Source organism: Vicia villosa, linkage group LG1, assembly GCF_029867415.1.
Source record: "Vicia villosa cultivar HV-30 ecotype Madison, WI linkage group LG1, Vvil1.0, whole genome shotgun sequence".
NCBI classification, from domain to species: Eukaryota; Viridiplantae; Streptophyta; class Magnoliopsida; order Fabales; family Fabaceae; genus Vicia; species Vicia villosa.
In genome coordinates, this window is record NC_081180.1 from 162,444,253 (window position 1) to 162,516,341 (window position 72,089).

The 72,089-nt window shown below is 35.0% G+C and overlaps 1 protein-coding gene and 1 pseudogene across 1 annotated transcript; one reads left to right on the forward strand and one right to left on the reverse strand.

The window, feature by feature from the left end:
• Positions 1-26,044: 26,044 nt before the first annotated feature.
• On the forward strand, positions 26,045-29,842 carry LOC131658535 (uncharacterized; annotated as a pseudogene).
• Positions 29,843-43,596: 13,754 nt separating this feature from the next.
• On the reverse strand, positions 43,597-47,627 carry LOC131644562 (zinc finger CCCH domain-containing protein 11-like). Its single transcript, XM_058915102.1, has 8 exons — positions 47,244-47,627; positions 47,055-47,139; positions 46,777-46,917; positions 46,584-46,672; positions 46,160-46,348; positions 45,946-46,076; positions 45,648-45,750; positions 43,597-44,078 (listed from the first exon to the last, which is right to left on the reverse strand). The coding sequence occupies exons 1-8, from the start codon at positions 47,406-47,408 to the stop codon at positions 43,908-43,910; spliced, it is 1,074 nt and encodes a 357-aa protein (XP_058771085.1). The 5' UTR covers positions 47,409-47,627; the 3' UTR covers positions 43,597-43,907.
• Between the last annotated feature and the right edge of the window lie 24,462 nt (positions 47,628-72,089).

Genomic DNA, 72,089 nt, shown 5'->3' on the forward strand with positions numbered 1-72,089 from the left:
CGCCCGGCGACCCTCATATCCTCTCTACTACAAACATCAAGAATAAGAGACTTAACATCACTAAAATGATGGAGACGAGACTCAATGATTGAAGACAAACCTGCTTCCCGCCAACATTGAATAATAGTATTGCAATCGAAAAATACATGCCAATCCTCTTCCGCCGTATCTTCACAAACAGGGCACTCCACAGGACATTGGACATAATGTTGGCGCAGGTTAACCCGAGACGGTAAGCAACCTCGACAAATCCTCCACAATAGGTGTTTAACTCTAGGTGGAGCCATGATATTCCACAAATATTCCCACTTACCATCCACTATGTAATTAGTTCGATGAGCGGGCGAATTTCTCCAAAGTCTATAACCTGTACGAACACTATAAATCCCATTATTCTCTGCACTCCAGATCAACCCATCAACAGCCACATCCTCAATCAAAGGAACATTCAAAATCTCTTTTGCAACTACATTGTCAAACAAAGAAAGGATAACCGGAGTATTCCACTGTTTAATATTAGGCAAAATAAGATCCTGAACATAAAGATTGTGCACACCTTGGGGTAACGGACCTCTTACGCAAACATCAGAACTTCCACAAATCCACGGCTCATTAACAACCTTAATTTGACTACCATCTCCAATACTCCACCTACATCCCAATCGCAAAACATCTTTAGCTTTCCAAAGGCTTCTCCACAGAAAACTCGGGTTAGAACCAATATTAGAATCCATAAAAGAAGTATTTGGGTAATACCTTGCTTTGAAGAATCTGGATACTAAAGAGTTGGGTTTTGCCAACAAATTCCACCCTTGTTTAGCCACCATAGCCAAGTTGAATGCTCTAAAATCCTTAAACCCCAAACCGCCATCCCTCTTAGAAACAGAGAGCTTCTCCCACGTCAACCAACGAATCCCTCTATTATTATTACCACCTCCCCACCAGAAGGAGTTTAACATCTTCTCAATATCATCTAACACCCCGTCAGGAATAATATACACACTCATAATATAGGATGGGATAGACTGTAAGACCGATTTAATCATCACCTCTTTACCTGCTTTAGACAAGGATCTCCCCCTCCAAGAATTAATTCTTTTCCATATACGGTCTTTGATAAAAGCAAAGGTTTCCTTCTTGTTTCGCCCAATCATCGAAGGCAACCCCAAATACGACCCGGTCCCAAGAACATGACGGACTCCCATAATTTTGGCAAGATCCTCCTGGGCCGGGATACTGATATTGCGACTAAAAAAGACCTCTGACTTTGCTAGATTGATTTCTTGACCTGATGCTTTGGCAAAAATTTTGAGTAACTCCATAAGATGAGAAACCTCCGATATAGTGGCCCTGCAAAATAAAAAACAATCGTCAGCAAAAAGCAGATGGGACACACTTGGTGCCCCTCTGCAGATCTGGATCCCATGAATATCTCCTCGAGACACGGCTCCCTTAATAAGGGCAGATAGACCTTCTATGACAAGAATAAAGAGATAAGGTGACAGTGGGTCCCTTTGTCTCAATCCTCTTCCTGGTTTAATTGGCCCAACTCTATCAGTATTAACAAGGACCGTGTAATTTACTGACGACACACACATCATCACCCAGTGAATCCATCTCTCCGCAAACCCCAATCTCCTCAACATACCACATAAGAAACCCCAGTCCACTCTATCATAAGTCTTACTGATATCAATCTTTAACGCCATATGGGCCTTATTCCCCTTTGTCTTCCTTTTGAGAGCATGAATTATTTCAATAGCCATCATTGCATTATCTAAGATTGACCGATTCTCAATCAATGCAGATTGTTCCTCAGAAACACACCTATCCAAACAACCCCTCATTCTATTAACTAACACCTTAGAAACCAACTTGTAAGCTACATTGCACAAGGAAATAGGGCGAAGTTCTTTCATCGTGTGAGGCTTAGGGCATTTAGGAATCAAGCAAATATTTGTGTCATTGAGTGAGGGAGGAAAGAACCCTTCCTCCAGCCAACTAGACGCCGCTGAAAAAATGTCATCACCACATATATGCCAAAAATTCTGATAAAAAGCCGGATTGAACCCATCGGGACCCGGAGATTTATCCGGGTGCATAAGGCTAAGGGCTGAAAACAGTTCCTCTTTAGTAAGGCTAGCTAACAACTTGTTATTATCCTCCATAGTAATCACAGGCTGAATAAGACCAAGGACCGGATCATAATCACCTACACTTTGCTCAAACAGATTTTCAAAATACCGTTGGGCAATACCACATAAACCATTCTGATCACGCACTTGAACACTAAGCTCATCCATTAACATCTCCAATTTCTGATAATTCTTTCTCACAGTAGCTGTTCTATGAAAGAACTTCGTATTACGATCACCACTGCAGAGCCAGTGCATTTTTGCTCTTTGCTTCCAGAAAATTTCTTCACAAACAATCAGCTTATTATATTCCTTTTGTGCTTCTAGATACCGAGAAGACGACACCGCGTCCTGAGCATCTCTGAAACATTCCATGGTAGTTAAACAATCTGTTAATCTCTCCTTTTGTTCTTTCTTGCGCAGCCGGTTCCACGACTCGAGCTCACCGCCACACGGTTCCAAAGACAAAATGGATTGAAAGAGAGACGAGTTTATTACAATGACCTCTCTAAGAACTTTTATCACAGCAACAACGTCTTGATCTTGATTTAAAAGTGAGGAAGCTCCAAATTTACATTCCATATGTTTTAAAGAAGAGATCAGTTTTGTGACATTCTTCTTCATCTTTTTTGTGAAGAATTTATATTCTGCTACACTTGCTTCAATGCTTGAGTCTCCCTTTCTAATAAGTTTTGTTCTCTAAGTTTTGTTTAATTTTGTTACTATGTTTGTTTTTGTATGCACGTAGGGAGTTATTGTTGCACTAGCCTTATTTTTGTTGTCTAATAAACTACTGGTGTTAAGAATAATTCTAAATTTGTATTGGTTTTGGTTTTGTATATTTTATTAAATTTTTTAATTTATGTAGGTAAAGATTTAGTTTCCAATTTCATTGGAAATATTTATGTTTATCTATCCCTAGAAGGATAAACTTAAATGGCTAAAAATAACCCCTTTAAGCAAATAATTAGTACTTTTTTATTCAAATAATTAATAAATTTTTAATAAAGAAATCAGGTAATTTGTCATTTTTAAAATAAATCAAAAAATTATAGAGTTGTAATTGTGCACTGGCCCGTTACTAGTTTGTTAATAAGAATTTAAAAAGTAGAAAAAAAACGGATGGATTTATTATTTGGGCTGAATTTTATACTGACCGAATAAAATCGAAATAAACCAATATAATTATCCGAACCCGTTTCAATTCGAACCCAAAAAAATGATAGATAATTTGGTCGGAATTGAGCCTAAAAATATCATCCTAGGATTGGGCCGGATTGAGGTTTTGGTGTAAGAATATTTGTTTGGTGTAAGAATATCATTTTTAATTTTTTTTTAACACAATCAATGTTGAGTACAGCTGCGGATAACTATAAGATTCTTCACGTTCTAGGCGTGGGGACTATATGCTTAAGAATTGTCCCCCTTTAAATCTCCCTGAATGTGAGGTGTTTGATCTTCTCGTAACAACATTTGGACCGAGGTACTTTTCCATTTTAACACGTTCATTATTTTAGACTCTTTCTTTTCATTCAACAAACTCTTGTTCTCAATCTCAACAGTGCAAGAAAAGGACAATGATATAAGAAAACAAAACAACAATGAGACATAGTAATGCATACACGCATGCATTATTCAACAGAATTCTTGTTAATTATAATATATATATGAAATAAAATTATCATTGTACGCAATATGCATGTTCATGTACAGTAAAATATATTCTCCAAAGGAACACAAGTTAGGCTTGTCTGCATTTTCTACTTAGGTAAAATTATTGGACCCCAATCATGGTAGTAACAATAAGTCTGGATTAGATAAAGTTAGGAATATGCTAGAATAATAAATTAATAATTGCTAGTAATAATCATGCATCACATAAACTTGTACTTTTAGCCGTACACATGTGCACTAATTATTTTCAAAATTCCATACTTTGAATTTTCAAATGTTCAATGGGAAGATAATCCACTAATTAATCTCTTGTTTTCATAAGCATTCATCGTTACCATAAAAAGGTCTTCTTTTCACATTTTATTCTTGGGGGACAAAGGGTCAATGTAACAGAACATGATGTCTCAAAATCAAAACAAATATTATAAATAACACGCTTTACAATATTGTTCCATGCATATTCCATGTGCTTTCTATCGCTCATAATTTGGCATATAACTGCCTTTGTTCTGCTTCACATTCTCAAAAAAAAATTCTCCTTCATTATTTGAAGCAATGGAAAGAACAAGTGAAAATGTTGAATCAATGGTTACTAAGAATAGTGTTAGAGTTCCTCCAAGAAGAGGACAAATCAAAGCTAAGATAATGATACATTTTGTCAAAGCATGAAAATCAATGTTTAGCAAGAAAAAAAGATGATGATGCTGCTTAAGTCAAGAGTATCATTAGTATTTGAAAATTTCTTTAGCCACCTCCCTATGGGGTCACCCCCAGCGAAAATCCCAAAATACCCCTGCTTCGGAAATGAACTTCCGAAGCGCTTTTTTTTAAAAAAAATTTCCATAATTCGGAAGTGCATCTCCGAAAACACCTCATGGGGGGTGTCTTCGGAGATGAACTTCCGAAAACACCTCATGGGGGGTGAATTCGGAAGTTCATTTCCGAATTATGCAGAAACTGTGTTTTTTTTTTTATGTTTTATCTAAAACAGTCTCGCATTTTAATTAAACGTAAACGCCAAATAAAATAAGCAATAGATAAACTGAAAATACTAATATGATAAATAAAAAAAAATATTAATCCGATTAAAATAATATATACAAACCGAAACAAATAAAAATAGTGTGCTAAAGATACAATCTGAAAACAAAAAATAAATAAACCCGACCACTACTGGGTATGCCTAACCCTCTCACCCTGGGCCCTCCTCTGCCGCCTGTACCCCGCCGCACGGCCCGCATCAGTGACGATCATCTCCATCACGGCGACTGCATCTGGACCGCCCTGCTGAACGACACCTCGATCCAACACGTCCCGCCCAAGCATCTCTATCCGCTGGCAGATCGGCAGGAGATCAATGGCGTGGTCATCCTCGGCCTGCTGGTTCTCCAGGATCTCCTCATGTGCTGGCCTAGGAGCGCCGGGAACGTCGGGTCTCAGCAGAGGATGGGACACCCGGTAGAACCATGTGACGTACCCCTCCTCACTGTGTCAGTCCTGTGTGACCCGAGTGAGACGGTACTCCTGCGGTACCACATGATGCTGCCAGTCCTCCCATATGGCAGTGAGTTGCACTCGGGTCACTGTGTCGGGAGCAGCCTCAAAGGGTGACCTGGGTATCCGCTGCACGAATCCGAACTGACGCATGCACCGCTCAGGGAGATACCGGACCATGATGTCGGTCCCGCATGCCAACCAGCCTGAATATAGAGCAATGTCGTCAAAAGGGACAATCTGAGCGTAGTCGACGAACGGCCTCCAGGTGACGTCGTCGTGCATCGTGCGGTCCAGGTACAAACGGTATGGTCCCACCGCATCGTTCCCCCTCTGGAGAGCGTATCTGGCGGCCCTGGGCATGGCGTCCACGTACGCAGGATCGATGTGAAAGCCGTGGATGCGGGAGAAGTAGGAGATGATCCAGCTCTGAAACAGAAACACGATAATGTATTAAAAATAAATACGAAACATAAATAAATAAATAAATACGATAATGTGTTAAAATAAAACGTACCGTAAGCAGTGTGCAGGATCCGACCAACTGCCTCGTCCTCTAGTTGGAGGCCTCATTCAGCTTCTGGTAGAGATATGCCAGAGTAGCTGCCCCCCAGTTCCACTGGTGAACGGTATCCAGGTCCATGAAGTAGCGGAGGTAGGTCACGTCGACGTACTTGGCACTCTTATCCACAAAGCATGCAGCGCCTACCACATGCATGTACCAGCACCGGAGAGCGCAGCCGCGGTGATACTCTGTGAATAGCTCGTCACCCTCACCCTCGGCCCCGGCAGCCGCGTCCAGGTGGTGCTCAAAATAAGTGCTCAGTGTGGTGAACCGGACATGAGGCCCAGATGTCGTGACGCACTCAAAGTGAGCAACCTCGTGCTCCATGCCCAAATAGAGCGTCATCCACTCAATGGCCTCGACCCTCTGGATCCGGGAGTGGTGCAACAGTGGCCCCCTAATAGGCAGGTGGAGAAGACACTGCACGTCGTGCAAGGTGATCGTCATCTCCTCAACCGGCAGGTGGAAAGAGGACGTCTCCTTGTGCCAGCGCTCCACAAATGCCCCCTGCATGCCGGTGCTGATGGTGGTGTAACCCGTCATGCAGAGCCCGCAAAGCCCTGAACCTCGCACATGGTCGTTAAACCACTCAGTTATTGGTTTAAACAGACTAAATATCTTCCGAGCGTGGTTCACCATTTTCAACGGCTCTCGCTCCTGTTGAAAAAAAAAACAAATAAACGACATATATTAAATAAGCGACATATATTAAATAAGCGACAAATAAACGGTTAAACTATAAAAAATGGTGACAATTAAACGGTTAAATTAAAAAAAATACCTCTCCCTCCCAGATCCGCCGAGCGACGTGATCGTGGTAGTGAATCAGCACAGAGGTGTCAAAGGGCCCTCCCGGATAGCCGTCCTCCTGCTCATCCTCCTCCCCGGCTGGAGGGTCAACTTCCGGTACCCCCTCCGGCTCGTGGTAAGTCACTGCCGCCACCTCCTCCTCCTCCTCCTCCTCTCGCTAGCGGGAAGAAGATGCCCGAGCCAGCCGACTCCTAGATCCTGAACCAGATGTACCCTCTCCCACGTCCACGGGAACTCGCACACGGCGTCCCCGGCCCTGCCCCCGTCCCTGGGTCGACGCCAGCTGCGCCGCCGCCCGCTCACGTCTAGCCGACGCAGTCTGGGACTCTCTCCCCTGTCTGATGCGTGCTGGTTGGTTGCCTGACATGTTCCTGTAAACAATCGAAATAGATTAATATGCGAGGCAAATGAAAAAACAAAAAAAATGAACTTCTGGTACAGTTCGGAAGTTCATTTCCGAAAACTGGGATGGAGGTGTTTTCGGAAATGAACTTCCGAAACACCCCTGCGCAGACCTTCAATACAGCCTCCAATGGCAGACCCAAAAAACCTAAACCAAAACTACTTTTATGCCTACTAAACATCCTAATATCAGTACTAACCTATCTTAATGTGATTTTTTCAGTTTCTAAACACCCTATTAGAGTTTATTCAAATAGATCTAAAACTTGAAAAAACAATGTAGAACTTACCAATTAGTGTTTGATGATGAGTTTGGAAGAAGACTTGGGAATGCTCTTTGATGTTACACTTGATTTTGGCAGAAAATTTGAAGAGGGGTTGTGTTTTGATTTGAGTTAGGGTAAATGAATGGGGGAGGGGGAGTGTTTTGTTAAATTTGCAGAACGCGCAGTATTTCGGAAGTGAACTTCCGAAATGCTATTTTCGGAAATGAACTTCCGAAATAAGACAATTTTTTCAAAAAAAAAGGCGCTTTCGGAGATGCATCTCCGAAAACGCCTTTTTCTTGCATTTCGGAAATGAACTTCCGAAGTCAGGGGTAGTTTTTCCCGGAAATTCTCCAAATGAATTTATCCGGTTGAGCTACTACGGATTGCTTGTTGATGTGCTGAATAATAAATATATAATACTTTCTTATAATCAAAATTAAACGATTTTAATAAATGTTTGAAGAGTTAAAAGGTAGTGCACTGACAGTGTAAAATAGTTTTACACTGTCATTCAATAGGGAATCATGAATGTTCCATGTCATTAAAGTTTTTTTTAAATAAAAATATGTTTTAATTGGATGCATGGTAGTGATTGGTTGACAGTGTAAAAATATTTTACACTGTCAGTGCATGACCCATTTTCTCATGTTTGAATTGGTAGAAATTAGAATGGAAGTAGTGATATGAAATAGAATAGGATAAAATAAAATTTTACTGTTTTGACTAGATAATATTTATTTTATTTATCATTTACGGACATTTTTTTAATTTAGACGGATGAAAATCTTGCTTATATTATGTTAAAATATTTAAGTAATAGAATAAAACATTTATTTTGTCCATTTATATTGAAATATCCGATCAAAGGCTATAACTGAATATATATATATATATATATATATATATATATATATATATATATATATATATATATATATATATATATATATATATATATATATATATATATATATATATATATATATATATATATATATATATATATATATATATATATATATATATATATATATATTCATTTGGAATATAAAAACATTACACAATTTTTAAAAAAAAAAAAAAGTATATTATATTGTTGAATTTTTGAAAAAAACCTTACATCAATTTAGAGGATTTACCATGTCACTTCCTGAATTGAATTGTATCCGGCACCCTCTATTTTTTCTTAATTCTCAAATTGTTCATAAATAAATTTAGAAGATTATCTTTGAAATATCACTTTTTGAAAAAATGGTGATTTTGATTATGTTTCGGTCTTCAATAATGTTTGTTTATGTTATAGACTTATATGATGTCAAAAGTAATCTTTTAATTTAGAAAAAACAAATATAAAAAAACTTGTAATATTTTGGAAAACGGTTTTTTATAATCTATTTTCAAAAGGACAAAACTTAGATACAATTCAATAGGTGTGGTTCTTACTATTTTCCAATAAAAATATGACAAGTGTATAATTTTCACTTACACATATGCAAATTTTTCCTATTTTCACTCACTAAATCATATTTAAGTATATTCGTCATATTTTCATTGGAAAATAGTAAGAACCTCACCTAAAGAATTGTACATAAGTTTTGTCCTTTTCAAAAATACAAAAAAAAAAATTATTTTTTTAAAACTGAAACAAACAAGCCTTAAATCTAATTCCTATGTAATTGCTGGAAATTAAGATTTTAATGGTCCACGTCTAGCAGCCTAACTATAGTATTAGGATGTCATCATCGGGGCCCCAACAATTTAACAGTTTTGGAAATAAGGGGTGAATTTAGTTTCACGCTACTTACAGGTATGACATATATAATGCTTATAACATTTTGAAAATCATCATCTTATTGTAATAAGTTTTGTAAACATAAGCTCAATCTATATGTTGCGTCGTCAAGAATAAATTAAAACTATGAGAAAGATTGAGTTCTTTGAACAAACAGAAGAAATCCTTCAGTTTTTATAAAAGATAGAGAAGAATGAAGAAGAAGAAGAAGAAGAAGAAGAAGAAAATCGGGATTAGTTAAAACCCTTTTACTATTCACTTTCTCAATTAGGATTAAGAAATATTACAAGTGAATAACAACAATCAATGCTCTCTGAACAACTTGAGAGAACCGGTCTATTTATAGACTACTAAGCTAACTTAAGCAATTGAACTAACATATTGGTCCAATTCGACATGCTAACAATATCACATATTTTGACAACTGCATGCTTGAATGGACTTCGACTACAACATGCAATACTTTGACTTCTATCAAACCAAATCTTGTCAAGACTAGAGTTTGATACAATTACCACAAATCTCTACCTTGGAACAAACTCTACAACATCAAAGGAATAAACTAGCTTTCTTCATGCAGCTTTATCATCTGTATACAGTGGAAAAACTTACAATTTGACAATATCTTGGTGATCATATCAGCAACATTGTCTTTGGTCAAAAACTTATGCACTTGGCTTCTCCACGCTCGATTATCTGTCTGACAAAATGCAACCTCACATCGATGTGTTTGGTTTGCTCATGATATGATAAATTGTTCGACAACTGTATTTCACTTTGGCTATCACATTTAATAGTTATTGCTCAACCTTGAAGTTTCAGCTCCTTAGAAAAACCTTCAAGCCACAATGCTTCCTTCACAGCTTCAGTGAGGGTAATATATTTCGTTTCAGTGGTTAATAAGGCAAAAATCTTCTGAAGTGTAGCTTTCTAACTGATTATTATGCCAAACATAGTTAAAACATATCCAGAAATAGATTTTTTGGAATACATACAACTTGCATAATCAAAGTCAAAAAATCCTTTGATTTCTACTTTGCTATCATCACCACAAGCTCCACAGTAAATCAAGACTCTGCTCAGAGACACACTTACGTACTTTAGAATCCACTTCAATGCTTTTCAGTGCGCCTTTTCAGGATTAGCCATATACCTTCTTACAAGGCTCACTACATATGCAATGTTTGGCCTAGTGCAGACCATAACATACATCAAAGAACCTACTATGTTAGCATATGGTATGTTATTCATATATGCTCTTTCGACCTTATTACTTGGACATTAAGTTATACTTAGCTTGTATTGAGGATTTATTGGAGTCAAAATAGGCTTTGAATTCGACATACCAAACTTATCGAGAATCTTCCGTAGGTATGTCTCTTGAGATAAGCATAATTTTGAATGCTTTATATCTCTCTGGATCTCAATCCCAAGGATTCTAGTGGCAGTACCAATATCCTTCATCTCGAACTCATGCCCGAGTTTAGCCTTTACCTTCAATACTTCTTCGACACTGTTGTTGGCTATGAGGATATCATCCACGTAAATCAACAAAATCTCAAGTGAACTTCCAGATCGAAATCTAAAGTAAACACAATGGTCAAACTGACTTCTAGTGAAACCTATGTGTACCATGAACATGTTGAATCTCATATTCAATTGCCGATGAGATTATTTTAGGCCATACAAAGACCTATTTGGCCTGCACACATAATCTTCTTTGCCCTTTTCTGCATACCCTTCTGGTTGCTTCATGAGGATCTTTTCATCTAGATCACCATACAAGAAACAGTCTTCACATCCATCTGTTCCAGTTCTAGGTCGAGCTTTGCCACCATAGCAACCAACATTCGAATGAGTCTGTGCTTAACAATAAGAGAGAACACATCATTGAAGTTGACTCCTTCTTTTTTAGTGAACCCCCTAGCGATGAATCTTACCTTGTATCTCTTCAGTATAATCTTATCTTGTATCTCTTCAGTATCACTCATTTGATTCCTTCTTTGACCTTGGAGATCCACTTATAACAGACTAATTTGGCCTACGTGGGTCTCTTAATCAGCTCCTATGTGTTGTTATCATTAAGATATTTCATCTTATCATCCATGGATATAAGTTATTCAAGCTTGTCTTGACTCCTCATAACTTCCTTATAGTCTCTAGGTTCTAGATCTAGAGCTTTACATGTACAAAGATTAAGGCATAAGTTATGAAATCTACGTAACCAAGCCTCTGAGGTGACTTAATGAATCTTTTTGACCCGTCTCTTGCCAACAGGCAGTCATCAAAATTTTCCTCGGTATATTTGGCATCTTGTGCTTCTTCCTCAACTTCATATGGATTATTCAATTAAGCATTAACATGTTCTGCCTCAACAGGAAACTCTTCCTGTTCCAGCTCATCTTCATAGATCTTCGTACTTCGATCAACGTCATCAGTTTTCTTGAAAGCCATCTCAACTTCATTGAAAACTACATATCGACTCGTGATACACCTCTTATGACTTAGGAAACACAACCTATAAGCTTTGACTTCTTCAGAGTATCCAAGGAACATACATCTCATAGCTCAAGGTTCGACCTTGTCTTTCCTAATGCGAGCATATGCTACACAGGAAAATACTATAATTTTGTTGAGGTCTGGTGGATGACCTGACCAGACTTTTTTGGGTGTCTTCATCCCCATACAAGTTGAGGGACACATATTCTCAAGTAAGCTGCAGTCATGACTGCCTCACTTTTTCTAGAATAATAATAATATTCTTTACTGATAACAATATATATATTTAACACACACACACAATGTTGACTACACATGCGAATAACAATAATATTCTTTACTAGGCGTGGGGACTATATGCAAGACCGACTTTGAGTCAGGGCAAGCATGCCCATAGCTCAGGGCTTCAAAAAATGGGGCCTCAAAATTTTAATTTATGGATTTTGTAAATTAAATAATAATATATTAAAGCTTTGATTTCATTTTAAAATCACAAATTAACCTACATAAATAAAGGGTAGTTTCTTTTAATATTTTAATATTATTTTAATATTTATTTTCTTTGTTATAATATTTTTAGATTTTAAATATCACTTAAATTTAATTCTGTTTTAAATAAATTTTTAAAAAATAATCTTTTTTTAGATATATCATTTTAAAAAAATCATATGATTTTGATTATATGAAAAAATTTAATGATAATTATTTAAATAATTAGATGTTAAAAACTATTATTTTAATTTATAAAAAATAATTGAAAATAACTTCTAATAGTTTTAAAAAATTCTCATAACATCATTAAATTTTTTAAATTTTTTTATACGATTCAATTGTTTTAATTCAACAACAAAGTTGGTCCTATAAAGACTTCAAGCTTGATCTCATTTTTAAATCACAAATTAACCTATATAGCAACTTAGAATTTTATAAATTACTTAAAATTATATTTTAGAAATTTGTGATTCTATATTAAACAAAATGTAGTTTATTATAATTTTTAATATTATTTTAAATATTTTCTATTCTATTATAATTTTTTAAAATTTTAAAATATCACTTAAATTTAATCTTTTTAAATATATTTTAAAAATGGATTAATTTTTAGATATATCATTTTAAAAATTTTGTGATTTTAATTATATTATAATCTTTAATAAATATTTAAATAACTAGATGTCAAAATTATTTTTTTAAATTTATAAAAAATAATTGAAAATAACATTTAATTTTTAAAAAAAATTCCCATAAAATCATTAAATATTTAAGATATGTTAGAACTTTCGTGTCTGACAAATATATAAGAGATACAAATTAGAATTCGAAACTTGATCTAACTCTTAAATCAAAAGAAGTAAGTGATTTTTTTTCGAAAAAATCTAGGAAAGAAGAAGTCCTTAAAAATCTCAACAAGCTAATTCAAATGTTGAAGCGTGAAAGAATGATTTGAGAATTCTAAATGAATCATCATTAAGTACATCAAAGAGATTCTTTTCTTGAAGAAATAGTAAAATATGTTTCATGGTTTAGTATGAAAGAACAATTTCAGGAGATGAATGATCTTTTAAAGAATCATTGTTGGCTACTGGAGAAGCTTCATCAAACAAAATATATGTTTCAAACAATGAAGATGATAAAGAACTTCAGTCAGCAGAATCTCTGAAAAAAGAAATGATGGAGGATTTTATGAATAACGGCAAATAGAATCAAACTCATGCAATTAGAAAATGCAAATTTTACCATGATCAATCAAGTTAATCAAATTATTTGTCCGTATGTGCTTTTATATTTATATATAATCATTAACCTTTCACGTAAAAATATAATTCTAAAAAAAAAAAATCCAAATTCAAGGTTAGTTATTTAATTTTTTATTAATAATTAGAGTTGTCAAATGGGCCGGTCCGGCCCAATCCACTTTAATATTATCACCAATACTTATCAAATTTTCTCTCCATCTTACAATCATTTCCTTCACAACATCATCTTGAAAATATATCTTCATCCTCTTTAATTTTTCTTTATCACTTGAAAACACATTGATGAAATCATATCTTATCTCAATTTTTTTCCCTAAAAATTTACCAATTTTTTTTAATGAGCCAACCCGAAGCCCGTTTGGCCCAATCCAGTCTATAAAAAACATAGACCCGGTGGGCTGGCCCAAAAAGACATTGTCATGTGTTTTTAAGGTATTTTGCAGTCCGACCTGCGATAAATTGTTGGGCTTATGGACGAACCGAACCCATTTTGATAGCTCTATTATAATCTATTTTTACCATTTATCCTACACCTCTAAAAAAAATCAGAAATCAGAACCGGCCTGACTATATGCTTAGGGATTTGTTTCCCATATCATATATAGTTTCATGAATCATTACAAGTTTTCCGTGCCAAATATTAATAACACTACCATTGACTCACGCGTATGGTTTTAGTCGACATTCTCGCAAGAAACACAAACTCTTGTTCTCAACAGTTCAAGAAAAGGACAATGATATAATATAAGAAAACAGAACAAGAATGAGACATAGTAATAAGAAAACAGAACAAGAATGAGACATAGTAAGACATACACACTTGCATTATCTTACTATGTCTTACGAAAAATAGAAAACGAATCAAGCTGCATGAAGAATGACTTGAAAATCCAATATTCAACAGAATTATAATTAAATTACAATATATGAAATAAAATTATCATTGCACGCAATATGCATATTCATATGCACCCAAAAATATATTCTCCAAAAGAACACAAGTTAGGCTTGTCTACATATTCTACCGATCATGATAGACACAAGTGGGTCCAAAAGTCATTACATTGTTTAACAAATTTCATCTTTTTTTTCCTTACCTTGTCTGGTCATAAATTAAAACCAATCAAAGACTTGACTTCATCTATAAGTTTTCCAACCCTCCAAGTTTTTTTGTAATAAAATTCAACCGTCCAAGTTGTTTTGTCTTGTTTTGTAGTGTTGTATTAAGTCTATTTTCCAGTCACATACATATATAGTAATTATATGTCTGTAACACACATAGATAAAGTTGGGAATATGCTAGAATAATAATATAAAGTGGATAGAATTATAATTGCTAGTAATAATTCTTGTACTTTTAGCCATACACATTTGCACTAATTGTTTTCAAAATTCCACATAAACTTTGAAATGTTCAATTAGAAGATAGTCTACTAACTAATCCCTTTTTTTTTAAGCATTGAACATTACCATAAAAAGGTCTTCTTTTCACATTTGATTTTAGGGGGATAAAGAATCCATGTAACATATCTTAATGTCTCAAACCAAATATTATAAATAATACGCATGCTTTATAATTTTGTTCCGTGCATAACTGTTTTTGTTCTGCTACATATTCTCAAAACAAAATCTCCTTCAATATTTGAAGCAATGGAAAGAACAAGCGAAAATGTTGAATCAATAGTTACTAAGAATAGTGTTAGAGTTCCTCCAAGAAGAGGACAGATAAAAGCTAAGATAATGACACAGTTTGTGAAAACAGGAAAAGCAATGTTTATCAAGGAAAAGACACATTCTTCACAATTAAACAATGATTCTACTCGTGCTTAAGTCCAGAGTTCATTGGCATTATTGTATCATAATTTTATATGCATGTTTATCCTCATATGTATAGTGGTTATTCTCTCTATTATGCCTCTGCAGCAGAATACATATATGTATAACTTGTAAGGTACCCTTTTTTTTCCTTTCATTGTTAGATGATCAGCTTGTATGGTATTGAGTTTCCTTGTCTCTATGATGAATAATATGTGTAGCTCTGTTACTTGACATGTAAGTCTCACCTCAAATTTATATTTCAAGTAGTTTGGAAATGAGCCTTAGTTTAACTTCCAAAACCATATAAGAATTGATCGGATTTCAGCACTTGAAGTAAATTTAATTACAATGAAAAGGTTGAAAATACTGGAATTTAAGATTTTATGGTCTGCCTAGATAGTGTTAGTCAGGGTTCTCTTCACATTCCTAAAAATAAGTTTTCTTAAATGAGAAGCCTTGGCCTTCGCAAGACTCATAAATTATGACAATTTCTCTGTGCATCCATATATATAAGAATCTCCAAGAAAAAATTTGTATCTTTTTCGGAATATTAATCTTCCAAATAACATCTAACTTTTTGATTGTAGAAGTTGGCCAAGCCGAATCCTTCGCGTTAGAAACCGCCGTTGAAACACTTGAGACCGAAAAACTACCATCGAAGGTTAGATTCCAAAGAAAGTCATCGACTTCGGAGTCGTCCGGAATGATGCCGTCTAGTAAAACCTTTAAGTCCCTCAATTGTGAAGCTCCGACCGAGACACCCCCGTTAGATCCCAGAAGTCGAATTTGATCATTTCCAACAATAGCTTCAAGATTCCACGAAAAAGCTCCGTTATTCCAAGACATCACCTCTCTAACCGCACAAAGCTCATTGGGTGCAAGATTAAACAAGTACGGAAAAGAGGTACTAAGAGTTTGATCACCCAACCAACAACTTTGCCAAAAAAGAATGTCGTTACCTTTCTTGAACTTGCACTCGACCCAATCGGTGAATCCTTCATCGGAACTCTCCTCCTTGAAATCATTAAGAATGACCTCCTTCCACCAAGTAGAATCCTCTCGGTTTAGAACTTCCTCACAAGAAGCTAGCACTTTGAGTTTTGGATTGAGATATCGCAAGAGAAGAAATTTACTCCAAATAGCATTATCCTCCTTCAAAATTCTCCACTTCCATTTTAAAAGAAGAGCTTTGTTCATTTCACCAACATCTCTTATTCCTAACCCTCCTCTCTCTTTGGACTTACAAACATTCTTCCACTTCACCCAATGAATACATCTTTTATTAATGTTACCATTCTACAAAAAGTTACTAAGGAGACTTCTAACTTCATTTAAGAAATATTTTGGAGCTTTGTGAAAAAAAGAGAGAGTGAAAATAGGAATAGCGTTAAGCACCGAATTAATTGAGTCGCCCTACCTCCAATCGAGATGTTTCTTCCTTTCCACCTTGTTAACCTTGATTTGATATTGGTTACCACCTCCTTCCACACTCTCTTTCTCCTACCACCACCACCAATCCATATCCCTAAGAATTTAAAAGGTAAACTACCTTTTTTGCAAGAGAGAAAAGAAATATCCGAATTTAAAAGCCATTCACCAATGTGAACTCCAAAAACATTGCTTTTGTGGAAATTGATTTTCAAACCGGAAACAAGCTCAAAATCTCTCAACAACACTTTCATACTCTAAAGGTTGTCACAAGTGGGTTCTCCTATGATTACGGTGTCATCCGCAAATTAAGGATATCCACATACTCTTCTAAAACATATTTGAAAGGCATAAAATCTCCCACTTCCACCGATTTTTTAGTGAGAGCGGTTAGGCCTTCCATAGCTAGGACGAAAAGGAAAGGAGAGATGGGATCGCCTTGACGTAAACCTCTTTGAACTTTGAAGGCTTTAGTGACACTGCCATTAACCAAAATGGACATATGACTAGTAAACACACAAGAATCCATCCATTTCAACCATCTCTTCCCGAATCTCATCCTCCCTAAAATCCATCTAAGGTAATTCCAAGAAATAGAATCATAAGCCTTTTCGAAGTCTACTTTAAGAAGAAGACAACCCCTCTTCTTTTTTTTTGTCCAATCAAGCAATTCGTTCACTAATAATACACCATCCATCATACTTCTTCCCGGAACAAAGGCGGTTTGGTTTGAAGAAACCAATTTATCCAATACACTTTTCAATCTCTCCGCCAAGATCTTCGCAAGAATATTATATACGCTCCCCACTAAGCAAATTGGACGATACTCGGACAAATCTTGCGGATTCTTATTTTTTCGGATTCTTTTATATATATATATATATATATATATATATATATATATATATATATATATATATATATATATATATATATATATATATATATATATATATATACTCACAAACCCGCAGTGTAAACTCTAAAATATCTCTATATTTCGGATATGCATATCTGAAGTCACTTTTTTTTGGGAAAAGGGTGTCTTCAGAGACGCATATCTAAAATATTCCAATTTTTAGTGTTACATATCTGAAATAACCCAATATTTATTAAAAAAATTAAAATCAATGTGAACAATACAATTAATAGTATAATAAATTGTATTAATCAAAATATATTATTGAATATATATACCATTATGATCAAGATATAGTAATAATATTAGCCTAATAAATATTTTAAAAATATTTAAAACAACATATTATTTTTATATAAAATTAATTCAAGAAAATTTTTTACAAAATTAAAATTTATAATTAATTAAAAAAATTATTGAGAAAATAAATTATTTGGTTCTTCTAAATTTTAGATAATAATATATACTATCTTTATAAAATTAAATATAAAATATTAGATTTTTCAAAAAGAACATTTTGCATTAAAAACAACAATTTTTAAATTATTGAAAAGTTAATTAAATTATTTCTAAATACATTTTTTTTATTTATTTTCTCAATAAATATCTTATAGTAAGTTAGTAATTCCTCAACTTTTAAATGAAAATCATTTAATTAAAACGGACAAAGATAATATATATTAGGGTTAATAGCTATTTATTTCCCTGCCATATGGAGCATTTATGAAAAATTCCCTGTAAAAAAAAAGTCACATGGATGACCCTATAATTTTGAAAAAATCACTATTAAAACCTTCCCCATGCCAAGTCATCCAAAATGTTGATGTGTCATTGTTTTTTTGTTTTTTCCATTTTCTTTAAATGCCACATGTGTTTATTCATTTATGTAAGGACAATTTTACCCTTAACCCTCCACTACAGCTGCGCAACACCTCTTCACTACTCCATTCATTTAGAGATATGTTGCATATTACTCCAACTTCATTCTACAAAAATTAAAACGAGCTTCCTCTAAAATATGTCATCATAGATCCAATCTTCATCTGCATAAAGATCCTTCATAGATTTCAATCTCTATAAGCATAAATCATACCATATCTGTCATCTTCATCACCATTTCCAAGCACAAAAACTTAACTAGAAAATATCATCACTGATTCACCTTCAAAAACCTGCTTCAGAACTGGTCTACACAATTTTCAATCCATATCATTAGCTCAACCGTAAATTCATCAAGTTCCTCATTACCGATTCCTTTGAAGCAACAAACTTAGAGACGCATCTCAGAAATAAGAATTTGAACTCTGCACTCAAAGTTTCAGGCGAACTATTCACGAATCGATTTCGAACGGAGGAAAGATGAATCGAACGACGTACCAGAGATATCCCAAATAAATCTTCATCTTCAAGAAGAGAGACGAGAAAAGAGAAATGATTCAAAGCTTTGTATTGAAGTTTAGGATTCTCAATTTTGTTTGGATTTCATGATTTCTGTGTTGGTTATTTGTTTGTGTGTGTTTGAGGAGACCCGGTGAGAGCGTTTAAGTTTGAATCCGAGAGAGATGAAGTTTTCTTGGTTGTAATTTGTTTTCTTTAAGTGAGATTCAGAAGAACAGAGAATACAGAGAGTGAATTGATTGAGTCATAAGAAGAAGAGAGGGAGAGAACCGAGTGAGGCCGAGAGAGAGAGAGAGAGAGAGAGAGAGCGAAACTGAGAATTTTGTGTGTGTGTGTGTGGTAGTGTTCTATTTTTTTGGTTTGGGTACAGAGATATAGAAGCAGAGAGATGGCGTTTGGGAAGAACAAATGAACAGTGTTGTTGTTGAAGCAGAGGGAGAAATTGAAGAAGGTATGAACAGTGAGAGGGTTGTGGGTAAAATTGTCCTTACATAAATGAATAAACACATGTGACATTTAAAGAAAATGGAAAAAACAGCAAAACAATGACACATCAGCATTTTAGATGACTTGGCATGGGGAAAGTTTTAATAGTGACTTTTTCAAAATTATAGGGTCATCCATGTAACTTTTTTTTACAGGGAAATTTTCGTAAAGGCCCCATATGGCATGGATAAATAGCTATTAACCCTATATATTATGACAACAATTTTAGATAATAATTAAAACAGACAAAATTAAAATTTATAAAATTAATCAAAGAAAATATATAATTTAAGGAACAAATATTTAAATCAACATATTATTTTTATAATTTGACAAATAAATTATTACAAAATTAAAATTTTATTTAATTTTTTTATTTCTTATTTGTAAATTAAAATTTATAATTATTTGTATTTAAGTTATTCGTTATTAATAATAACTCACTTTAATTATATTATAACTATATTATAAATAAATATCTTTTTAAAATAAAATCTAAAGAAATTTGGGATTTTGGTTAATTCGGATATGTATATCTGAATTAACCAATATCCCAAATTTCCGTTGGGGTGAATTCGGATATGCATATTCGAATTAACCAAAACCCCAAAAAAATTGGGTGCCTTCGGGATTTTTAGGGGTGTTTTGGGGTTTTCAGAAGTGTTTTTCACCCTATATGTGTGTACAAAAAAATTATCTAAATTATCTCGCTAATCAAATTAGCTTATTAGTTTATATCCTCACACCAAATCTATTATTAATCACAATTTGTATAACCTATTCATTGGGAAATTGGAAATGACAAGTAATTTTGTCACTCCCAATTCAGGATGATTATTAAACATTTGGAACAAGACCTTTTGCTCACAAAATTTCCTCCCCTATATGCATTTTCATCTCTAAATGTACTTAAAAATTATATATTTCTTGTGGTAAAATGATTATAATTCATTGATGTTAAATAAGTTAATCATATATGACTATGCAACAAGTTGTACATCGTTCGTGAAGGGGCCGAGTCAGGGAAGATTCTGACGAAGTTCAATAAACCCTTGATCTCGGATGTTATTCTAGAAGGTACGTACAACATGGAACAAATGAAAAAACAAATGAGAAGGTTTTCAAAACCTATACTCGAACTGAAATTGGAGCATCTTCATATGAGCCCAGGAGCCCGATTGAATCTGAGAGGGGGAAACCTCCATGTACTCTAATATGCGCACCTCAAACTCAGACAGAAGCAGCCGCATACCTATCTTAGTGAACAAACACTCAATAAATGGAACTGACCATCCGTTAAAGGGGTTGCATATCTTTTTTTCGAGTATAGAGAAAGGATCGAACAGTCTAAATTGAAACCGACCATGGTATAGGTTAGGTCTATGGTTGCCTCAATACTTAAAACTGAAGGGATCCCTACTATTTTTGCATTCACCCAGTTGTATCTGATCGTGTCAGGCGGCTCCACCAATGTAACCCTTTTAAGGGATAGCTCGTCAAACTTAAAATGTTCGAAAGGTTTAAAATTTTATATCAAAAGTGTTTTTATATCTTATTAAAATTTTATATCATCTCATCCTCTCATTGTTTAAGGAATCATTCTTCTTTTATTTATTATAGCATGTTAATCTCATATCAGTTCAAACTTGTTGTTTCCCATTAAACCTAGTTCTTTGAATCTGAAAAATTTTAGGCTAGGTTACCATCAATAGTTATTAACTTTTCTAAAGGAAATAGTCTCATATTATATGATGTTTAATGGAATTTATTTTGAGTTAATTTTTTCTTTAAAGGATTGACTAAACTTTCATTAGTGCATATGTTACCCACTCTAAGAAATCAATTTGAGATTCAATCTCTAAATTATATGTTCTTAAAATATATTTTTAACATCTTAAATTTGTAATATGTTTCTTAATTTTTTTTCCAATAGTCGTGGTACTATCACGACATATCATAATAGGTGGCAACGAATTTTCCCCTCGAAAAGTCTATACTAGCCAACATCTTAACCAATTTGTTTCTTCATAAATTTTTTCTAGTTCTATAATCCCATACACCATAGAGGATTGTGCCAGTATTATGTGCTTCTTAGATTTTCAAAAGTTGGATTCTCTAGCAATGATAAATATGTAGCCACAAGTTGCTCTGTAATCGTCTAATAAGGTGTTTCATGCTCTCTAAAATGTGTCACATGTAATAGTGAAATTTCGACGGATGATCGATATAACGATATAGAGTCGGGTGGAATGGCGTGTGAACAGAAAGATTATGTATCTTTAACTTTCAGTAAAACAGTGTTTTATGACTATGATACCTAGGAGCGGGAATAGGTCAGTCGGCCTACAGGGGCCTATGGCCTAGCCTATATAAGGTCAGGCCAGGTCAGGCTTATTTAACAAAAAGATCAGGCTTAGGCTTTTTTAAAAGCCTATTTAATAAAATAGGTCGGGCTTAGGCTATTAAAAAAGCCTATGAAGCCTTATAGGCCGGCCTATATTTTCATGTATATTAAAAATAGGCTAAATAGATCGACCTATATTTGCATGCATATTAGAAAAAAGGCTTAATAGGCAAGCCTATATATGCATATATATTATAACAAAGGCTAAATAGGCCGACCTATATATGCATATATAGGACGATTTATAAGGTTTCTTAAATAATATGGATTAATTGAAAACCATAATAAAAGATAGGCTTTTAAATAGGCTTTCAGGCCAGGATTTTAAAAAGGTCATATCAAAAAAGAGAGCCTATTATAGGCCACGGGCTTTTCAATTTTATCATAGGCCAGGCCCAGACCTTATAAAGCCTAGCCTAGCCTAGCCTATTTCCACCCATTGACACCTAAGGATTTTGCACTACTACAAAACGCGTAAAAACAACGCCATGGTCACCATGGTTCTTCACTACAATGTGATAACATCTCTAAAATAAGGCCCTATCATATTATTTTTGTTTTCTGATTAAAAGTTAATTGTATATAACAACGGTTGAGCAGCCAACTGTGGTAAAACAATCAAGCTTTCATGGGTTCGAACCTCAGCGCCATCATATATATTATTCCTTTAATGTTAAGGTGTGTCTTTTCTTTTTTTTTCTTTTTATATAAAAATATAAAGGAATATGACTACGGTTGGTACGTTCCACCGTTGTGATATATTTATAATAAATAAATACTTATCAATATGGTTGGTAGACAATCATTGTGAAATAATTTACCCATATACAAGTGAATTAACTCTCACTTATTGACAGTAGCGTCGTTTTCTTCACAGTGAAACCCAAACACCCATTTTTTTCTCTTCTTCTTCGCCATTAGCCGTGAATCTTGTGCTTCATACGTTAAGGTATTCTTCTTCTTAAATCTTATTGTTAGATAGTTCCCCATTATCTCGTTTGTTGCATGTTGTTTTTGTTGATTAATTATTTTCATTTTTTCAGATTCGTCCTCACTACCTTATCAAAGACCATACTTTGGCTATGGTACATATTGTTTGTGTAGCTATGAAAAAAAGTACAAGAAGCATGAAGCTATAATGAAAACTTCGCTCACCTTGTATTTTTTTCATAGCTTCACAAATAAGATGTTTTTCATGGTTATTGTAGAACTCAACAAGAACAGCACATTTTAGTTAATGAAGAAATAACAGCGGTAACAAACTTCATCTTCATCTAGTTTGTGATACAATGAGAAGAAATATAAGAAGAAATAAGTTGTTGTGTAAGCTTCTTCCTCCTTATATTTCTTCTTCATTACTTCACAAACTAGATGAACTTCAGAATTGATTCCTATTCCACGATTAGTTTCAATAAAAGGTGTGTCCTGGAAATTTATAATAAATTTTGTTCATTGCTCACAAATTTATAATATCTGGTTCTGTTATATGCTGTTTGAGTTTATTATATAATATGTAGATGGCTTATTTTCCATACACCTCACTTAAAATACATTCATTTAAATTGACATAGATACTATAATCTGAAAATTAAATTTTATTTAAAAACCAACTTAAACAAACCATTATTTTCGGATTGCATGCATCTCATCGTTCATTTGATGTTCTTTTACATATAGATTATGGTAGAATGATCTGGCTCCTCAGATGCATCATTGTCTTAGATTATAATTAAGTTTCATTAACTAGAAGAATTTAACTATAATTGAAGACAACGATGTATCTAAGGAGTTAGACCAATAAATCACAATATATATATATATATATATATATATATATATATATATATATATATATATATATATATATATATATATATATGTAAAAGATCATGAAATGAACGATGAGACGCATGGAATCAGAAAACAATGGTTTGTTTAAGTTGGTTTTCAAGAATAGCTTAATTTTTAGATTATAGACTTCTTCATCAATTTGAAAGCTTGTATTTCTTTAGTGAAGTGTATGGAAAACAAGCAATCTACATATTATACAATAAACTCTGGGCACTTTTCACAACGGTTATATATTATAACCGTGATAAAAGGCCATTTATGATTTACATAAGTTTTGTTGATGGGTTTCGAATCCAGTACCTATGTGTAAGTATCACAACGGTTTATACTTATAACCGTTGTGATAACTGGCGCGCGTCCTGCCTTTCAATAACGGTTTTCAGACCATGATAGAAACAACGAACTTACAACCACACCCTACTTAACAACGATATGACCCGCATGATGGTACGCTTTTTCCAACTGTTGTGAAAGGGATTTTCCGTAGTAGTGTTGACTTTTACAGAATCATTACTCAGATACCAACTTGGGAATAACAAATTTAAACTAAATGACTTGATAGATTAGCTCTCAGCTTGTTCTTATTTATATTGAATATAATACGATAAGAATTTCATATTTAAAGGAGATAAATAAATACACAATCATTCCTAATGAATCCATATAAATCATAACAATTATATATAAATCATATCATATATCACATAAAACATATCAGATCTCAACACAAGATTAAAACTAAAAGGTGTTAAAATATTAGAATCATTTATGTGAATAGATAAAATAAATAGATTAAAATTATAATGGCTTAATTTCAAATTTGGTCTCTTTATTTTATTTTATTTCCGATTTTGGTTCCCCATTTTTAAAACCATGATTTTGGTCCACCTTTTATGTTTTATGTAGAAAAAGGACAAAAATAAGGGCTAATTTTGCAGAAAAATATGCAAAATAAGGGGACAAAAATTACACAAAAAACTTAAAAAGGGGACTAAAATAGTGGTTTTTTAAATAGTGGAATCAAAATTAAGAAAAAGACAAAATAAGGAGACTAAAATTGTAATTAAGCTCATTATAATTAAATCAAAAATTTTAAACATATCTTTTTTTCAAACAATTTTGTATAAAAGACTAATATTAAAATATAATATAACATAAATAACAAATTAAAAATATTTTTAAATAATCAAGTCAAAATAAATTGAAAATTTAAACGACGACATCTATAATTTGTTTTTTTTAATATATAATCATTTTATTTTGATTGTAAAAAAATGATTTTGTAAATTGTATTGAATAACTATTGTATTCTAACTATAATACATCAATTATTCAAAAATTTATATAAAAAAAATAAAACTAGTCTAATAACAATATAAGAAAGTTTTATACTACCATAATTACTTAATTATCCTAATTGCCCCATTTAAATTTCATTAATTTATGCCCTTACTCGTCATTTGCACTAATTAATCATTACTACACAATATTTAAATAAATAATCCTTAAAATAATAAATTTTAAACCATCTACTTTAATATATAAAAGTAATTACACCACTTAAATACCTCATCCGGAGATATAAACCGGATGTTTTATTTTTGTTTGAAACAATAAGCTACTCTAATAAAGTTGAAAGTTTACGCTATTCTTTGGGTTTTGATTATTGCTTTTCGATAAATCGTATTGGTAGAAGCGGTGGTATGGTTGTGTTTTGGCATGAACGTAAAAAATGCTCTATTCAAAATTACTCTAATAACCACATTGACATGTTGGTTGAAGATCCCATTCTAGGCAAACTGGTTTCTACGGCTTCCCCGAGAGCTCTCGTAGAAGGGACTCATGGAATTTAATCCGTAATCTAGCTGACAGTTCCAATCTACCTTGGTGTGTCATCGGCGACTTCAACGATATTTTATTCTCCAATGAAAAGAAAGGTAGAAATGAAAGGCCGAATTGGATGTTCTCAGGTTTTCGACATGCGATTCAGGATGCTGGTCTGATTGATATCCCGTTAGAAGGGTATTGTTTTACTTGGTTCAAAAGTCTTGGAACTCCCAGAGCAGTGGAAGAAAAATTAGACAGAGCAATGATGAATACGGAGTGGAGCGATTCTTTCCCTGGTGCGAAATTAGAGTGCTTGACAGCTGCCTCCTCAGATCACTATCCGGTTCTGCTAACTTGTATTCCCACGGTATAGCATAGTTCAGCCAGGACCTTCAAGTTTGAGAATGCTTGGCTTACTGAACCGGGTTTTACGGAGTTTGTGCGTGACAAATGGAACTACTGTGAGTATGCAGAAATTACTAAAAAGTTGGAAGTGTGTGGTACTGATATGATAAAATGGAGTCAAAAAATTGGCACAAAGTTAGAAAGGAAATTGATAGTATTTGCAAGAAGTTGGATAGAGCTCGGCAACATGTTTCGGAAGGGAATCTCAATTATTTTTCAGCCCTCAAGAAACGATTAATTTCTCTGCTGGTGAAAGATGATCTTTTTTGGAAGCAAAGAGCCAAAGCCCATTGGTACAAAGACGGTGATCCCAACACTCGATTTTTTCATGTCACAGCTACTGTTAGAAAAAAAGTAAATGCTATAAAGTCTCTTTTCAATGAGAATGGAGATGTTATTGAGTCTACTGAAGGGATGTGTCAAGTGGCTAGTGCTTATTTCAATGATTTATTCCAAAAAAAAAAGCAAGCTCTCGGGATCGAGTTCTACAAGCTATTGATACTTTAATTTCAGAAGAAGACAATGACATGCTTACTGCTGGATTTTCTTTGAACGAATTTAGAGATGCTATTTTCTCGATGCAAGCTGACAAGAGTCCGGGTCCCGACGGTTTTAATCCTGGATTTTATCATCACTTTTGGGATACTTGTGGCACTGATATATTTCAAGCAGCGTGTGTTTGGCTCGAAACAGGTTCTTTTCCGCAAAGTCTTAATAAAACTAACATCACTCTCATTCCGAAAGGAGATACCCAAACCACTATGAAGGATTGGCGCCCGATTGCTTTGTGCAATGTTCTTTATAAAGTTATAGCGAAAGTTCTTGCTAATCGACTCAAGAAGATCTTAGGTAAATGCATCTCAGATAATCAGTCAGCTTTTGTACCCGAAAGGTCTATTCTGGATAATGTTATGGCTGCTATTGAAGTGATTCATCATATGAAGACCAAAACTAGAGGTAGAGTTGGAGAGATAGCTCTTAAGCTTGATATTAGTAAAGCCTACGATAGAATCGACTGGGATTACTTAAAGGATATCCTTATCACTATGGGTTTTTGCCAAAAATGGGTTGGGTGGATGATGCTTTGTGTTAGTACGGTGGAGTATTCAGTGAGTATGAATGGCAACATGATCGGGCCGATAGTCCCCGGGCGTGGGTTGAGGCAAGGAGATCCTTTATCTCCGTATTTATTTATTCTTTGTGCGGAAGGTCTTACTGCTCTTATCAGGAAAGCAGAAAATAGAGGTGATATCCATGGTGTTAAAATTTGCAGAAATGCCCCTATTATTTCACATCTTCTGTTCGTCGATGATTGTTTCCTCTTCTTCAGAGCTAATACTGCAGAAACTAATGTCATGAAGGATATTCTTGCTACTTATGAGGAAGCATCAGGTCAAGCTATTAACTTCCAAAAATCTGAATTTTACTGTAGTAGGAATGTAAACTCTGATAGTCGGCTAGAGTTGGCTACGTGTTTAGGGGTTCAACAGGTTCTGGGTACCGGTAATTATCTTGGTATTCCTTCCATGATTGGTAGAAGTAGGAAATCAGCTCTTAGATTCATTAAAGACAGAATTTGGAGGAAAATTAATTCTTGGAGTAGTAGAAGTTTGTCACAAGCAGGGAGAGAAACCATGATCAAATTTGTTCTTCAATCTATTCCGACTTATATTATGAGCTTGTTCCTTATTCCCTCCTCCTTAATTGATGAGATCGAGAAGATGATGAACTCCTTCTGGTGGGGTCATAAAAGAGATAGAGCCAAAGGTATACATTGGCTTTCCTGGGATCAATTATCTGTGCCAAAAGTTGATGGGGTTATGGGTTTCAAGAATTTGAATGCTTTTAATCTCACTATGCTAAGTAAGCAAGCTTGGAGACTTACGACCAATACAGATTCTATGGTTTCCCGTCTCTACAAAGCCAGGTATTTTCCGAATAGCGATTATCTAAGTTCTAATATTGGTCATAATCCAAGTTATGTGTGGCGTAGCATCTGGAGTTCCAAGTTTGTGATTAAGGGAGGTTTAAAATGGAGTATAGGGTCAGGAGAGAATATTTCGGTTTGGGATCATTATTGGTTGGTTGATGGTTCTTCATTAAGTAATCCTTGGCCGAATAACATGGTGGTGGATAATCTTAAAGTCTCGGACTTGATGACTCATAATGGTAAAGATTGGAAACACGGTTTGATTAATGCGCTTGTTGGAGAAGAGTCAGCTCAAAAGATACAAAACACTCCTCTCTTTACGGCGGTTCATAATGATAAATTGTTTTGGAAGCATGAGTCCAATAGTAAGTTCTCGGTTCGAAGTGCTTATAGGTATTGTATTAATGATGCTATTGATACCTCTCACCTAAGAATTAAGGAGAGCTGGAATTTGTTATCGAACATCAAGGCCCCACCCAGAGTTAAGAATTTTCTGTGGCGTCTGTGTAGAGACTGTGTGCCTACTCGAAGGAGATTGTTGGATAAAGGTGTTAATTGTCCCTCTAATTGTGTTGCGTGTAGGGATGGCGAAGAGAATAGTTTTCACCTTTTCATCCAATGTTCTAAAAGCATAGAGTGTTGGAAAAGAGTGGGTTTGTGGCCTTTGTTGCAGCGGATTAGTAGTACTGGAGAGTTATTTGCGTCTGTGATTTTCTCCTTTTTGCAGGTTTCCAATCAAGACCAAAAAGCGATTTTCTCATTTACCTTATGAAGTATCTGGAAAGGGAGAAATAATCAGGTTTAGAATCAGGTGGAAGACTCTCCGACGCTTATCTGTCAGCGGGCAAATCAGTTGTTGACAGATTGGAAAGAGGCCCAGAAATATCGCCTCAATAATGAGATTATTAATTCCCCGCCAGCTATTATCAGATGGGAAAAACCGCAGAGGGGCAGATTTAAGTGCAATATTGATGCCGCTTTTTCTCATAATAAGGTTGGTTTTGGTGCCTGTATTAGAGATGAATTGGGTAATTTCATTGTAGCTCGAACTGAATGGTTTTCTCCTTGCACCGATGTTGTTATTGGCGAGGCTCTAGGCCTTCTGAAAGCTGTTAACTGGGTCCATGAAATGGGGTGCGACAATATGGATTTTGAATTAGATGCTAAGCGGGTTGTGGATAGTGTGACCACTCCGAGACCTAATGACTCGGATCTAGGAGCTATTACGGGAGAATGTAACCGGTTGATGGCCCTTTTCTTTAGGAACTCTCATGTTAAGTTCGTTAGAAGACAAGCTAATGAGGTTGCTCACGCTCTTGCACGGGTGGCTCCATTTATGGCTAGTTTTCATAATTTTTATGATATTCCAACATGTATTCAGAATATTATTATTAATGAAATGAGTTAATCAAAAAAAAACCAATTTAATTGCAGCAGCCCTAATTATGATTAATCTTGGTAACCCTAACACGTTTCATTCTCTAAAAAAGGCATGCTTTTGCATTCCCAAGCATGGAAAATTACATTGCTTTTAATCTCAATCCCTCCCAATACCTTCCCTCCATTTATAAAAGAATGTTCCTTCAACAGAACTCTTCTCATCATGAAGAATTGTCAAGGTCTTTTTTAAAGTTTTTTTCATCTTCCTTCCATCATCGGTTCATTTCTATGGTTGATCATACACGCCTGCAAATCCAAATCGCAAGTGATATGCACAACAATTTTCATCTCGCACTCAACAACAACTCACAACAGGCCCTAAAAGCAGAGGAAGCATAAAAGATCTTACTCGAAAGCAGACATAGGTGGAGCTTTCATCACTTAGTAGCCTTCCGTTGTTAGATTTTTTCCTTTATTTTCCTTATTGTATATTCCGTTTGTGGTTGTAGTTTGTAAATAGTTTTAAATTGGTGAAATTCGGGTATTGGGATATGGTCGGGAAAAGGGTTCTAGTTTGTTTGCTTTTACTAATTCCTTGATTGTTTGGTTGTTTGTGTGAATCTTAATCATTCTGGTTTCCGTTCACCTTCGAATTTGTGATTGCTAGGACTTTGTTACGCTGCTTGGATGATAGATCGAGCGAGAAAGAAGAGAGGTAAAAGGGTTTCAGTTTTCTCGATTTTTCTGCTATGTTGTTTGGACGATAGATCAAAGACAAAGATGAGAGAGCAATGGAAACGTTGATGAGAGAGAAGCATAGGAGGAGAGAGGACATTATTATTTTCCTCTTTTAATGTTTTTTTTGGAATATTAAATGAAAGAATAGTGTGGTATTGAAAATTGTTAATTGTTAATTGAGGATTTTTTTTGCCTTTCTAAGAAAAAATTTGAATTCAAGACATCAAATTTTGTGTCTTTCTATTTTATTTGTTGATTTAATTTAATTTTGATTTATGTTTCTCCATGATTTGAAAATAAATGAGATTAAATGAAAAATTAATGAAAATTATTATGAACCAAATATAATAATATATATTTATTATCATTTCTTTTCATAAATGTTTAATTACTATTTTTTTTTAATAGTTGAAAACAGTAACAAGATCAAATTTTTTGGGCAGCACGTGTTTAAAATAGGTTAATTTTCCCTATAAATAAACTAAAACACAAATATTTTTAAATGATATTTTATAAAATATATTTTAAATATTTTAACCTTTTTGTTATAGGTTTTAAATTAATATATATGAATATAAAGACATTTTGAATAAATTTTTTATATAAAACATTTTTAAAATGTATCTTTCGAAATAATTATGTTATTTTATCATATAATAAATCAAAATTAATCTTTATATTTAAATTATGTTATTTTATCTTAATATTTGAACACACGGGTAAATGATTACTTAATTATTTCATTATAACATACATTTTGACGGATCGATACTACTTAATTTGTATATATTTATTTTGTTTAATATATTTTATTACATTTTCAACTTACCCAAACTATTGGTTTGTATATTTTTTTATATAATTTTCTTAATCATCAATATACTATATTTATTTACTATTTATAACCATATTACGCAACCCGTGCCTCACAGATAAATGACAATTTAATTATTTTATTTATTGTATTTTTTATTATTTTTAATATTTTTAACTACACTGAGAAATCCGTGCGAACGCCAAAAATCAATATTTGTTTGTTAATAACTCCAAAAATCCAAATAAAGTGTTCACATTAAAAAGTATAATAAATAAAATTGTTATATTTGTTTGTTAATAACTCATAAAAGCATATATAGGGTATGTTTGATATATATTTATTTTTGTAAAAAAAAAAAAAACATATCCTCTTAGACATTATTATAATTAAATCATTATTTATTAGATTAAATTAATATATATAATAAAAAGAAGAGTTATTTTATGGTTTTAAAATAGAAGCCAGAGATTCGTTATAAAATTTAATTGTGTTTAAATTTATTTGCTATTATATGATAAAATCATATAATATCAATAAAATCCATAAATTTACCATACAGAAGAATTTAAAAATTATAGACATGCCCGACGGGCCGAACCTATTTTTTTGACGGGCCGACAAAATATCTACTTAAATTGAACATATATTAGAGATCATATGTTTAATGACTTCTGAATTACTATAGCATATAACTTCTAAATTACTACACAAATTTAATAAACATAATATTATTCAATTCTTTAAATCAAATTAAATTATTAAACCAATATGTTTTTTTTATAATATGTTTTATGTTATAATATTTGTTAATGGGAATTATAAAATTAAAATTATAGGCATGTCCGACGGGATATATATTTAGTTTAACTGAAATTATATTTTGACAAGTACTACAACTTGATAAATTAAATTAATATTTATATCACAATCAACATTGAAATCTTTTTTTCTGTTAATATATACACTTTTTAGCCATAACTATTTAATATTTATATTGACTAGCAAACGCACGAGTCCTTTCCAAGATTACAAAATAGTTAATGATCGAAAAACAGAGATAATAAATACTTTTTAGAAGAAGATAAGTGAAGTGAATTGTGTTTCAAGAGCAGACAACTGAATTGCATTTCAAAAATTTAAAATAAATTTAATTTGATTTTTTAAGATTATTTTTTAATTTTTAAAATTCAAAAATAATAAAAAGTTGTTTGATATGTTAATTTTGTCAAACTATTTTTGAAAATTATTCTCTATTTAAGTATTGTGAAAACTAAAATATTAAAATAGATTTTAGAGGTTTTATTTTTTGGTTTTTAATTTTAAAAATTAGAATGAGAACAAAATAAGAAAAGGTAATATATATATATATATATATATATATATATATATATATATATATATATATATATATATATATATATATATATATATATATATATATATATATATATATATTTCATTAATGATAAGTTTGAAATATTGTATAATTTTAAAATAATTTTTATAAGTAAAATTACTAAACATATTTTTCATTATTTTTAAACTATTTTTTTAAAATTGATTTACAAAAACAATTTTTAAAAACTAAAAACTAAAGGTTCGTTTCTTTAACTTTTTTTTAAAGTATTTTATAGTATTACATATATTTATTGGAAAAATATTTTCATTTTTAAAAAAATTCAAATAAAAAATTGATTTAAATTATTATTTTAAATATTTTATCATTTTATTATAACTTTTTTTAGATATTACAATATAAAAAAATCACTTAAATTTGAAGTTATTTTAAATATATTTGGCTGGTTTTTCTCATTTTGCCTTGTTCATCTCTTCCCTGCAGGACATTTTGAATTTCATGGATGAGAATTATCCCCCTCAATCTAAAGACATTATTCTTGTGGCCTGTTTGTTAATTGTTGCTGAGATTTGGAGAGCGAGAAATAACTGCAGATTTTTGGATAATGTTATTAATTGGAAGTCTTGTATTGCGTCGGTTATTTCCAAAGTCTTTTGAGCGAGTAAGCGTATTAAGCATGGAATGCAGGTGAATATGCATGACTTTATCCTTTTTAAAGCTTTCAACATCTTAATCAAGCTTCTTCCGCCTTTGAGATGTATTGAGGTTCTTTGGTCTCGTCCCTTGAGGTTTTGGTTCAAGGGTAACACGCATAGGGCTGTTGTTTTTAGGGACTTTCGCAGCAATCATATTGGTAGTTTTGCTTGCTTCCTGGGCTTTGGGAATGGGTTTTTTGCCGAGCTTATGGGACTATTTATGCTATGGAGTATGTGAATTCTATGAATTGGTCTTACTTTTGGTTGGAGTCGGATTCTAAATTAGTGGTAGCGGCGGTTTCAAAACCTTCTTTGGTTCCTTGGACTATTAGATATAGATGGAATAGATGTTTGCTAGGCGTTTTGTCTAGGAATTTTTGTATATCTCACATATATAGAGAGAGGGTAACAAATGTGCAGATAGATTAGCTAATATAGGTCTAATTTTAGATTTTTTTTTTTTGTGGGATAATGTTCATACCAATGTTTTGGTGGACTTCAATAGAAACTTGCATGACTTTCCTAACTTTCGAATAATTTTTTCTTGAGGTTTTGGCCTAGTCCTCCTCTTCTGTTTCTTTTATCTTAATACAGGGCTTCGATCTACTTTTGATATATATATATATATATATATATATATATATATATATATATATATATATATATATATATATATTATAAAAATTATTTTTTAGATATATATTTCTTTTAAAATTGTGATTTTAAATATGTTTTAAACTCCAATAATATATATTTATTTTATATTATGTTAAAACTAATTTTTTTAATTTATAAAAATGAATGTAAAATATTTTATAATATTTTAATTTAGATTATTTTTTAATTATAAAAATATTTATTTTTAAATAAAATAAAATAAACGGAGCCTAAAATTCATTTAAAAAAGTCTTAATCTCGAGTATCAATGAGTATCAGGTTTTTACACGCTTGTGCATAACAGTCAGTTGGAAGTGGCAAATCAACGGAACAAGATGAAGTAACATGTCTTTAAAAGACAAAACATCACAAAGAAAAATATCATTTGGTTACTATCATGGCACATGACATGTCTTCAAAAAGACCGTTCTTGTGACCCCCATTTCATTCAGAAATCTCTTTTGTGTTACATTTGCTCGTGCAGCACATTAGAAAATCTATTAAAATACTGTTTTCAAATTATTATATTCCAAGACTTTGTTGAGTATTTTTAATAATGGACTCTTTGAATTCAGAAAGTTAAATGATTTGAATGAGGTTAGTTGGACTAGTTCAAGTGGAGAAAGTCCTACCGCATGTTATAAACAGAAACTAGGATGTTATCAAACACAAGAGAAACAACCTCCTTGCTACCGAGGTTAGGTGGGAAAATGAGAGTGAAAATTGTTAGAGATATAATTCAAGTTAGTTATTTGGTTAGAAAGTTAAGAGTTTAAGTCTAAAGTAGTTAGGATTAGAGTTTGTTATGTTAGTTACTTAGTATACAAGTCATTTAGTTGTATATAAATACATGTTCAGTATCTATTATCACCTTCAATAATGGTAATTTTTATTCTTCATTCTCTATCTCTTTCTCTCCTCACTAAAAGTGTCTCATGCGTTAACAAATTGGTATTTAGAGCTTCCGATTAGTTTATTGATCGTGTTTTTAAGAACTGCACATCGGTTGTTGTGTTTTCCAGGGATCGTGAATCGCTTTTGTTGCAGAGATGAATGATGGCAACAACTCTCAATTCTCTTCCAAATCTTGATGGCAATAATTGGATTCGATGGAGCAAGCAAAGGAAATTCTTGTTCGGTTTCCATGAAACCCTTGAAGTTGTCATCAATGGCGTTCCTGAACTTGTTGACAATGCAAGTGATGCTCAGAGAGTCAGTCACAAGGATGCCAAGAAGAAAGACTGAAAGGTTGCGTTTTGATAGAGTGAATTCAGCAACTATATAATTCTAGATCTAGGGTTTTCTAAGGACAAACATAAACAAATTTGCAACAACAATAAAAGAAAAGATTTATGATAATTCTCTAATTTTCTTCAAGATGCAAGAGTCTTTAAATACAAGGAGGAAAACAACCCTAATGGGGTGTCTAACATAGGGCCTAGCCCAATAAAGAAAACACAATAAAACTTAAGAAAATTATTTAATTTGTGATAAATCCTTGCAGTCATTTGGGTTTGTTTCTAATTCTATTGGGCCTAGTAACACATTTTGTATTCATTCGGTGGTAGATGCGGTGAATTTTGATCAGATTTCTCTCCCGTTAAATCGGTGAAGGAGGCATGGGATATTATTTTCAAGTATTATAAAGGAGGAAGGAGGTAGAAGGTTAAAATTGTCAATTTACAGACACTGAGAAGGAAGTGTGAATTACTGCATATGAGAGAAGAAGGAAATATTGCACACTATGTCTCGAAAGTGCGGAATCTTGTTCATCTCATAAAAGGTTATGGTGAAACCCTAACAGATAAGATGATAGTTGAGAAGGTAATGCATATGTTGACCTCTCGCTTTAATCGTGTTATCGTAGATATTAAACAATCCAACAATCTTGAACCCCTAAAAGTAAAAGATACGGTTGGTTTGTTGGAGGTACATGAGATGAGGATTGTCAAAAGGAAAGGGGTTTAAGATTCAATATAAGCACTATAGGCTCAAACGTGGAAGAAGCATGATGGCTCCAACAAATTCAAAGACAAATGAGACAAGACTAAAGCAATCACTCTTGGTCGAACCCTCACAAGCATAAGGTTGACGATAGGACTTATGAATCCTCAAAAAGAGGAAAGGGAAACTCCTATTAGAAAGACAGAGAAGAGAAAAAAGGTGTGCAGTGTTTTAACTGTGAAAAGTGGGGTCATTTGGTCAAGCATTTTTGGCACAAGAAAGACAAGGGAGCGACAAAAGGCAAGGACGAAGGAGTGAACTTTGCACACCATTATCTTGAGGATTCTGAAGATATGATGGTTATGGGTATAGTTGCAGATTAGCATGTCGACACCAAGAACTGGTTCCTCGCCACAGGCTGCTCGAATCATATGACTTGCCAAAGAATGTGGTTAGCATTTTCGACGAGTCGAGGAAGAGAAAGTCAAACTTGCTAATAATAGCTCGTTGTAAGAAGGTACTAGCGACATAGTTATTTAAAGGAGCAATTGAGCAAAAGCTATGATCAAAGATGTACTCTATATACCTAAAATTGAGGGCAATTTTCTTAGTGTTGGACAGTTAGTCGAAAAAGGTTTCTCAGTGGTTATAAAAGAGAGAGCCTTGGAACTTTTCGACACTCAGAATAATTTGGTCTTGAAATCTCCATGATTGAATAATAGGACATTTAAGACCATGATCAATTCGACTCAGGTACAATTCCTAAAAACAATTGTCAATCACAAGAAGTGTTTGGCCATCTAAACTTTAGGTCACTCGAGATATGGTAACACGTATACCAAGTCTTGTGATGCCCAACAAACTCTATGAAGGTTGTTTAGTAGGGAAGTAATCCAGAAAGTCTTTTATTTTGACTATGCCAATGAGATTCTCTTACATACTAGAAGTATTACATCCAAATGTATGTGGCCCTTTTAAGGATCATACCATTGGTGGAAACATGTATTTTGTCTCATTTTTCTATGATTATAGACGAAATCCTTGGATCTATGTGATCAAGTGAAAGGATAAAGTATTTGAAATCTTTAATAGACTCGGGATGTTTTTCGAAAACCAGAGTGAAAAGAAGATCAAGGTTCTGCGAATAAATGGAGGTGACGAATACACATCCAAGATGTTTGAATAATTTTGTGCAGAATATGGTATTGATCATGAGATAACTACTCCTTATACTCCTCAACATAATGGAATAGCATAAAGAAGAAACAAGACCATATTGGATATGGCGACATGCGTGCTGAAATAGAAGAATCTGCCTAAATCCTAATGGGATGAAGCAGTCACCACTGCTGTTTATATTAGGAACAGGAACTCTACCAAAAAAATTGAAGAAAAAGGTTTTTGGAAAAGTTTAGAGTGGAAAACAACCATCAGGGCGTCATCTGAAGGTGTTTGGCTCTATTTGTTACAAGCATGTCCCTGATGCAAGAAGAATAAAGCTTGATGACAAATGTGAACCTACGATTCTGGTAGGATATTATAAAACTAGAGCATACAGGCTATTTAATCCAATTAATGAAAAGATATTGATGATTTGAAATATTGTGATTGATTTAAATTTTGCCTGGGATTGGAATTCTGGTGATGCAATTAACAAGCCTTTGATGAGTTGTGGCGTCGACAAAGAAATTCTAGTCGATGACACTCTTGTCAAAGTGGAAGTCGAAATAGTTATTGACATAGGGATTTGACAATCAAGTCTTACCTAAAAATAGATTACCTATGTCTATATTAAATCACTTTTCCGTTTCCATGTCCTCGTGCTTGAGAGACTGTGTATGTGAGTGATTTAATTGGGCCCTAGAAAGGGCAGTGCATAAAGACATAAGCTAAGTCAACTACATCAATGTTGGACGAGCTTCCATCCTAATTGTCCAATGGGTTGGGCCTTCCGAAGAAAGTCGCTCAATAAGCCAAGATCTTAAACCTATGATATGCATCACTTATCACATGTAGCTTATGACATGTGTGAGGATAACGATTTAGGGGAATTATTCAATAAGGAAACTATATCCTCACAATCCAAAGGGGGGGCGGTCTCCTTTGTCCCTCATTTTTTATGATGGGCCGAGGGAAAATGTTAGTTGGTTCTCTAACTCAGGCCCAAGGAGATTAGTATATATACCCTACTTCTAGAAAAGGGAAGGGGTCTCTAATTAACAAAAAAAACATATCCTCTTATAACCCTATATAAGTATACCCACAACAAACCACAAACCCTTCATTGTATTTTCTTAGCAGCTACAAGAATCATCAAAGAAGAAAAAGATTGAAGAAAATCAAAAAGCGAGAAGGTTTTGATATTTGGCGTAAGAAATGAAAACATGTTAGAAGAAATAGATTGTGTTAGAGAAAAACAAATTATTTTAATTTAAAACTTTGTTAGACATTCTTTGTTGATGTCGATAAATATGGGGAGAAACCTCAAAAAAGAAAGGCATCCTTAAACAAATCAACTGAAGATCACGTGAAATGCATATATATATATATATATATATATATATATATATATATATATATATATATATATATATATATATTTATATATATATATATATTTACACACACACACACATCAACAAAGATAAAGAGAGTCAACTTAAGGAACATGAAATGCATAAATAAATTTAAAGCTTTATCGTCAACAAAGATGAGGAAGATCAACTTAAGAAACGTGAAATGCAAAAAAAAATCTAAATTTTGACATCAATAAAGATGAAAAAGGTTGTCAAAGACTTTCGCTCAGTTAATTAGTCTCAAAGTTGGATGTTGTCATCCGTAGGAAGAAGTATGATCTTATTTCCTGATTAAATATGCCTATATGTGATTATTTTTTGTTTTTATCAAGTAACTCATCCCTTTCATTTTAAATAAGTTGTTTTAATCATTTTTGCTCTTTGTTCTCTATCTTCTTTTCATCTTTGATTATTTGTTTCCCTTTTAGATAATGGAAAAGGGGGGAGAATATAATCTCAGGGGGAGTATACTCCAATCCTTTTTTTTCTTAACCTCTCTTGTAAGTCACCTCAATGTGAGATACTTTGTCATCATCAAAAGGGAGATAATGTAGTTCTATGTGCTTAATAAGTATAATAGGTTAAATAATGACAAAAGAAATCCTAACAAAAATATCATGAACATCATCAAGGGAAGAAAATTAAAAAGCGATAAGGTTGTGATATGTTGCACACGAGAATAAATTGTTAATATCAACATCAAAGTGAACTAAAGATGTGAAAGCTCATTTGTTCTTGCACTTAAGGATTCCGGTATTTCTGAAAAGTTGTATGTAAAATAAGAAAGAGTACGTCTTGAAGTACTAAGGCAATGTACTCGCTCAATTAAAATTATTTTCAAAATATTTTCGTTTGTCAAAACCTTCTTAAAATTTATTTTGGACAATGTCTAACTGATTACGAATGTTGATTAATTAATTATACAACGAGACCTCGGCCTATAATCAATTATGGATCATGTCAATTTTATTATGAAATAAATCGCTCTATAATTGATTAGGGATTGTTTCATCAAACCTTTTCTTTTTTATTTAGGTATAATTAAAAAGGATGTTTGTCTAATCAATTAGAACAATGGTCTAATCGATTAAAGAGCGGATCCGATCCAAAAATCTTTTCTTTTTTAGCCAAAAATTTTATTCTTTATAAAGGAGCCTTATGCACTCTTCCAATGCACAAAAATTATATTGTATATCCTTTTCTTCTACTCGCTCTCTTTCCAAAATCAGTATTATTCACTACACATTCTCATAGTGTTGAAAGATGTGAAAATCTTATCTCGAGAGTTGTGTGTTTATGTTGATGTGCTTAATTTATTTATTCAAGAGCTTAGTTCTCTTGTTCATTTGTAATTGACTTAGAGGTGTCAAGCTAAACCCTTAAAAATCCTGGTGTAAGGAATGTTGTTAGCTAAACCTTAAAAAAGCATGGTGTAAAGAAGGTTGTTAGGATGAACCTATGTAAAAGCTCAAGTTGTTTATAGTGGAAATATCAAGAGGAAACTCTTGAGGATTGGGGTAGGACGTGTGGTTTAAGGCTAAATCATTATAATCTTTGATGTGATTGCTCTAACTTTATGTCTTTTATTTATTTACCACTACCTAATTCTCTACTTCTATCATTTTCATAAAATCAATTAACTTAAAATCACTTGTTCATAAAAGAGTTTTGAAATTCAAATATCACAATTCAACCCTCCCCCTTGTGTTTGAATTCTGGTATACAAAAAGTGACATTAGATTCTAACTCATGCTATAGGATTAATCATCTCATGATGTAACAATGACTTCGACAATTCACTAAACAGGAATATCCTCTTTCAGTGGAGATGGGTATGCTTATTGGAAAAAGAAAATGGGAACTTTTATATAGGGGATGGATTATGATATCTGGACTTCTGTAAATAAAATGGTCCTTTTTTCTCACACTTCTTGTTGATGGTATTGTAGAAAACAAAGCTAGAGAAATCTGGACCAAAGAGAATAAGGAAAAGGTGCAGCACGATTTGAAAGCAAAATTATAATCACTATATATCTTGGTAAGGATGATTTATTTCGTGTCTCTCACTGTGAATCTGCTAAAAATGTGGGACACTCTCTAACTTATCCATGAACGTCTAACCAAGGTAAAAATATATATATAGGGATATAGTGAACACATTACCCATGAGTACGAATTGTTTAAAATGAAACCTGCGGAAAATATTCAAGACATAGAAAACGTTTAATTCATATTATGAATCATATGAGAATTTTGGGAAAAAACCTTTCTAAATAAGAATTTGATTAACAAAGTTCTTACATGCCTTAATTGCAACTACAAACCTAAATTCATTGTGATTTATGAATCTAACAATTTATCTTGTGTTTATTTGGCTACCTTCTATGGAAAATTGTAGGAACATGAAATGGAACTAAGAAGACTAGTTGATAATGAAGAAAGCGACAAAAAGAAGAAGAAAATGATTGCCCTAAAATTTATAGAGGTCAAAGACATGGAGTCAGAAGATAAATATATCCAAAGTGAAAGTGATGAAGACATGAAACTCATATTTTTTTAAAATCATGAAATTCCTAAGGCACAAAAAATTAACTCCAAATTTTTAGAAGTGAAGTAAAGAAAGATCAATTTTCATTTCAACTTGATTCCATTGCAGAAAGAAAGAACACATAAATTCATAATGTCCCTAGAACCAAAGGAAATCTAAAATATACAAAATATCACAAAAATGTTCAGAGATAGATTAAATTGCATGGGAGGAATACAAAATGGATTCCTCCGATGAATCTGAAAAGAAGGAAGAAACCCACCAAGGTCCCATGAAAAACCACAAAGTTGTATAGTTAGTTGGCTTCTTTAGTCATGAAGGTTGGCTTGTATTTTTTTGCCTCATACATAGGTATCTGGTTGTAGCTGAAGTATGTTTCCATGAATAACAATAGCTTGTAACTAGCTGAATTATCTACTAGCTTGTTTATGTGTGGATAGAAATATGTATGGAAGGTCTGGTTGAGAATGGTGTAATCGACGCACATTCACCACTTCCCCAAAGCTTTTTTGACCATTACAACATTGGACATCCATTAAGTATACCTTACTTCATAGATAAAGTTGGCGTCCAATAGGCACTAGATTCTCTTTATGGTTAGTCCAGCCTTCTAATGAGATTGTTGCCTTCTTCATTGAGCCACATAGCAGATATTGGGGTTAATGTTCAATCGGTGGCATGCCACACTAGGGTCAATGTCATACATCTCGTATGGAGAAACTGTAAAGAGGTCGGCATTAGCTTTAAGACACTCAATGAGCTATTCCATCACAACGGACAGTAACTTAGCCCATATACTAGCTAATTGTGCTAAACGATTTCAAAATAGCCGTCTAAAACCGGCCTTAAGGTTCTCACCTTGACTTTTATCGTTGGGCTGAGTTTTTTTCATAGCATTTTGTCTTCTTACACGTTGAAGTTGATCATATTAATAACTTGACAAGTCTTCTTCCTTTTTCTCTCAGAAGAGACGGTGCTTGCAATGGAGTTTTTTAGTATTGTTTCATGTACAAGGTGAGCTCCATAAAGGTCGACTGAAACGACAATCGGATTGCATGCGTCATTGTGATATTTCATCTTCCAGTGGATCAGAGAGACTAGTGTATCTAATTCTGCGGGGAACGACCTCCCAAGGATGCGTCGTTTTCATTACGGATCACAAGGAAATGCACATTCACGATCCTTTCGTGCTTCCTTTCCCCGAAAGAGACTGGCAGCTCGATAGTTCCACGTGGAAGAGTTAAGGAATCACTGAATGTTAACAGATTCTTGGCTTTATACGGCTTTAAGTCTTGATCGTGTAACCTTATCCTCGTGAAGATTCTTATGTGCGTCATATTGCATGAGCTCTCATCATCAACGAGGAATCTCGATATTGAACACTTCGCTACGGTGGAATTTACAATCAGTGGAAGTTTCGCATTAGGGACCCACCAACTTTATCGTAATCTCGGAACCCTGAAATAGGTATGACATTTTTCTGCCTCTCTTTAGCCATCAAAGAGTTATGGGAGCTTTGTTGTGAAGGTTCTTTCTTCATATACGATCTCTCGTCCATTTATTCAACGGAGAGGAAATGAAAAGATCGTAATGCTGGAAAACTTGTGGTGTCTTTGGCAGTTATATCAGTCTAAATCATCTTCAAGTAAGCTCGGTGTAGCAGTTTGTGATTTTTAAATCAAAGAAATATGATCGTGGAATTCATAGGAATCAAAAGTCAATTCTCATAGACGACACAACTTTTCCGTTAGAAAACCAAAAATGTATGGTGAAGTAATATAATAGAGTCTTGGTACAGCACAGCAAGCTTCTGGTACGTCGAAAAGGGTGTAGACCTACAAGATTAGTACTTCAATGTCTAAATTAATAAATGAGTACCTCAAATCTCACGTGGGATACCTTATATTTGAGAGATAGTTAGAGATGCCCCATATTTTTGGATGTGGAACGCCGTGAACCGTTACATATTATCCACCAGACAATTAACCGTCTATGGCATGGATCGAGCATGTGTCTCAAGGTCGTGGTTGCACCGTACCTTTGACAGCTTATGACTGTACTAGTGATTGGACCTCTTGGTTACCGGCCGAAACACTTGTCAATATCTCTTGTATTATATATCTAATTACCAAATAAGCTTAAATCAACATGTAGAACATATAGATTGATGCATTGTTAACTAGTCAGAAACATTTAAATTAAATTCTTGAACAAACTAAAGGTGGGAAACTCGAATAAGCACGATGCGTGACAAAATATAATTAAAGAAAGTACCTATGTGTAATGTGTCTATATGTCTTGACTACCTTCCATTACAAACCAGAGCCTTTGTAATCAAAGCAAAAGGGAAAATGAAAATTCGTCGTAATTGTTTACATCCAACAACAATCATCAAAAGTACTTTTCACAGTAAACTAATTATAATTGAAGATACAAACAAATCCAGAATCCAGTGTAAAATGAGACGGAAAATTAAGGGCTAAGGATACCAATACCCAACTAAATTCAAGAGTACTGGAGTGTTCACCTTTTAAAAAAAATTTAGCCCACACCCCACCAACTAATATTTCTACACAACTACCAACTAAATTACCGACTAAAATTTCTACACAACTACCAACTAAAGTGACAATATTGTGATGAGGTATTATTGAATATCAAAATTAGTCTTTCAATTTTAGAATCGAACTGTCCTACTATATCTCTAACCAAATTGCCTTACTGGTAGTAATTCAAAGTTCAAAATGATTCACTCATTCTTTTTATAATTTTGCAAACCAAACATTTTCTATTATATTATCTCGAATTTCTTAAATCAACAAAAAATTCTAGGTAAGAAACTCCCGTTCCTCTTCTCCATTTCCTCTACTTACCTTTAATTTCGAATGAGGTACTTAGATATTAATCCCTCTTATTGCTTTCCTCTTCATTTTCTTTTAACCACAAACTCGCAAGTGCAATCACTTTATGCAGTGGCAGCTTCAAGAAAATATCATACAACAAAACAAATTTGAAGCAGCCTTTGCAAGGTAGGGGAGGAAACTCGAATAACAAAATTAAGGTATAGTCTATACAAAGACCATCCATATTCAAACAACAAAAGTGTCACAGTCACAGGTTCATCGAGTGACCTAACTACAGAAAACCGAATCGTACCAAACTGTCATCATCCATACCAAATGCAATGCTGCAAATAGTGATTTCATTATCATCAAAGGCTTCATATGAAAAACTTCCTCAAATGGAAGGAATGCCAATGGCTAGAAGCAAATGATATATTGTTCAGCAGATGCATAAAAATATCACATCAAGATCGAGATTATTTCTCGGGATTAAGCTTCAGCTTCCTTAATTTGGATTGATGTCTTGGCTAAACTAGCTTCCAATTCATCCAACTCATCCAGGTCCAGTTCATCATCATCGTCGATATCATCAGGAAGTTCATCATCAGCGGCACCTGTTGCTGAGGTGCTAGGACCATTATTAGCGGCACTCCCAGACCCCTGAAATTGGATCCAATGATTAGCAAACCATAATATATGGTAGAAGTATATTAAAAATAAAATAGACACTGCACTTCAAATAAGAGGGAAAATGAGACAAGAGTTAATCAAGAAGCCACTACCCTCCTTGGAAACAAGAACATAATAACTATGGCCGTGAAAAAAGAAAACTTCAAATTGGCTATCATTAGAATATTAAGAAATATTCTATTTTATGTTAGTATTTTAGTTTACCTTGTAGGATCAGTTTCTGACCTCATTAGTATCTTAAATTTCCTCTTTACCTTGTAGGATCCAAAGAGGAAAATGATTTGGACAATTTGTAAAGGCCCTCCAAAACCATTCTACATCTTTTGAATTACTCCATATAGGAAGGTCATAATTATATGGGGAAAAAAACTAGCTGCAATTGCATTTGCAATGTGTGTGGAACCGAGAACTGGCTGCAATTGTATACATTTTGTGCTTGGAACAAGCCTAAATATACATTTTATATCACTTTCAATGTGCTTGGAACTAAGAACTAGCTACAATTGTAAATTTAATACAATACAAAATAATTTCCATGTATTAAGAAATATTTGGCAATACACTTTGCAACTACCTTACAAACTAAGTGGGCTTCTAATTAGAACAATAATGAACAACAACCAAACTTTATCCTACTAAGTGGGATCGCTACATGGGTCAAACGGCGCCATAATTTTTCATCAAATACCGTACTTTTATCCAACTAGTTAATCTCGAGATTTTTCTTAATAGTTTCTCTTTTAGTTTTTCTAGGTCTTTCTCTACTCCTAGTGGTATGACTACCTTTCTGATTGGGGCTTAGGGTTAAAAAACCCTGATACATATCCTTGATAGCTCGAATATAGGCAATCTCAACCTATTTTTTCTCTAGGAAATACTAATACTACGATGAACAAACATACAAAATAATTTCACAACATGTTTGGTTTGTGTAAGGATTAGACAAGCCCAAACCATGTTACGGCCAATAGCCCATCTTTTGTTTCTTTTTCCAAAGCCATGCTTTTGGAATTTCAAACTGGAATTTAAACACACATTTGCAATACAACTTACTACAAGCTGCCAGCTCAATAAGTCTAGGCAAACCTAGAGATGACACACTGATTACACCTCACACTATAACATTCAAACTATATTTGCATTCAAATTTTATAGCTAATTGCCCGATGCAGGAGGAAAATTAACTTCTAAAAGCCATCTGTTTTGCGAATGCTCATGCATCCAAAGTTACACAAGCTCATCCAGACCCTAAATCCTAGTTGTTACTATTTGGGAAGGGAATGGGCTGAATACATCCCATGTCTAACCAAGAACCCAAAAGCAAAGGTGAATGGTACATAAATGTATACAACTTCAAAAATAGGTTTGTTTATATTATCATAACAAGAAAAGGCAATTATGAACAAGAAATTTTCCAACCGAGAAATTTTCATATTGAATAAAGCTGCAAACTTCCAATCATATAACAGCCTCAAAACATATCCACAGAAAAGGAATTAAAACTATACAGAGAAAAACAGGCATGGAGAAAAAACTTACATTCTGTTCAGTTTCATCAGATTCAGGTTGTCTATGGTACTTATCATATGCTTCAGCATCATCCACAAACAAGCTAGCATCTGACAGAAACAGCTCACGCCCACTGCATTTAAGGAGACAATACAACATCATTAGGGAAAAAAGGGAGAAAAAAATTACATTAACCTTCATACCATCTGTACCCTTATAAAAAACATGCTCAACAACATGCAGTTCTTTAACTTTCTCCTTGAATAAAAGGGAGGGTCTATCCATACACGTTCATATGTGAATGATGGGGAACAGAAAATTAACATACCTCATGCGGTCATTCTTAGCCCTCTCTGCCTGTTGGGCAGCCAAACTAGCCTCTCTCTCATCCATCTTTTTCTTCTTCCATTGGAGGAACAACTCAGTAGACATAGGGGTTGTAGTTTTCACTTGGGCACGCTAAACCATGCAACATATTCTATTAGACACCCTGATTCAATTATTAAATGACAAAGCTTTGAATAAGAGGAAAAACAACAAACCTGCTTTTCAATCTCTTCCTCAATAGGCATTTTATCAGATTCTTCCTCCAACAAAGCCTTCATTTGGGATTTTAAAATATACCCAGGTGGAAGTGCATGTCTATAGATACAATTCTTACCGCCATTGGGACATGCCCAAAACCAACCATATTGCTTCCTCTCAACCGCATCCAAAAAGTGTTTACATACCTAAACAAAGTGCATAAACAACAGATAGATGTTATTTTCAGATATATAACATAACAGCAACAAGAAGCAAGTCTTATCCCGCTGAGTGGTGTCGGCTACATGGATCAACTTAGGTCATAATGTTCTATCCAAATCCATAAGCACTTTCAAAAAATATTATTTGAATAAAGCACACAACAATCTAACATGCAAGAGAATTTAACATAATTCAAATAAAAATAATAATAAATCATACAATGTCAGTTGGTTTGTTCTGATTATACTCATTTTGCTTCGACTCCACCACTTTCTCCAATGTCGCTTGATCCCATTCCTCCATTGTATCTAATCAACATAAGACCAAACCAACACATAAAATGAATAAAAAAAATCATCGGAACCAAAACAAAAACAAACAAACAAACAATCAGCACCAATGAACTACATACCATCATCGCGCTTATCACTGTATATGTCAATCTTCTCTCCTTTCCTCTGAACATTCAAATCATGCGAAAATTTGCATTTAAAGCCCTTAGCACACTGACCCACTTTAAAAAACTCACATAATATAGACTTGGGATCAACACCTAACATAAAAAACTCAAATACATCAGTTCCCAGCAACACTGAATAACACAATCCCATCAACTATGATTCCAAAAAAAATTGAACTTTGAGGATAAAAATATAAAACAGTGAACAAACAGTGAAAAAAAATGATTACCGGCTGGGACTTTAGGCTGACTGACAGCAATTTTGAACAAATCATTCAGCTCCTTCTCTTTAGCCTTCTCTTCCTCCCTCTTTTTCTGTCACAATCAAAACAATCCAAACACAACAGATTAAACACAAAACCCATTTGAAAAATCTGTTATTACATTACTAAAAGCCCTAAGATAGTTAAAAACACTACCTTTGCATCGACTTTGGGGTCGGTTTTGGGTTGCACGGAAGACTTAAGATTCTGAACATATTTCTGAACTGCTTTGCTCTTGTTCTTATTCTTGAGACCGAAAGTTTTGTCTTCTACAACCTTCTGCTTCTTCGCTACATCAGCTTTTGATTGCTTCGGAGGCATCTCGTATCGGCATCAAAATTTCAAATAAATATATAAATTATATGAAGAAGTAGAATCGATAAGAAAGTTAGGAGGAGAAGAAGAAGATGTGAGGGATTGTGAGAGGCGGAGATTGGGGGTCTGTACCTGGTGCCAATGTTAGGGTTAGATTAGGGTTTCGAGTTTCTGGATTCGAGAAAGTTGTGAAAGACGGGAATTTCCGATCTGCCCCTCAATGACAGTGCATATCACTTGTTTGTGTTGGTTGAAAACGAGTCACTTTGAAAGGGGATAAAATCTAGAAAAAGACATTTTTATCCTTATTTTTTTTAAAATACCTCTTTAATTCCTACCCTTATTTTTTTATAAATACTGTTTTACCGTAAAAAAAAAATTTATTTAATCTATCATAATTATTTTCTGACCATAATGTTAAGATATACTCAAAAGATATAAGTTAATAAATTATTTAAGAGTAATTTTTTTTTAAATGTATGTATTGGATGGAAGAATTCTAAAAAATTTGCAAAAGTCTTCAACGCTTCATAAGTACAACGAAAAATGAGACACGGACGAACATGTTAAGCATGCGAATGACTTGTTAAACTACTACTACGCCGACAGAGACGTGAAGTGTAAGTTCTTTGCACTAACCTTAATTGAGTCTGCAAAAGCCTAGTATATATCCCACCTAGACTAGAGCATATATTATCCATATGATCTGTGTGAGACTTTCACCGTTCATTTTACAGTTAAGAAAAGACAACCAACAATCGTGGTCGTTTTTAAAGGGGTCATGTATGGTGAAAAGGAAACATTATACACCTATATCGTCCACTTCACCAAGATAGAAGTAGTTGTTTGAGGCTCACACGAGAGCCTAAAATGCTGGATCTTTGAAAAAGGCCTTCAACCAGATTTGTGCATTATGGGAGAAGTTAGGGCGCAATAGGCCCGCGACCTGGAGGAATACTAAGTATGGTGCAATCCTAAATTAACTAAGAGAAGTTGTGGCTAATGGAGGCACCTAGGGATTGGGGAACGTCGAATCTAGTTGAACGACAAACAAAGATTATGGGTGATCCCTTGCATGGTTGTCAAACTCGTGGGTAGACTCGTAAACTCGTACGAGTTTACGAGTAGACTCGCACATAGAATCATATTTTGATAGACTCAGGCAGACTCGCACAAACTCGTGTAAACTCGCGAGTCTATCATGAGTTTGCGAGTCTATAAGAAAAATTTAATTTTGTTTTTTTAAACCAATAAAGGCCCAAATTTCCCAAAAAAAAATTATTTTATTTTTTAATAAACCCTGATTTTGTTTTGCTTGTACGAGAATTAGAAAGTATAGCTCTCTCCTAGTCTCTAATACGAGACTTCTATGGATGACTCCAGAATTAAAGAGGTTTTCAATTCGTGTTCAAAGCTTAACTTGTAGCTGCTCTGATTGTGAACGAAATTAAAATTCCTTTGAAATGATAATGAATTTTTATTTGTTTGTTTATAGACCTGTTTTTATTTTATTTTTAGAAACATTGAGTTGAATTAATATTTACTTTGCAAGTTCATTCAAAGAGAAAAAATATGTTGCATGAAAAAGATAAATAATTTGGTTTATGTCATATGCAATATGAATTTGAAAAGTAGAAAAGGAAAAGTAAAGAGCGTTGTTCTTTCATTTTAAGATATTCATTCAGATGATGAATTGATAACTGAAGATTCTGATGAAGAAAATGTGCAAACATAAGTTAATGTTAAGCAAGATGATGTTATTGTTAGCAATATTGTGTAAGTTGTTGTTGTTGTTGTTGTTACTAATGTTGTGCAGTGTTGTGCTGTGAAACTTCAAACAATCCAACATTGGTTAATGATGAAGAAGTTGTTTCATCTGGGTAGAGTTTGATGATGATACTCAGAATACCGATGAATAAGATGGTGATGATATTAGTGGTGATGATTTCACTAGAGCTTTCGATGATTGAAGCCATTAGTGTAACAGCCCGAGCCTTCGGTGTTCCCGGCACTGTCAACTCACAATCTTCTCTACCCCCTCACTAGTCGAGTTTTTGTCTTTCGTGGGAATCAAACCCTATACCCTGGGGTTTAAGTACATGTTCAATCTATTCCCACTACCACTTGAGCTAGAATATATTAGTACTTTAAGTCTTTAACTACATACTCTGTTATTTTATTTGTTTTATTATCGAGTTTTTTTGCTAAGAAATTTGTTATATAGTATGAAGTTAAACTTTTAATGTTAATTGGTGTTCTATTATATATATCTATGTCATATATGAGGTATTTACAAGTGTAAAAATGTAGGAGTGCGTCATACATGTGTCACTTAGAAGTTTTAGAAAGTCAGTTTTTAATTTTCCATAGACTCGTACGAGTTTGCGAGTCGAGTCTGCGAGTCGAGTCTGCGAGTCGAGTCTATGGACCTTTTACGTGTGTGAGTAGACTCGCGAGTTTGACAACCTTGATCCCTTGAACACTTCGCAAGAGAGGATTTTGAAGGTGTGTGTTAAAATGGAATTCAAGGAGGTCAAAATAAGGAACCCTTATCTGGTAAGAGAATCTGCACAAGGTGAGAAGTCCAATTACTACCTTTTCCATAAAAGTCACGTCCATAACACCAATGATTGCATCCCGCTGAAGGATGTGATTGAGGGCAAAGGTAAAGAAAGCGAGCAACGGGGAGGACGAAAGGAATAAGGGGAAGCGCTAATATATCACTTTCATAATAGGAAGCGACCCTCGGACGAGCAAGCCGTCCAAGAGCACGATGAAGAGAAAGATTACAGAGATGATGACTTTCAACAAGGATACGGGAGACATTTTGACCGCGAGCCCGAAAATGTCAAATCTTGAATTTTGAGACAGTGAAAAAATCAGAAGATTCCCGAATGAAATTTTCCCTTTAGTAATCACGAATACCATCATCAAATTTTATGTCTCCAGGATGTTAATTAACGACAAAAGTTCTTGCGGCATTATGTATTTGGATTCCTTCTAAAAAGTGAGCTTGATAAAGGAAAATTTATGACCCTATGAAAGGTCTAATCTTCAGGTTTTCAACAACACAGTAATGAGGGTACGTAGAGTTTATGGTAACATTATGGGAGTAAATTGACTTTCAGTTTCTGGTCGTTCCATGCAAAAGTGTCTACAAATGCATCCTAAGATGAGGCGATAACGATCATCGTTGACTTATCTAGAGCAAAAAGGATTTACCAGGCTTTACAGCAGGATCAAAAGGAAGTTAATGCTAAAGTCATGTTGTGGCATATCCACATTGTGACGGGGGAGGGGAGTTTTTAGTATTAAGTTTTATTTATATATAGTCATTGAGCCAATTTTACTAACTAATGAAAGTTGAACGAGTGGGAAGAAAAGTGGTTAGCATCGTGCGTGTGTGTTTGATTTTTTGCTGCACCATTTTATTATTTTCTTTGGCCGAAAATTTTAAACTTTACCAGGATACAACTATGCTTAAATATTTACAATAATTTTTTTTTTGTGTGTGTGTGTGTATATATATATATATAGAGAGAGAGAGAGAGAGGGGGGGATCAAATTACATCCCGAAGAGTTACATCACGAGTTACACTCGCTCAATAACTTCATTTTGAATAAATATTTTTTAAAATTAACCGTTAGATTGAAACATATTATCATATAGATCATATCTATAAAGTTTGAGATTAATCTATAATAATTTACTATACCATTAAGATATCCAAAGATTAACGTCAAAATGAACTTTCATTTAACGTTAATTTTGATGTAGTTCAATGACATAGTAAATATTTATAGAATAATCTCAAATTTTATAGGTATGATATTATGTTTCAATCCAGCGGTTAATTTAAAAAAATATTTATTCAAAATAATTTATTTGTGCCCCCCTCAAATATTTAGGCTTGGCTATACCACAGAAGCCAATGGATTTAATGTAGCCTCTTTACTTGGGAAGATTAAAGATATGGTTATTCAACCTCCTACTAGAAAAGCACGTCAGTCCATCCAGATGAACAAAAGTGGCTGATCTGGAGAAGACCAAGAACGACTTCCACCAACTTTGTGGCAAACAAGCGGTAGTGTGGCCACCTAGGTTTATTAAAGTTGTATTCCTTTTTTAAAGAAAAATGATCATGATGTATTATAATCATTCAATTAAAGAAAGTAATTTTTCACTAAATTATCTTTTCCTTTATGATCATGAAAGGTAGCAACAAGTATGGGGTACAACCGAAGGGATTGAAGCTACATCATAAATACTCAGGGTGTTATCACAAACGCCATTGGTGTATGACTAATCCAACTAAAACCCCCAGAATAACAACACAAAACTCACACACACACACACATACAAAAAAGAAAGTAAATCTCAAAGATGGCAAATAACCAGGACAACCCCTTTTGGTAACAAGCCACTCCAAAGACCGTGGAGGATCTGCCAATATGTCGACTTCGAACCAGGTTTTTACTTGGGAATATGGTAAGGGGTACCAGTCCTTAGTTGAATACGGTTCCTCAAAACGTCCAATAAATTTCGAGCACAAAACTCTAAAGAAAAAATGGAGTCCTATATGAACGAACTAGGGATCATAAACAATATCACAAGTCAGATATAATTCTAAAAAATAACAAACTAAAGTAGATATAAATTACTTATATATAAATTACACGACGCAAGTTTTAAAGCTACACACATGTCAGATTCAAGCATGTCAATACAAAACATTAATATTCCTATAAAGAAATCATTTATCCATCCTCAATGATTTCGTTTAGTCGAACTCGCTCTCGAGAAATAGGCCTTGTTGGATAAAAGCATTACACCTGCTTTAAGTCACTCTTAAAGGCATCCTCAATCACGAATAAACCTTCTTGCAATGACTTGGCCAGCTTTTTTCAAAAAGAAATATTCTCTTCATGCAATACACTAGGCTTTCCTTAGTTTTCTTTTGACTATATTGAGACTCTTTTAAGGACTACTTCAACTATTATGACTTTTTTTCGATCAAGCTCCATGGCATGGTCTGCTAATTCTAAATCCTATCCCTCTTAGTTTCTTCATAAACAAGTCGTTCACCTTTTCGACCAGAGGGCCGAGATACTTAAAAGGCTCCAAAGTTACCTCGATAGCGAGAAACAAATTTGAAGCACGTTGGATCTCTTCCAAGTACCGGTTCTACTCAACGGTAATGTAATTAATCCATTTCTCGAACTTCTCCTTATCTTGACATAAGCATTCAGGAAAGAAAACCTCTCCCCGACCAACGGCGCCTAAGGCTAGAATAGTTGATGCACGCAGTCATGGTATGCCAGTTTGGCCAATACCTTTTGACATACTTCTTCTGAGAGCCCTAGGAAGTTAGAACAATATTCATAAGATATTAAAGAATGAAATTCTTTATCCATCCTCAGACCTAGACGTTTCAGCAGAACATGGTTTTGATCCACCCGCATAGAGGATTGCGCACCTGTGGGCGTAGGCTAGAGACACTTACGAAAAGGACTTTCTACCCGAACCTCTTTTAACTTGAGAATATAGGCTGAAATTTCCTCCTTTCCCGAACTTAAAGACAATAAAGTTGCATATACCATATAACATGATTAGGAGAAATATGAATCTCGTCTCGAGTGTAAGGAGGAGGAGTTTTCACAGTTTGTCTTGTAAATGGGCTAGAGAGGGTGGTCCTAATAGGGATGTATGAGAAAGGTGTTCCCCCAACATAAGGTGTATTCAGAATTTCGACCAAAGTGGCAACGACCAGAATCTTCTTTATTAATCCTCGCATGACGTCTTCTGTAACGCCCGTATAATTTTAATATTAATTTAATCAAGAATATTGAATTAATAATTAGAATTATTAAGGATTTTGTGAAAATAATAAATAAATAATGGTTTATGGCATTGGGCCATGTGAGAAATAGTAAAAGGGGGGGTGTGATATAGGAAGGCCCTTTACTAATATTATTATTATTTTCATAAAATAATTGGAATTGGGAAGAAAGAAAGAACGTGAAAGAACAGAAGTCTGAGGAACGAGGAACGTGAAGGAGAACGGTAGAGGGAGAGACCAAGAATCAAGAAATTTGTCTGAGGTAAGGGGGACTTATCTGATTATCATCTATTATAGGGTTATGGGTTGATAATACTGAATAGATGTGGAATTCGGGTCAATTGAGTCATATGATAGGTTTAGGGATTGAGTCAATTGTAGGATGTTTGATCTCTATGTTTGAATCTATGATGTCTGCGTTGTTATGGTCTCAATTGATGTGTAATTGGTGTATTATGAGACGTATTTTGTGTTGTTTGTGCATTCTATTTCTCTAGGTTCGTACTGGTATGGTTTGGGTGTGTTTGGAATGCATAGAATGCTGTTTTCTGCAGGTTGGGGTTTCTGAAATCGCCGGTTCGCGCCGCGTGCACAGGGTGGCGCCGCGAACAGGTGGGCAGAATGCCAGGAAGTTGTGATACGCTCAGGTCGCGCCGCGTACCTGTGTTCGCGCCGCGAAGGCGTAACTTTTTCTCGTTTCGCGCCGTGTGTGGATGTTTGCGCCGCGAACAGCTTGGCAGAGAGCCAATGAATTTTTGGGACGCTCAGTGCGCGCCGCGAACTGGTGATGGCGCCGCGTGCTGTTGGTGTTTTAAGATATTTTAAAAGTCCAAAGATGCATAACTTTTTAACCGTTGGTCCGTTTGATGCGCCGTTTTGAGCTAAACGAACCTTGTAGGATAATCTATATGATGATGATTGATTGGTTTTTAGAATGATGAAAATACATGTATGTTATTCTTGTTGAGTATGATGATTGATGCAAATACGTGTATGTTTTGTGTATGATGATTATGGAATTGTAATTGAATGATGTTAATATATATGAACATACTTGAATGATGATGATGATGATGATGTTGATGATTGATGATGACGATAGTAGAAGTATGTTGTATATGTTGCATTCATTCTTGCTCATTGATGATACTGTATCCATAAGGGTGTGTTGGATCAGTGAAGGGCATGATTCCCATCGTGTGGAATCTGTGCTGGCAGGGCCGTATCTTGGACGATGTTGGATCGGTCATGGGTTATCCCCATTTGATGATGATTGGTACCACATGCATAGTATCAGTTCATACATATGCATAATTTATAACATGATTGGATGTATTCCAGTGTTGTAAATATTAATGATGTATTGATTTTGGTTTGATTGTTGTGAATGTCTGTTTATGAAACAATTGGGTGAATGATACAACTGTGATGTGTTATGGCTTTATAACCTTATAACATTTGTTAATTATGATGAGACTCGCCCTTACATGTTGTCATTTTCAGATTGAGGATAGCGGCTGTTCGACTCGGTGAGGATTAGCTCATGAGTCAGTGTTTTAGTAGCGTCAGGTGTCATGCTCTGATAGTTGTAACACTGGGGACGCGATTGTTTAGAGTTTATGATTATGACTCTAGTTATGTTTTGATGTTTTGAAGGATAAGTTTTGAAGATGTTAAACTTAGTCCGTTTTTGATAAATTTCCGCTGTGTGAACATGAAACGTTTTAATTTATGATGATTACCTCAGTGAATGCATGACATGACTAAATGATATTTGTTTATTATGAATTGTGGCACCCTTATTTCATGTACTCTGAATAATTGTTTTAAAATTGCCGCGGGGTTAGTAAGGGGTGTTACAATAGTGGTATCAGAGCATAGTCGGTCGTTATGACCAGAGTCTTAGTGTCAGTGTTGCTTTCCTGTGTATGCGACTAGTAAGAGTTAATTGTCGATACTTCTGTTCTGATTAAATTGGTTGTGATTTAAGCAGAACAATGGCTGGAAGAGGAGGAAGAAACGATGATGCTATCGCTGAGGCTCTGGGCATGATTGCTGGTGTGCTGGGAGGAAATGCCAATGGAGCTGCGATCGGTGCTGACAGGCAGCTGAACAGTTTTCAGAGGAACAATCCTCCATTGTTCAAGGGTCAATCCTTCAGAGTCATCGATTGTGCTGAGGATCTGAAGGTGAGGTATGGTACTCACATGTTGTCTGAAGAGGCTGACGACTGGTGGCTTACTACCAGGACTGAACTGGAAGCTGATGGTGTGGCTATTTCTTGGGCTGTGTTCAAGGGAGTGTTTTTGAGAAGGTACTTTCCTGAAGACGTGAGAGGTCGAAAGGAAATTGAATTTCTGGAACTAGTTCAAGGTAGTATGACAGTACCAGAGTATGCTTCGAAGTTCGTTGAGTTGGCAAAGTACTACGTCCACTACAACAATGATGAAGCTAGTGAATTCTCGAAATGCGTCAAGTTCGAGAACGGTCTCCGTGATGAGATTAAGCAGGGTATCAGATATCAGAGAATCCGGAGATTTGTAGACTTGGTGGACTGTAGTAGGATCTTCGAGGAAGATAATCTCAAGCTGAAGTCATCTCACTCTCGCGAGTTAGTTGACAGGAAAGGGAAGAAGCCTATGGATAAGGGTAAGCCATATGGTAGAGGTAATCCAAAGACTGGTGGTTGGAAGAAGCCTAGTGGGGGAGACTCTAGTGCTTTTGTCAGGTGCTATAACTGTGGTGAGGTCGGGCACCGTAGGAATGAGTGCAAGCTGAATCAGAAGAAGTGCTTCAAGTGTGAAGAGGTGGGTCATGTTGCCGCTGATTGTAAGAAGAAGATTGTGACTTGTTACAATTGTGGTGAGGAGGGTCACATTAGCCCACAGTGTCCTAAACCGAAGAAGAACCAAGCTGGAGGGAAGGTCTTTGCTTTGTCTGGATCGGAAACCACTCCGGAGGATAGACTAATTAAAGGTACGTGTTTTATTCATGGCACACCTTTAGTTGCGGTTATTGATACTGGAGCAACTCATTCTTTTATTTCTTTGGATTGTGCTGAGAGGTTGAATTTGGAAATATCTGAAATAAATGGAAGTATGGTTATTGATACTCCAGCGTCGGGGTCAGTAACTACTTCGTCTGCATGCTTGAATTGTCCGGTTGATATTTTTGGTAGGGAATTCGGGATGGACTTAGTGTGCCTTCCGTTGAAACAACTCGATGTAATCCTGGGGATGAGCTGGTTAGAATTTAACCGTGTTCACATCAACTGTTTTTCGAAGACAGTAATCTTTCCTGAAGAAGTTCATTCTGATGATCTGGAGATGACGGCTAGACAAGTGGGTGAAGCTATCAAGGATGGTGCAACAGTGTTTATGTTGTTCGCATTGATGAATGTGAAAGGAAAAGTGACGAGTAGCGAATTGCCTGTGGTGTGTGAATTCCCAGAAGTTTTTCCGGAAGAAGTGAATGAATTACCACCGGAAAGAGAAGTGGAGTTTTCTATTGATTTAATTCCGGGAACTAGCCCAGTGTCAATGGCACCGTACCGTATGTCACCGTCTGAGCTGACCGAACTGAAGAAGCAGTTGGAAGAATTGCTGGAGAAGAAATTCATTCGTCCTAGTGTCTCTCCGTGGGGTGCACCTGTGTTGCTAGTGAAGAAGAAGGAGGGTTCAATGAGGCTGTGTGTGGATTACAGACAACTGAACAAGGTTACTATCAAGAATCGGTATCCCTTGCCGAGGATTGATGATTTGATGGATCAGTTGGTTGCAGCATGTGTGTTTAGTAAGATTGATCTGAGGTCTGGGTATCACCAGATTCGTGTGAAAGACGATGATATTCAGAAGACCGCTTTCAGAACAAGGTATGGACATTACGAGTATTCGGTAATGCCGTTTGGAGTTACTAACGCACCTGGTGTATTTATGGAGTATATGAATAGGATATTTCATCCTTATCTCGATAAGTTCGTGGTGGTGTTTATAGATGATATCCTAATATATTCTAAGAGTAAGGAAGAACATGCAGAACATCTCAGACTTGTGTTGGAGTTGTTAAAAGAGAAGCAACTTTTTGCCAAACTGTCGAAGTGTGAATTTTGGTTAGAAGAGGTCAGTTTTCTTGGACATGTAATTTCGAAGAATGGTATTGTTGTCGATCCTACTAAGATAGAGGTTGTATCCCAGTGGGAAGCTCCGAAATCGGTGTCAGAGATTCGTAGTTTTCTTGGCCTTGCAGGTTACTACAGGAAGTTCATTGAAGGATTTTCAAAGTTAGAATTGCCGTTAACTAAATTAACCAGAAAGGGTCAGGCTTTCATTTGGGATGTAAAATGCGAGGAAGGATTCCAAGAGCTGAAGAAGAGGTTGACTAGTGCTCCTATTTTGATTTTGCCGAATCCGACAGAATCATTTGTGGTTTATTGTGATGCTTCGCTGATGGGTTTAGGTGGAGTATTGATGCAGAACCAACAAGTGGTCGCGTACGCGTCGAGACAACTCAAAGTGCATGAAAGGAATTATCCGACTCATGATTTGGAGTTGGCAGCAGTGGTTTTTGTCTTGAAGTTGTGGCGACATTATTTGTATGGGTCGAGATTTGAAGTGTTCAGTGATCATAAGAGTCTGAAATATCTATTTGACCAAAAGGAACTGAATATGAGGCAGAGAAGGTGGTTAGAATTCCTTAAAGACTATGATTTTAGTTTGAATTACCATCTGGGTAAGGCAAACGTAGTTGCTGATGCTTTAAGTAGGAAGACTTTGCATATGTCTATGCTAATGGTGAAGGAATCAGATTTGATTGAACAATTCAGAGACTTGAGTTTGGTATGTGAAGGTACTCCTACTAGTGTTAAGTTGGGGATGCTGAAGCTGACCAGTGGTATTCTTGAAGAGATCAGAGAGGGCCAAAAGGCTGATGTCGAATTAGTCGACAAGTTGACTTTGATTAACCAAGGCAAGAGCGGTGAATTCAGAGTTGACGAGAATGGTATACTGAGGTTTGGAAACAGAGTTTGTGTTCCGGATGTTGCTGAACTCCGAAGAAATATTTTAGAAGAAGGACACCGTAGTGGATTAAGTATTCATCCTGGTGCTACCAAGATGTATCATGATTTGAGAAAGCTATTTTGGTGGCCTGGAATGAAGAAAGAAATTGTTGAGTTTGTGTATTCTTGTTTGACTTGTCAGAAGTCAAAGGTTGAACATCAGAAGCCATCTGGATTTATGCAACCGATGTTTATTCCTGAGTGGAAGTGGGATAGCATATCGATGGATTTTGTTTCGGGTTTGCCGAGAACTGTTAAGAATTGTGAAGCTATCTGGGTTGTGGTGGACAGATTGACAAAGTCTGCACATTTCATACCGGTAAGAATGGATTATCCGATGGAAAAGCTGGCTCAATTATATATTGAGAGGATAGTCAGTCTACATGGTATACCTTCGAGTATCGTGTCAGACAGAGATCCGAGATTTACGTCTAAGTTCTGGGAAGGTTTGCAGAAGGCTTTGGGTACTAAGCTGAGACTGAGTTCTGCTTATCATCCGTAGACGGATGGACAGACTGAGAGAACAATTCAGTCGTTAGAAGATTTGTTACGTGCTTGTGTATTAGAAAAAGGAGGTGCTTGGGATAGTTATCTGCCTTTGATTGAATTTACCTACAACAACAGTTTTCATTCGAGTATAGGTATGGCTCCGTTTGAGGCATTGTATGGTAGGAGATGTAGAACTCCATTGTGTTGGTACGAAGCTGGTGAGAGTGCTGTGATTGGACCAGAAATTGTACAACAGACTACGGAGAAGATTAAGATGATTCAAGAGAAGATGAAAGCTTCTCAGAGTCGTCAAAAGAGTTATTATGATAAGAGGAGGAAGACACTTGAGTTTCAAGAGGGAGATCATGTGTTTATGAAGGTTACTCCTATGACGGGTATTGGTCGAGCTTTGAAGTCAAAGAAGTTGACTCCGCGTTTTATTGGACCATTCCAAATTTCAGAAAGAGTGGGAGAAGTGGCGTATTGTATTGCGTTACCGCCAATGCTTGCCAACTTGCATGATGTATTTCATGTGTCTCAATTGAGGAAATACATTTTGGATCCGTCCCACGTGATCCAAGTGGATGATGTACAGGTGAAAGACAACTTAACGGTTGAAACGTTACCTGTGAGGATTGAAGATAGAAGACTGAAGCAATTGCGGGGCAAGGAAATAGCTTTAGTCAGAGTAGCTTGGGGAGGACCAGCTGAAGGAAATGTTACCTGGGAGCTAGAGAGCCAGATGAAGGATTCGTATCCAGAGCTCTTTACCTGAGGTATGTTTTCGAGGACGAAAACTCTTTTAGTGGGGGAGAGTTCTAACGCCCGTATAATTTTAATATTAATTTAATCAAGAATATTGAATTAATAATTAGAATTATTAAGGATTTTGTGAAAATAATAAATAAATAATGGTTTATGGCATTGGGCCATGTGAGAAATAGTAAAAGGGGGGGTGTGATATAGGAAGGCCCTTTACTAATATTATTATTATTTTCATAAAATAATTGGAATTGGGAAGAAAGAAAGAACGTGAAAGAACAGAAGTCTGAGGAACGAGGAACGTGAAGGAGAACGGTAGAGGGAGAGACCAAGAATCAAGAAATTTGTCTAAGGTAAGGGGGGACTTATCTAATTATCATCTATTATAGGGTTAGGGGTTGATAATACTGAATAGATGTGGAATTCGGGTCGATTGAGTCATATGATAGGTTTAGGGATTGAGTCAATTGTAGGATGTTTGATCTCTATGTTTGAATCTATGATGTCTGCGTTGTTATGGTCTCAATTGATGTGTAATTGGTGTATTATGAGACGTATTTTGTGTTGTTTGTGCATTCTATTTCTCTAGGTTCGTACTGATATGGTTTGGGTGTGTTTGGAATGCATAGAATGCTGTTTTCTGCAGGTTGGGGTTTCTGAAATCGCCGGTTCGTGCCGCGTGCACAGGGTGGCGCCGCGAACAGGTGGGCAGAATGCCAGGAAGTTGTGATACGCTCAGGTCGCGCCGCGTACCTGTGTTCGCACCGCGAAGGCGTAACTTTTTCTCGTTTCGCGCTGCATGTGGATGTTTGCGCCGCAAACAGCTTGGCAGAGAGCCAATGAATTTTTGGGACGCTCAGTGCGCGCCGCGAACTGGTGATGGTGCCGCGTGCTGTTGGTGTTTTGAGATATTTTAAAAGTCCAAAGATGCATAACTTTTTAACCGTTGGTCCGTTTGATGCGCCGTTTTGAGCTAAACGAACCTTGTAGGATAATCTATATGATGATGATTGATTGGTTTTTAGAATGATGAAAATACATGTATGCTGTTCTTGTTGAGTATGATGATTGATGCAAATACGTGTATGTTTTATGTATGATGATTATGGAATTGTAATTGAATGATGTTAATATATATGAACATACTTGAATGATGATGATGATGTTGATGATTGATGATGACGATAGTAGAAGTATGTTGTATATGTTGCATTCATTCATGCTCATTGATGATACTGTATCCATAAGGGTGTGTTGGATCAGTGAAGGGCATGATTCCCATCGTGTGGAATCTGTGCTGGCAGGGCCGTATCTTGGACGATGTTGGATCGGTCATGGGTTATCCCCATTTGATGATGATTGGTACCACATGCATAGTGTCAGTTCATACATATGCATAATTTATAACATGATTGGATGTATTCCAGTGTTGTAAATATTAATGATGTATTGATTTTGGTTTGATTGTTGTGAATGTCTGTTTATGAAACAATTGGGTGAATGATACAACTGTGATGTGTTATGGCTTTATAACCTTATAACATTTGTTAATTATGATGAGACTCACCCTTACATGTTGTCATTTTCAGATTGAGGATAGCGGCTGTTCGACTCGGTGAGGATTAGCTCATGAGTCAGTGTTTTAGTAGCGTCAGGTGTCATGCTCTGATAGTTGTAACACTGGGGACGCGATTGTTTAGAGTTTATGATTATGACTCTAGTTATGTTTTGATGTTTTGAAGGATAAGTTTTGAAGATGTTAAACTTAGTCCGTTTTTGATAAATTTCCGCTGTGTGAACATGAAACGTTTTAATTTATGATGATTACCTCAGTGAATGCATGACATGACTGAATGATATTTGTTTATTATGAATTGTGGCACCCTTATTATGAATTGTGGCACCCTTATTTCATGTACTCTGAATAATTGTTTTAAAATTGCCGCGGGGTTAGTAAGGGGTGTTACATCTTCACTTTTAATGGCATCTGCACATACAATGGAAATGTTAGAAGAAATTCAAGGGAAAGGAGTAAGGGGACAAAACCCCAGGGCACTTACCAAAGATTCATTTCTTCTCCCCTTCATATTTAGCTTCCACTAGCCAACGCGTTTGTATGTACCTTTTCAATAAAGTCTTAGACGATGAGCTAACTAGAACAAATCCTCATACATGACCAAGTGAAGGAGTGAAAAACACTTAGAAAGGGGGGGACTGAATAAGGGTTGTTTCTAAAAATGATAGATAAAAATAAATCGCACAGTTATTTTTATCCTGGTTCGTTGTTAACTAAACTACTCCAGTCCACCCCTGACAGAGTGATTTACCTCAACTAAGGATTTAATCCACTAATCAATCTTGATTATAATGGTTCTCCACTTAGACAACTTCTAAGTCTTCTAGAGTATACAGATCACAACTTGATCACTCTAGGAACTTCCTTTTACAAACAATGTAAAATAAATATTACAAAAGATTAAATTGCTTCTTAATAAGCTATAATCACCAAGTGATTTTTCTCTCAAGTTTAAGTTCTAAACACTCACTAAGATATTACAATGTTGTGAGGTTGAAGATGAAGTTCTTCTTTGTTTTTGTGTGATAGCGTTTTGGCAGCGTTTTTGTACTTAGCGTAAGAAAGTTGTTGTTGCTTCAGCATCAGAACTTTTATATATAGGCAGTGAGAAAATGTGACCGTTGAGCGCAATTAATGCTTTACGTGAATAGTACACTGCTGCATTTAATGTTTCACTCTTTTGTCAACTACCTCGAGCCATGCTTCAACTGATTTTGCTGACTGTGCCTTTTGTAGCTTCTAGCGTTCCTTTTGTCAGTCAGACAGATTTGACGTTGTAGTCTTTTCATCTTGTACTTGCTTCTGGACTCAGACTTAGTAGAATAACATTTGAATATCAGAGTCTTCAGCATTGGTGCAGATGCAACTTTAGTCAACAGACTTTGGAAGTGCTTTAGAGCGTGATACCATCAGATCTTCAAAGCCTTGCTTCTAACTGCCATCTTCTGATGCTTTCCAGATCATGTTCTGATTTCTTTAAGACCAACTTTTGATGTCTGACAGACCATGTTCTGATGAAGCCATACAGATCTTCTGGGTCAGAGCTTCTGAACGCTGATTTTATGCGTACTCTTTTAGACTTTTCCTGAAATGGAAAACATGAATAATTAGAGTACCACATAGTCTTATACAAAATTCATATATAATGTTATCATCAAAACTAAGAATATTGATCAGAACATTTCTTGTTCTAACAATCTCCCCCTTTTTGATGATGACAAAAACATACAGAATTGATATGAATTTGTATCCATAATATCAGATGAAAAAGACAATACACAAATATAGCATAAAAGCATATAGATCAGAGTGTGTGAATATGTCTCCCCCTGAGATTAACAATCTTCCCCTAAAATTAATACTAGAAGAATTTATAAATAAAAGACTTCCCTGAGTATTTTCCATTTCAGAAAAGACTTTCACGATAAACTTTAAACTTTAGATGATTCAGAGCTTCCATTGGACAGCTTCAGAGCTTTGAATTTCTCTTTGAGAGCACTAGGCTTTATCAGAGCATCAAAAAGACTTGCTTGTATCAGAGCTTGAAACTTATTGTATTAGAGCATAGATTGCTTCTGATCTTGAAACTTCTTGTATTAGAACATTAAGCCTGTTTACTTCAACTCTTTAAGAGATTTTCTTCAGATGCGCTTCTCCCCTTTTTGAGCTTGTTCAGATTATCACATTCCTGCAAAAACTATCAGGGACAGAAAAACTTGCAATTTTTGTTAGGAATGTTGAGACTTAAGCCCAACAACTGATATTATAAATCAATTCAAATAGCACGTTTCTCCCCCTTTTTGTCATAACATCAAAAATCATAAAAGATTCAGATGAAAGACACACAGAGTGAAGAAAGAAAATATTTTCATCGATAATCAGAAGGAAGAGTACATAGCAGATGCAAAACAAAATAGACGCAATAAACAAGAAAAACAACTAAGACACAAGACTCAGACTACGACTGGTTAAGCTTAGAGACTAAGACTGCTATAAGGTTCTTGATCTCAGCGGTGTCTTCTGCTTGCTTCTTGGAAGCTTCTTCAGATCTTTGTATCTAAGTTCTGATTTCATCATTTATTTCATCCTGCTTGTCTAGACGACTGAACACTGAAGCTTGATTCTGTTGGAGTTCCTTCAGAGTTTCCATCAAAACAGATGTTGAAGGGCCAGCAGAAGAAGCAGGAACAGCAGAAGCTGGAATCATTTGATTATCAGCAATAGGTTCCTCTTCAGCAGAAATCTCTTCAGCAGGTTGCTCTTCAGCAGGATACTCAATAATAGGATACACCATATCAGGATACTCCTCAAGAGGATTCTCCCGGAACCAGTCAAATAGAGTCTTAAACTCTCTAGTCAGAACTGAGAAAGGATAAGGAGTCCAGACAACCAGAGGCAAAGGATTATCCACTTCCATTTCATCAACAAAGGGAGCTTCTTCCAGAGGCTGCCAGTCAGAAATTGGATGATAGTACCTTCCACTGCCATACTCTAGAGCCAATCCAGCAGGACTAGGAGCAGCAGCAAGACAATCCTTCTAGAGGTCCAGAAACTCTGCTTGCACATCTTTAAGGAAAGTCGTCCAGAGCTTTCCAGCAGCCACATGATCCAGCTTGGAGTTATGGGCAACCTTCAGATACTCTAACCCTGTTCTGACCTTGTATTTTAATATTTCAAAACGTATATCAACAGAAGGTTTAGGAGGGTTGGTTCTGATAGTGGTTAATGGAGATTCTGGGTTGGAGATAGAATATGGTTCAGGGGCTCTATCAAACAGAAAAGAAGTGTTTGAAGAGGATGGTTTAAGGGAGGATTTAGTTTCATTGTCAGAGTCTAGGACTACGACAACAGGTGGAGATGAAGGATTATGGGGGGTAGGTTTAAAAGGGCGATGGTTGCAAAAGAATGAATCAGAAGAAAATGATGATGGTGAGGAATGGAGGTTGAAATTGCAGAACACTTGAGTGTCAACAACTGGTTGGGGGTCAGAAGGTTGAGGTTGAGTTTCAGAAGGTGGAGGTTTAGGTTGAGCAGAAGTGAAAATATTTTCATCTAGAAAGATGGTGTTTAGAGGCTTTGGATCAAGAATGGGTTCAGAATCAAGAATAGGTTGTTTGCCTTTAGACTTGGAGGAAGCAGAAGATGGAGATTTAGATGTTTTGGTGGTTTGAGGAGTATTTTCTGGGGATTTTTCTGGTGGAGATTCTGTTGATATATGTTTAGAATTTAAAACAGGAATAGAAATAGGCTCAGAGATAGAAATACCTGAAGATTTTTTCTTCTTCTTCTTCTGAGGCTGCGAAGGTCCATCTTCAATAGACTTTCTCTTCTTCTCCTTCTTTTCTTCCTTCTCCTTATTCTCTTCTATCTGTTATTGATTTTCTTCTTTCTGCTATTCTTTCTTTTCCTTCTTGTCTTTATTCTCCTTCTTCTTTTTCTTTTTCTCTTTCTCTTTCTCTGATACTTGATCAGCTAAAGTGGGAAGCACTTTGTTGCTTATCCACACAGGATCATACTCAGAGCCATCCTTTTGACACATTTCCAGATAGGTGAGGACGATGCTAGGATGCTTATTCTTGAAAAACATCTCAAAATCAGCCAGAGCAGGAGTCCTTCTGGTCAAGATATCATTGTCCACTCTGGGTGGAGCAACAATTGTCTCTATTAAATTCATCTTCTTCAGAGTGTGGGCGTTCATAGTACTTCCAGACGTTGCATACAAATCCTTAACAATTCCAGCCTTCACCATATCTTCTACCAATCCAGTCTCAACTAGAATATCAGAAATCAACCTTCCAAAGAGAGTGATGTTCCTTTTGATCTTTGGAGTCTTCAATCTGGCTTGCTCTCTAGAGTCCCTCACATGATTCCACATGTGGTTAAACACAATAAAAGGGAGATCCACCTTCTCAAGGTTACCAATACAATACAAAATGTATTGTTGGTCCTTATTGATGTAGTTAGGAGATATAGTTGCCTTTCTGTGGTAGATGCAACCTAGAAGGATCTTAGCCCAAATTCTGTAGGGATCCTTCAATTCCTTGATACTAGTAGAGTCTTTTCCAGACTTGAAGATTTCTGCATAGACAGCGTCCCAATCTGTTCTTCCTATTATGGCTCCAGAAGCACCTTCACAACCTTCCAGACCTATCAATCTTCTGATAAGATTTTCCGTAATGGAGATCTCTTCGCCACAAACAAAAGACATAATTGCTTTTGGCATTAACGTAGCATGAACCCAAAACTCTTTAACTAATTCTAGGTAAACTGGGCCAATCAAATGGTAGAAGAATGGTTCCTAACCCTAAAATAACATGTTGTTCTTCAAATGAAGGTTGTGTTCCTGTAGATTATCAAAATCAACCATCATTTCACAAAGAACTTCTAATTCATCCATAGGAATCAGACAAGTCTTCAACAGAGAGGGAACAGTTTGTTGTTGCTGTTGTTGTTGATCTTGTTGTTGTTCTTGTTGCTGAGAAGACGAAGCTTTTTGTTGAGTAGATGAAGAAGCCATTGAAGAACACTTGAGATTTCTGGGTTTCTTTGATTTAGGGTTTTTATGAAGACAAAAGAGGAGACAGAAATGCATAAACTGAAAGATGATGAATGAGTGAAAAGAGAGAAAATGAATATGATGTGAGTTTATATAGACACGAACGTGAAAAAGAATGCAATGAGATTCTGAATGCAAGCAGTTACAGAAAAGGAATCAATAACATTTAATGTTGAGAGACATTAGTGGAGATAACGTGAGATTTGAAAAGATTTGCACAATTACCTAGGGCGGCGTCTCATCAACTGCACGCATGCCTGTCCCTTTAGAATGAACACGTGGTCATCATCTGGAATAGTTGGTGACAGTTGTTTTGCTTTAACAGAAGTTTTGTATCATACTTAGACACATGAAACGTTAGTAATAACAATTTCAGAATATCCAAATGAACATACTTAAACAGAACATCTGATAAGAAAATAAATAAATCAACATAAACTAATCCACATATCAGATCTTCTTAACACCTTCATTCTGGGCATAAATCCATACTGATGTTCTTCAGAATGAACTTAAACCTATCTTCAGCATGGGGTTTTGTAAAGATACCAACCCATTGATGTTCTGTATCAACAATGTTTAAAGAAAGAACACCCTCCTGAACATAGTCCCTAATAAAGTGATGTTTAATCTCTATATGTTTAGCTTTAGAATGTAAAATAGGATTCTTATATAAACAAATAGCAGAAGTATTATCACAGAATATAGGAATGTTACTCTCATATATCTGATAGTCTTCTAGTTGACTTTTCATCCAGAGCATCTGTGTACTACATCCAGCAGCAGCTACATATTCTGCTTTTGTAGTAGAGAGTGCAATTGTTGCTTACTTCTTGTTGTACCAGGAGATCAGGTGACTTCCCAGAAACTGACAACTTCCAGAAGTACTTTTTCTTTCAACTCTATCTCCAGCGTAATCAGCATCACAATATCCTACTAAGTTGTACCTTTCAGATACCTAAGAATTCTCTTAACAGCAGTTAAGTGAGATTCTCTAGGATCTGATTGGAATATAGCACATAAGCATACACTGAATAAAATATCAGGTCTAGAAGCAGTCAGATAGAGAAGAGATCCTATCATACCTCTGTAGATCTTTTGATCTACCTTCTTGCTTACCTCATCCTTACCTAATATGCAAGTTGGATGCATTGGAGTTTTTGCTTCTTTGCTTTCAGATAGCTTGAACTTCTTCAGAAGCTCTTTGACATACTTAGTCTGATGAACATAGGTTCCTTCAAAAGTTTGATTGATTTGAATGCCTAGGAAATACTTGAGTTCTCCCATCATGCTCATCTCAAATTCTGCCTGCATAGACTTAGCAAACTCCTTTCCAAGTGTAGCATTAGATGTTCCAAAAATAATATCATCAACATAAATTTGACATATAAGCATATCCTTTTTATAAGTTTTACAGAAGAGAGTTGTGTCTACTTTTCCTCTTGTGAAACCATTATTCAGAAGAAAAGAACTTAATCTTTCATACCAAGCTCTGGGAGCTTGCTTCAAACCGTATAATGATTTCTTTAATTTAAAAAACATGTTCTGGAGACTTAGAGTCTTCAAAATCAGGAGGTTGGTGGACATAAACTTCTTCATCTATATAACCATTTTAAAAGGCACTCTTAATATCCATTTGATACAGAGTGATGTTATTCTGAGTGGCAAAAGAAATTAATAATCTAATAGATTCTAACCTGGCCACTGGTGCAAAGGTTTCAGTATAGTCAATACCTTCTTGCTGACTATATCCCTGAGCAACCAGTCTGGCTTTGTTTCTGATCACTTCACCTTTCTCACTCAGCTTGTTTCTGAAAACTCATTTTGTTCCAATGATATTGAATCCTTTAGGTCTTGGAACCAGATCCCAAACATCATTCCTTGTAAACTGATTTAACTCTTCTTGCATAGCAATTATCGAGTCAGCATTTTTCAGAGCTTGATCAACAGAAGTTGGCTCAATCAAAGACACTAAACCAAATTGACATTCTGCATTGTTCTTTAGGAATGCTCTTGTTCTGATGGGATCATCTTTCTTTCCAATAATAACATCTTCTGGATGAGCAGAGTTGAGTCTAGAGGATCTTCTGAGTGTTGGTTCTTCAGATATTCTGAGATTCTCTAAAGACGTTGTAACTTGATCTTCTAAATCATCCTTTCCCTTAGGTTCTTCATGATCTGAGTTAGAGATATCTATATCTGCAAAATTCTCAAACTGCTTTGGCTTTTCAATGCCAAGCTTATCATCAAATCTAATATTGATTGATTCTTCAACTGTCAGAGTTTCAGTATTGTATACTCTGTAGCCTTTAGAGCGTTCAGAATATCCAAGAAGGAAACACTTATGAGCTTTGGAATCAAACTTGTTCAGATGATCTTTAGTATTCCGAATATAACAGACACATCCAAATGGATGGAAATATGAAATGTTGGGCTTTCTGTTCTTCCACAATTCATAAGGAGTCTTATTTATAATAGGCCTAATGGAGATTCTATTATGAATATAACAAGTTGTGTTAATTGCTTATGCCCATAAATGCTTAGCCATATTAGTCTCATTGATCATGGTTTTGGCCATTTCTTGTAGAGTCCTATTCTTTCGTTCTACAACTCCATTTTGTTGTGGAGTTCTAGGACAAGAGAAATCATGGGCAATACCATTTTCTTTGAAATAAATTTCAAAGAATCTGTTATCAAATTCACCACCATGATCACTTCTGACTTTTATGATTTTTTATTCCTTTTCAGATTGGATCTGATTACAGAAGTCAAAGAACACAGAATGTGACTCATCTTTGTGTTTTAAGAACTTTACCCAAGTCCATCTGCTATAGTCGTCTACAATGACCAATCCATATTTCTTGCCTCTGATTGATGTTGTTTTGACTGGGCCAAAAAGATCAATGTGCAGAAGTTATAAAGGCCTAGAGGAAGAGACAACATTTTTAAATTTAAACGCAGGTTTTGAAAACTTCCCTTTCTGACATGCTTCACAAAGAGCATCTGATTTATATTTCAGATTAGGGAGTCCTCTGACCAGATTAAGTTTGTTAATCTGAGAAACCTTTCTCAAACTAGCATGACCCAATCTTCTGTACCAGACCCACTGCTCTTCGTCAACAGACAGAAGGCAAGTAACCTGTTGGTTCTTAAGATCTGAAAGATCAATCTTATAAATGTTATTCTTTCTCTTGCCTGTAAATAGGATTGAGCCATCCTTCTGACTAATATATTTACAAGACTTTTGATTAAAGATTATGTCATAACCATTGCCACTTAATTGACTTATGGACAATAAGTTGTGAGCTAATCCATCTACTAAAAGAACATTAGTTATAGAGGGAGAATTACGAATACATATGGTTCCTGAGCCAATGATTTTTCCCTTCTGATTCCCTCCAAACTTTACTTCTCCAGCAGATTTAAGTTCTAGACTTTGGAACATAGACCTTCTTCCCGTCATGTGACGTTAGCACCTAGATCCAGGTACCATGACATGTTTGTCTTTTGCACTGTGAAGGAGATCTGCAACAGGAATTATCTTTTCCTTAGGTACCCACATTATTTTGGGTCCTTTGGGGTTAGTCCTTCTCAAGTTCTGATTGAACTGAGATTTTACAAAAGATTTTCCAGAATGTGCAACAGCATATTTCTTTGTGTGTGTGATATGGAAACTCTTAGAATGTGATGTGTGTTTGATATCATGAGAATTATCATACTTGAACTGCTCATATAAAGGTTTATATTCAATTAACATTTTATCAACAGGTTCAAGTTTATATGGGGTTTCTCCCTCAAAGCTTATACCTATCCTTTTGTTTCCACTAACACCATAAATCATAGAGGCTATCTGAATTCTACCTATACCTCTAGATAAGAACTTTCTAAAGCTCAAATCATATTCTTTCAGAATATTGTTAGTGCTTGGAATAGACTTTTCTGAACTTGAAGATGTTTCAACATTATTTAATTTTAAAACTTTTTCTTTTAGTTCAGAGTTTTCTATTTCAAGTCTCTTAGTTTCAGATTCAAAAAAACTTTTTGAGCTTTTTGTACTTGATACTAAGTTGACGCTTGACTTCCAGAAGTTCTGATAGACTGGAAACTAAGTCTTCTCTAGTGAGTTTAGAAAATACCTCATCAGAGTCTGAATCAGAGGTAGATTCTTCATCAGCGTCAACTGTTGCCATGAGTGCTATGTTGGCTTGCTCATATTCAGAGTCTGACTCTTAATCAGATGAATCTGAGTCATCCCATGTAGCCATCATGCCTTTCTTCTCTTCAAACTTCTTTCCGGGCTTTTCCCTCTAAAGCTTAGGACATTCATTCTTGTAGTGTCCAAATTCTTTGCATTCATAGCACACTACCTTCTTCTTGCCAGATCTTCTGTGTTTAGAAGATTCTCCCTTTTCAGGTCTCTTGAAGTTCTTGAATCTTCTCTGCTTGCTCTTCCAGAGTTGATTTACTCTTCTGGATAAGAGAGACAATTCATCTTCATCTTCTTCTTCTTCTTCTTCTTCTTCTTCTTCTTCTAACTGGTCAGATTCTTCCTCTTCTGCCTGAAAAGCGTTAGCATAGTGTTTATTTTTAGAGTTTAAAGCAATAGACTTACCTTTCTTTTGAGGCTCATTTGTATCTAGCTCAATCTCATGACTCCTCAGTGCACTTATAAGCTCCTCAAGAGATACTTCATTCAACTTCTTTGCAATCTTGAATGCTGTAACCATTGGTCCCCATCTTCTGGGAAGACTTCTGATTATCTTCTTAACATGATCAGCTTTTGTGTATCCCTTGTCAAGAACTCTTAATCCAGCAGTTAGATTCTGGAATCTGAAGAACATTACTTCAATGTTTTCATCATCTTCCATTCTGAAAGCTTCATACTTCTGGATTAGAGCTAGAGCTTTTGTCTCATTAAATTGTGCATTTCCTTCATGAGTCATCTTCAGAGATTCAAAGATGTCATGAGCAGTTTCTTTGTTTGTGATCTTCTCATACTCAGCATGTGAGATGGCATTTAACAATATAGTTCTTGATTTTTGATGATTTTTGAACTCTTTCTTTCGATCATCACTCATAGCTTATCTAGCAATCTTGACTCCACGAGCATTCACAAGATGTATGTAACAATCCAACACTAAATCCCATAGATCACCATCTTGACATAGAAAATAACTTTCAAGTCTATCTTTTCAGTATTCAAAGTTTTCACCATCAAAGACTGGTGGTCTATTGTAACCATTGAAGCTACTACTTCCATTGTTACCATTGTTGTTTTGCTCAAGAGGAGTTGGAGTAGCTGGATCAACCATTTTGTGTTTTTCTCCCTGAATCTTTTCTCTAACACGGTTAAGTGTTTGCACCTAGAACCGGCGCTCTGATGCCAATTGAAGGAGTGAAAAACACTTAGAAAGGGGGGATTGAATAAGGATTGTTTCTAAAAATGGTAGATAAAAATAAATCGCACAGTTATTTTTATCCTGGTTTGTTGTTAACTAAACTACTTCAGTCCACCCCTGACAGAGTGATTTACCTCAACTGAGTATTTAATCTACTAATCAATCTTGGTTACAATGGTTCTCCACTTAGACAACTTCTAAGTCTTCTAGAGTATACAGATCACAACTTGATCACTCTAGGAACTTCCTTTTACAAACAATGTAAAATAAATATTACAAGAGATTGAATTTCTTCTTAATAAGCTATAATCACCAAGTGATTTTTCTTCCAAGTTTAAGTTCTAAACACTCACTAAGATATTACAATGTTGTGAGGTTGAAGATGAAGTTTTTCTTTGTTTTTGTGTGATAGCATTCTGGCCGCGTTTTTGTACTTAGCGTAAGAAAGTTGTTGCTGCTTCAGCATCAGAACTTCTATATATAGGCAGTGAGAAAATGTGACCTTTGAG

Coding starts and splice junctions, on each gene's coding strand:
- LOC131644562 (XM_058915102.1), bottom strand. CDS start 47,408: ATGCCTCCGAAGCAATCAAAAGCTGATGTAGCGAAGAAGCAGAAGGTT. Junction 47,140..47,243: donor ACCCCAAAGTCGATGCAAAG/GTAGTGTTTTTA, acceptor TGATTGTGACAG/AAAAAGAGGGAGGAAGAGAA. Junction 46,673..46,776: donor CAGTGATAAGCGCGATGATG/GTATGTAGTTCA, acceptor TATGTTGATTAG/ATACAATGGAGGAATGGGAT.